The sequence below is a fragment of the Panicum virgatum genome, chromosome 2K, assembly GCF_016808335.1.
Source record: "Panicum virgatum strain AP13 chromosome 2K, P.virgatum_v5, whole genome shotgun sequence".
In the NCBI taxonomy this organism is placed as follows: domain Eukaryota; kingdom Viridiplantae; phylum Streptophyta; class Magnoliopsida; order Poales; family Poaceae; genus Panicum; species Panicum virgatum.
The window spans coordinates 50,480,201-50,550,475 of NC_053137.1; the positions used below are offsets into that span (position 1 = coordinate 50,480,201).

Consider the following 70,275-nt stretch of genomic DNA (forward strand, 5'->3'; position numbering starts at 1 on the left):
CGCCCAGACGCAACCCGAACACTCCGACTTCACCAGCCCGGCGCAACAGACGCTCGGGCCAGCACTCGCCACAAGCGCGCGCAGAGCGGCGATGGGCGGCACGCCTCAGCTCCCCCACGTGGGTTGTGGCTGCAATGTCATGGCTCAGCGTCGCGGTCGATGGGGCCACCGCTTCGTCATCACGTGCTTCGGCGCCAGCTGCGCCGGAACCATCATCGACTGCAGCCCTAGTGCCTCCCAGGGGGGCGCGACTGCGGCGTTGCCCTTCCCCATCGGGATGCGCAACGCTGCCTCCTACACTTCTTCGTCCATCACCAGCTTCGCCGAGTATGAGGATCTGCCGGGTCATCACCTCCTGTCGATCCGCAGCCTCATCACATCATCTCCAACTACACCTAGCTCAAACTGAAGATGCCGGGTCCGAAGGGTGTCATCACCGTCGGCTCTTCGTTCGAGCACGCCTATGATTGCGACGTCGAGTGCGTTGAGCACGCAGAGGCTCAAGTGGAGGACGAGGCCCTCGTAGCCACCCTCGACAAAATGGCGAGCGAGGCCTTGGACTCCATGTACCGACACGCGGGAAGCTTCGAACCTGCCGAGGGTATCAAGAAGGTGCCCCTCGACCCGAATCGCTCCGACGACAAGGCGTTGCAGGTCAGCGCCACCCTCGACAGTAAATAGGAAGTGGTGCTCGTCGACTTCCTCCGCGCCAACGTAGACATCTTCGCGTGGAGCCCCTCGGACATGCCTGGCATACCGAGGGAGGTCGCCGAGCACTCCATTGATAACCGACCCAACTCCAAGCCGGTGAAGCAGCGCCTGCGACGCTTCGATGAGCTCAAGTGCCGGGCGATCCACGAGGAGCTGCGGAAACTTCTGGTGGCCGTATTCATCAAGGAAGTATTCCATCCCGAGTGGCTAGCTAATCCTGTATTAGTGAAGAAAAAGAATGGGAGTTGGCGGATGTGCGTAGACTACACTAGTTTAAATAAAGCATGTCCGAAGGTTCCCTTCCCTTTGCCACGCATTGATCAAATCATAGATTCAACTGCGGGATGTGAACTTTTATCCTTTCTTGATGCTTACTCCGGTTACCATCAAATTAAGATGAGCGAGTCCGACCAGCTCGCGACTTCTTTTATCACGCCTTTCGGCATGTACTGCTACGTCACGATGCCCTTTGGCCTCAGAAATGCCGGAGCTACATATCAACGGTGTATGCTCCACGTTTTCGGGGACCATCTCGGGCGGAACGTAGAGGCATATGTCGATGACATCGTTGTAAAATCCAGGAAGGCGAACGACCTGGTTGCCGATCTCAGGATCGCATTCGATTGCCTAAGGGCTAAAGGGGTAAAACTCAACCCCGAGAAGTGCGTGTTCGGAGTCCCTCGAGGCATGCTCTTGGGCTTCATTGTCTCCTAGTGGGGCATTGAACCCAACCCTGACAAAGTCTCGGCCATCACTCGGATGGGACCGATCCGAGACCTAAAGGGGGTAAAGAGGGTCATGGGATGCCTAGCGTCCCTCAGCCGATTCATCTCGTGTCTCGGCGAGAAAGGCTTACCCCTATATCGACTCCTGAGGAAAACCGAGCGCTTCACGTGGACCCCCAAAGCCCAAGAAGCCCTCGACAGGCTGAAGGCATCGCTCACTCACGCCCCCATTCTCACGCCACCCGCGGACGGCGAGCCCCTCTATCTGTACGTAGCCGCGACGACCCAAGTGGTCTGCGCGATGGTCGTTGTCGAAAGACAAGAGGAGGGCCATGCTCTGCCTATCCAACGGCCGGTGTACTACATCAGCGAGGTGTTGTTTGAAACCAAGACACGCTATCTGCAGATTCAGAAGCTGCTATACGCAGTAGTTTTGGCCCGGCGCAAGCTGCGCCACTACTTCGAGGCCCATCCCGTCACCGTGGTCTCGTCTTTCCCTCTGGGAGAGATAGTCCGCAACTAGGAAGCCGAGGGTAGAATTGCCAAATGGTCCGTGGAGCTGATGGGAGAAACTCTCGCCTATGCCCCCCGCAAAGCGATCAATTCCCAAGTCTTGGCAGACTTCGTGGCTGAGTGGACGGACACTCAGCTACCCCCACCACAAATCCAGGCTGAATGCTGGACCATGTACTTCGACGGGTCGGTGATGAAAACCGGCGCCAGTGCCGGTCTCCTCTTCATCTCACCCCTCGGAGATCACATGCGATATGTAATATGCTTGCACTTCCCTGCGTCTAACAATATGGCGGAGTACGAGGCCCTCCTCAGTGGCCTCCGCATCGCCATCGAGCTTGGCGTAAAACGCCTCGACGTGCGCGGTGACTCTCAACTCGTCATCGACCAAGTAATGAAGGAGTCTAGCTGCCATGACCCGAAGATGGAGGCATACTACAAGGCAGTACGCCGCCTCGAGGACAAGTTCGACGGCCTAGAACTCAATCACGTCCCACGCAAGTACAACGAGGATGCCGACGAACTAGCCAAGATTGCATCGGGGCGGACCACCTTCCCCCCGAACATCTTCGCTCGTGACGTCACCAAGCCCTCCGTCGAATAAAAGGATCCGTCAGAGCCAGGCCCCTCGACCGCCGGTCTCTCCGGCGGGAACCCCCCGGCGGACGAGGCCGAGCCCATGGACGTTGACTTCGGGACCTCTTCCACGGACGTGGCCGAAGCAATGGAAGTTGACGAGGCCCCCTCTTCGCAAGATTGGCGCGCCCAGTACCTTGACTGGATGATTCGAGGGGTCCTACCCTCGAACCGCGCTCAGGCGCGGCGCCTCGCTAGGCGGGCCAAGTCCTTCGTCCTAATCGACCATGAGCTGTACAAGCGCAGTCCCTCTAGGGTCTTGCAGCGATGCATCCCCATCCCCGAGGGCAAGGAGCTGATCCGTGACATCCACGCTGGCACCTGCGGTCATCACGCAGTGCCACGAACCCTTGTGGGTAACGCGTTTCGATAAGGTTTTTACTGGCCCACCGCGGTCGCCAACGCCACCGACGTCGTGCGGACCTGCGAGGGCTGCAAGTTCTACGCTCGAAAGACACACCTCCCGGCCCATGCTCTACAGACCATCCCCATCACATGGTCGTTTGCCGTGTGGGGACTGGACCTCGTCGGCCCACTGCAGAAGGCGCCCGGGGGCTTCACCCACTTGCTGGTGGCAGTTGACAAATTCTCCAAGTGGATCGAGGCTCGACCCCATCGGCAAGATTAAATCCGAGCAAGCCGTTCTATTATTTACCGACATCGTCTTCAGGTTCGGGGTCCCGAATTCGATCATCACCGACAACGGCACCCAGTTCATAGGCAAGAAGTTCTTGGCGTTCTGCGACAACTTCAACATATGTGTGGACTGGTCGGCTGTGGCGCACCCACAGATGAACGGGCAAGTGGAGCGTGCCAATGGCATGATCCTCCAAGGACTGAAGCCAAGGATCTTCAACAAGTTGAACAAGTTTGGCCGGAGGTGGCTCACAGAGCTACCCTCGGTTATCTGGAGCCTGAGGACGACCCCAAGCAGAGCCACGGGCTTTACCCCGTTCTTCCTCGTCTATGGCGCCGAGGCCATACTCCCCACGGACCTGGAGTACGGGTCACCAAGGCTCAAGGCCTATCAGGAGCAGTTGAACCAGCGAGCCCGCGAGGACTCGCTGGATCAAGTGGACGAGGCTCGAGACGTGGCGCTTCTGCACTCTGCGCGCTACCAGCAGTCTCTGCGAAGATATCAAGCGCAGAGAGTCCGGCGCCGTGACCTCAACAAAGGGGACTTGGTGCTGAGGCTTCAACAGGACAACAGGGGCCACCACAAGCTCTCACCACCGTGGGAAGGCCCATACATCATCGCCGAGGTGCTCAAGCCCGGCACGTACAAACTGGCGAACGAAAACGGCTAAGTCATCACCAATGCTTGGAACATACAGCAGCTACGTCGCTTCTATACTTAGAGTTCCGAGCTATTTGTACATCGTTTGTACTCGCATTTTTTATTTCCCGAAATAATAAAGAAGTATGCTTTACTTATTTATTTTTTGGGAACCTTCCGGACCCTCGGGGGCTCGGATGCGCACGAACACTGAGGCACGGTTGGCTTTACCCTCGGCAAAGCCAAGCCTCCCTCGGGGGCTACTATGGGGGGATCCCCGAACGTCTCCAAAAATCGCCAACGTTTTTTTGAAAAATTTCCGTCTCTAAGCTTCTCGTACACTTGGAAAAAACGGACGCGAGGCATAACCACTACGGTACGGGGCCGGCCGAGTCGTGGGGCCGCCTACGCCTCCGGGATACGGCACCCCCCTCACCACCCCACGCCTAAGTTGCTTATGAACGCAACATTCCTTGCAGAAGTTTACCTAAGTCGCACACGAGAACACGGAAGTGGAGTAAAGAAAACGAAGGCTCGAATGCACAAGGCCTCGATGGGCCACACTGTCGATTTAACGATAACGAATTTTTTAAATTCATAATTACAATTACAACGAGTACTAATCCATTACATGGGCTCCGAGGCCCAGTTTTCCTACAGGTTATCATCCCCCCTTTGTGGATCTGCAACAGCATTGAACTCGGCTATTGGGGGGATGTCGGCTTCGAGCTTCTCGGCTAAGGCTGTGGCGAACTCCTCGGCGGCTGCGTCGGCGTCTTCCATGATCCATGATATAATGCGTCGAGGCTACGGCGAGGGCTCGTAGGACACCGAGGCGGAAGGTGCTCTTGGCGTGCTCGGCGATCCGGCCACCTAGCGCTCACAGGCGGCTGATCACTGAGCTACCAGAGACGGCGCCCTCCCCGTCGAGCTCCTGGCACATGCTCACGGCGGTCCGCTCCAGGTCAGCGTACTCCGCCTACGCCGCCATGAGCGCTGTGTTGACCGCCTCCTTCGCCGCAGTCTCGTCTGCCACTTGCTGCCTCAGCTCTGATCAAAGGAACCAAGATAAGCTACGAAAAACTAGAATTCAACAACATCAAAATTTCGAGCACCCACCTGCGAGGTTCTTCTGCGCCTCTTCTCACTGGACTCGGGCGGCCTCCTCTAGTGAAGACAAGGAGTCCTCCTTCTCCTTAAGGGCGGCCTCCGTATTCCGGAGGACCACCTCCTTTTCCTCGAGGGCTTTGCCCTTCTCCTCGAGGGATCCGGTGAGCGTGGCGACGGTTGCCTTCTTGCGCTGGAGCTCGGCCTCCTTGTGCTGGAGTTCGGCTTCCTTCAGCTCGAGCGCTGTCCTAGTGCGCTGCAGCTCGGTGGTTTGTGCCTCGGCTTCCCGAGCCTTCTGCTCCGCTGCGGCCCTCTGGACGTCACGCTCACCGGCGGCCCGCGCCAGCTCCTCCTCTAGTTCCTGCTGACGTGCCCCCTGATCCGCCATCTTGGTGTTGGCGTCGATGTTCTGGAGCACCAAGCCAGCATTGTGCTGACCAAGCCAGTGCACCTGAGAATACAGCCGGGTCATCTCGGCACTCTTCTTGCGCGAGATGTCCCTCAGCCGCTGCAAGAGGAAAGGCGTGGGTAAAACAAATGAAATCAAGGCCAAAATACGAACGATTCCTGGGAGGGAGCCGCCTACCTGGCTGATCTGGTAATCTGTCGTCCGATGGAGCTCCAGGGCGTGATCGAGGTGGTTCAAGATCTAAGAACCTGCCTCAATCTGCTTCTGCCAGACGGACTCCTCCTCCCGTACGTTGTGGAGAAACTCCTGGGGGACCACGGACTGGATGATTGCCCCGTGATGGGGCCCCTCGGATGTCCCCTTGTCGAGCACCTCCGCGCAGGCCGACGTAAACTCGGCGATCTTGTTGGCGGCACTTGCCGCAGCAGCGGGGTCGATGTCTCTCGAATCCCCGAACTCCTCGCTGCTGTCCGGCAACTGCACCACGGGCACCACACTTTCTGTCGGAGCCAGTGCCGTCCCCACCGCAACAACACCCTCGTCCCGGGCCTCTGCGGGCACTGAGACGCGGGCTTCCTCTGTCACTGGCGCCCTCGGCGCCGACTCCTCTTCCGCGACTCCCTCGACCCCAGCCCTCGGGGGCTCGGGGACGAGGGTGTCCACCTCTGTTCGGCTGGCGGGGCGTTCCTGCGCATCCCCACCAGCTTCTTCCTCTGCGACCGGCTGGGCGGCGCTATCCGCGTCGCTCCGACCGGCCCCGACTTCGATGTCCGACCGGGCGGCGTCATCCGCGCCTCCCCGACCGGCCTCCCCCACGGCTTCGGCTTGAGCGGCTGCTTCAACGCCACTCTGGATGGCACCGCCCCCATTCCCCGGTGCTTGGGCCCCTCGTGCCATGGCCTCCTGCAGCTTCACGGCCTCCTCCACGATATCCACGACGGGCGGGGGCTGCGGCGCCAAGTGTGGAGTGGCGCGCGCCCCGGTCTTGAGGGCTTTAGCCGGTGCGAGTGGGGCTGCGTCCTTGGCAACGACTCTGGAGCTGGAAATCGGGGAAGAAAGGCAGAGGTTAGCAGGATTGGGGGATCGATTAAATGAATGCAGCAAATAGAACTAAAACACTTACCCGGACCGGGCACTCATGCTGCGTTTGCCCGTGCCACTCCTCCGGGCCCGCGGTACGCTGACGCCCCTCGACGACTGATCCGAGGGTGTCGTCCTCAGAGCAGCCTGAGGCCTCGAGGTCGCCTGCGCGGGCGTCCCTGCGCTCGCCATGGACCCATTGCCGCCCGTCGACATCGCGGGCGCGGGGACCCCCTCGCCCGTCGAAGGCAGGGGCGGCCTCCTCTCTGTCGCGGGCGTAGATGATCTCCCGCCCGCCACCGGCATGGGCGACCTTCATCCCGCCGATGGCGTGGGCGACCTCCGCTCCGTCCCCGCAAGGGGCGGGTCCACCAACAGCCCCAGTGCGGGCCTCGCCTCACGCGGCGCCGCTGGCGCATCCTCGTTGCCGGCCTCTTGAAAGACCGGCGGGGAATCCGCACCTGTTGCCGCCTCGCCATCACCCGAAAGGTTGACCTCGGTATCCGAGGCATCCTCCTCCTCCTCGCTCGTGGACTCGGGCGTAGCGGGCCGCGGCTTCCCCTCCACGCGTGCGATTTTGCACGCCTTGTCGTGCTTCTTTTTCCTCCTCCTTTTCCTGTCGGCAGCAGCCTCCGCCACTTCCTTCCGTTTCTTCACCGCCTCTGCGTGCAGGCGGTTGACCTCGCGTTCCTCCGGGATCGGAGGCCTCGAGGGGTGGCACTTGCGGCTCACCCCCTACAAAACGCAATCAAATCAGGGTTAGGGAGTGGGGAAGAAGATAGCACAAATCGACAACGGATTGAAATCGAGACTCACCACTGAAAGGAACCCCGGCTCGGGGCGCATCTTGATCTCCCAGAGATCGTTGGCGTCGTCGGGGAACTCCGCCACCACATTCCTTGCCCTCCGAGCAGCGATGTCTCGAGGGAGCAGCACCGTCGACGTCCTCGACCCCGAGGCCAGGACCCCGGGGGTGAGGCCAAAAATCGGCAGGCTCGTCTCCGTCAGAGGAATCACCCTATGCTGGTGGAAGTTCACGATGACGGCAGCTGCCGTCAACCCCTTCCTTGCCAGGTGCACCAGCGCCTCGGTGAGGACCTCGAGCCTGGCTTGGTGCACCGGGGGTGACACCCCCAGTCCCACTTCGCGGGCCTCTCCCGAAGCACCTTGTTGGTGAACGCCGGGAGCTTGTTGCCGAAGTTGCACAGGTAGAACCACCCTCGAGTCCACCCAGCATTGTTCATGGTCATTTAGTTGGGGATGTAGAGGTTCTTCCGGCTCGGGCACAAATGGAGCATCAGGCCCCCGGCGCGCGCGAACCTCTTCGGCTGGCCCCGCATGTTCTCGACGAAGAGCTCGCCACGGAACAGGTGGACCCATAGGTCCCAGTGAGCTTTGATCCCCAGGTACCCATCGCAGACAGCGAGGAAGACCGCCGCCTGTGAGATGGAATTGGGGCCGAAGTTGTGCAGCTCTGCTCCATAGTGCTCGCACAAAGCCCGCATGAACCTGTTGACGGGGATGCCGAATCCCCGCTCGTGGAGACGCATGAGGCTCACGGCGTAGCCTTCAGGGGGATTCGGCTCGATCTCCTCCGGCCGCGGGGGAATCCATGCCGACCGCTCCGAGCTGATGTTCATTGGTAGCAACCGGTCGGCGACTAGCTGCTCCAGAACCGCCTCTGTGGCGGTGGATTTCCCCCACGGCAATGGCTCCCGGACATCCGACATCGCTTCGAATCACGGGGGGATGTGGGAAGGCAAGCTCTGTGGCGCCTAAGGTACGCTCTCGCTCTCTCCTTCTTCTTCCTCTCGCTCTCGGCTGTGGGCTCAGGATGCAGGGGAGATGAAGGCAAATGGCCAGGTGAGCCCAAATAGTCCCTCCTCGCGCTTTTATTTCACCACGACGCGCGGATACGCCACCTTGGCCCGAATCTGCCGCATTCAATGTGGTAGATTTTGTCGTCGCTGACGGATGGGTCCCACGACCGCGGAGTCTCCCACGCGTGCACTCTGCAATAACTACGGTGCGGTAACCGACGGGCGCGGCGCGACTGTTACGCTGTTCCATCTGTCAGCCGCCGCCCACGCCGTTTCATCTACCCGAGGTAGCCGCTTGAAAAGGCGCGCCCGCACTACACCGCACGAACCGGGCCACGTCGCCCATGACCGGCGGAAGACCCGCGCGCACGACTGGCGACTCCGCGCCGCTTGCGAACCGTGACGGAATATTCCTTTCGGGGGCTCTTCACCCTTGAGGGAACCTTATTCCGAGGCCTTACTGATCAGGGGTTCGAAGCCTCGCCCGTCGAGGGTTCGAAAGGCGCCCCAGATCGCCAGAGTCAAGGACTGCTTGTACGTGCCATACAAGCTACCCTCGAACGCGGAGTTCGAGATGTCCTATGCAGTGTTCAAGGCCAGTCGGGGGTGCCTAGCAGGGGGATCCCATCGAGGGAGAGCATCGAGCCCTCAGACCCTATCGAATGGGTCCGAGCCCCGCCTAGCGAACCTTTGTGAGCGCTTTATGTGACGTGTCCATGGACCACGAGCCGACCCTTATCGAACGGGGCACGGACGTCCACTTGAACTACCCGATAATAGCTCACCGAAGCAGCCATAGCTCGTGGCCCGGGCATGGGTAACATGGTGCGCTTCACCCTTCCTCCCTGCGGAAGGGCGACGAGGGCCGTAACAAAAAACGAGGGTTCCCCGAACGCCTTCACGTGGGCCGGGGCTCGGGGGATCCTCGCACGCCGCGGCTCAGGCCGCACCCTCGAATGGGTCGACAACCGTCGATTGTGAAGTTCCGTGTGTCTAACCAAAACTCCCACTCTTGACGCATGCCTGCCAGATGGTCAAGCTGGACACTGAGTCGCTGCGCCAGCATCAAAACGCCGAGGCCGGCTGAAAGGAGTGCCGATGCCGGCTGAAAAAGACACTGGACGGCCACCCCAGTAAAGCAACCAAGCAGGGCGACGTATATAGCCCTTGGACGAGTGCAAACACTCCTCCAAGGCCTCAGGGGCTACACCCGCGGGTGCGCTGACGCGCCCCCACGGAGGAAACTTCACACATTCGAGGACCAAAATCTCTTGCAGGGGTGGCACCCACCCAAACACTTACAGTCGTCCTCTCCGCAAAGGAGAAGGAGACTTCATTGCTCTTTACAAACAAAGATTACAAAGGGCTACCAGCTTAAAGCTGTCGAAAAGTACAAACGCATTGCCACTTGCGCGGCAATTTTTCCTGTCTTGGGGAGGAGGGAGCGACGATGAAGAGCACCGAGTCCCTGACTGGCACGACAGCCAGGCTGCTAGGGATTGCGAGGAACAGCCCCCAGACTGCACGGGTACAGCGGGATGCTCTCCTCGCAAGCTTTCTTCTAGCATCTCCTCCATCGAAGACCCTGCGGGGGGTCAAGCTGCCGGACAGCGCCCTTCACACCATCTCCCCGAGAGCGACGTTGCCGCCAAGGGGGGACGATGCGAAGAACAGCCACCAAACCTGGCACCAACGCCATGGTCAGGCGTCTCCATCCCCCTTCAGGCTAGGGGACATCGCAGAAGCAGGACCCCACGGGCCCAATGCTTTTCTGCTAGTCCCACTGAAGCTAAGGGATGGTGCGCAAGCCCTTTCCGGCTTTCTCCTGCCACTCACAAGCATTCTTCTAACATCAGAGCATAAAAAAGCCAGGCCACCCCATTTGGGGGCCGGCCGTGAAAGTTAAAGGAAAACATTACGAGACTTAGGCGATGCTAGAAGTAAGAGCAGGGAAGTTGGAGAGGAAAGGGAGTCCCACGACCCCTATTTATAGCTGCGTCGGGCGCCAAGCTTCAAGCCTGTCGAAGGGCGAAGGCTTGGACCGCCCGTTACGGCGCGGCCCTCCACGAACGAGAGATACCCTCGGTTACCGTGCTGAGACATGACGCAACAAAGCAAAGCTGAGCCCTTGGACGCTGAGTGGCGCAGCATCGGCACTAGCCGACTGCCCTCGAACGGTGCGCCGCGAGGCGCCCAGGGGAAGCAGGGCCGAGACCCTGAGCACGGGACAGTGTGGCAAACGCACCGGCTGCAGAGCAGCAGGCGCCATCGTGGCCCTGGCCCGCTCAGCACGCTGACGCGTCTTGTCCCAGGAATGAAACAAGAAGGGGCGCGTGCCTCGGAGAACTCTTTCCGCAGGCGCACTATCCCGACCGACGAGTTGTCACACCCGCTGGGCCGGCACCCAGGTGCGCCTGACGGGAGTGCAGCTTCGACCGATCACTTCAAGGGGTAAAATCACCGAAATACCCTTTGGCCGAATCCCTTGACTCGACCAAAGTCTCGGGGGCTACTGTCGGGTATCACGATTAGGGATACCCAAATTGGGGTACTAAGGTCACCCTAAAAACACAAACACATATTAGGCAACTGAGCCCACGAAGGCCTACGGCCTCCTTCCAGTTTGGAAGAAAGGAAATGAATCAAAGAAGCCCAGCATGCGGCCCATCCGCGCCCCCCTCGGACTCGCGGGGTGATCTCCGTCTCGCTCGAGGGCTCCCATCGGGACCCTCGATCGCGCCCCGTGTCTCCACCTCGCTCGAGGGTAGCGAACCTACCCTCGAGCAGGCAAATCATCTCCGCCTCGCTCGAGGGCAGCGAACCTACCCTCGAGCAGGGCGAATCATCTCCGCCTCATTCGAGGCCACCCCTCGACATAAAGGACAAACGGCCCTGCCGCTCACCCGTCCGTCGTACGGAGGCATTAAATGCCAACCACTCCTCCACAGCACCCAGGACAGACGGCGTCAGGCCGCCATTCCCCACAGTGGCTGTGACCGGAGTCCCGTTCACCAACTCCGATCACTGCTCCGCCATCCCGGACGCTGTGGCGGCACTGTGGGAACCTGCAACGCAGGACAAGACGTACTCGGCACTGATCCCGTTACTATTCTGCCAACTCCTGCTGTCCGGACTCCACCTCACCACACATATGGCCCCGGGCCGGTCCCCAGCTCAGAAAGGGGGCTGGCGTCGCCACGTGCCCCCCGAGGAGGGACGTCCAGCACTAGCAGCCGGAGGCCCGGACCTCCCCCCTCGAGGGGGTCCGGGACCTCCACGTGTCTCCCGAACCCCTTAGTGCACGCTCTAGCACTCCGCCCAGGGGGGTCCGGGACCGCCGCGTGCCCCGCTACCACTGGCACACGTATATATGCAAGACCCTGGCCTGCAGGGCCCACAGAACGCCACCACGCCACGTTTGGAAGACTGTACACCCTACAGTGACGACCACGCCGCCTGCTGGGGCTGGCAGAACGCCGGCGCGATCTCCGCAAGATCAAGGACGATACCCAGGACGACTGCCACGCCCGACGCCATGCTCCACAGTGTACTTCCTACGGTGTTCGACCACTGCACCCCCGCGATTCGAGGGAAACCGACGACTTCTATGATCCCCTGTGCATGTACACCATCCCTCCTAGTGACTATAAAAGGAGGAGGCGGACTTCCTTTAAGGGGGATCATCACCTACGTTGGCAACATCGCGCGATCAGACCACTCAGTAGAACACAACATTCAGCGCCACTGAGCACCCGATATTGGCACTCGCCTCAATCAACTTCTCCTCTAGCAGAGACCTGGGAGCTTCCCTCCCTCTCTCGCCTCGCCTGTATCCCCTACTACAGGCACCTCCGGTGCAAGATAATACAGTGCCCTCGCACACCCCCTTGCTGGACGTACGGCCTCGCGGCCGGAACCAGGATAAACCCGTGCGTTACTATGTTGCCTCTTGCATCAGCATCTGGGACGAGGAAACACGCAACATTACTAGTTGGGGTCCGGACCGCCGGGTCAAGACACCGACAGGGAGCGTACTGACGCCGACGCACCGCCCTGGAGCCGGTGGTAGGGTTCCACGGCATTGCCAGGCAGAGGTCGTTGCCCAGTCCTTGCAGAACTGGGGGAGGCCTGAGCCAGATGGAGGAGACGGTCAACGTCATCCCGCCACTGCCTCAGGGCGTCTGGCGAGGCTGCAGCAGCCGGAGGGTTGCGAAGCAACTCCCTGGCTGCCGCCAGCGCTCCGCCGCTCGCAGCTTGCAAGGGGGCCCTTGACGGGCGCCCTGACTCTTGCCGACGAGTAGCGCGCGCCGCCGCCGACGGTGGCTGCTCTGCGGGCATGGTTGCCCCTGGAGCAGGAAGGCGAGAGGCATGTGGCGCGGATGACACCACACCCTCCGTCATCTCCACGTTGTCGTCGTGGTGGGAGTGCTCAGCCACCCGAACCATGGAGATGAGCAAGAGATGAACTAAAACCAGCTAAATGCCCCTACCTGGCGCGCCAAATGTCGTGGAGTGGAAACCACAGCCGAGTGGCGGAATGCACCCACCTAAGCCCAGAGGGTGAGTACTCGGGGGTTAGCTAGGACTAGTTCGATCTTGCTGGAAGAACACGATGAACACAGCTGGTTTAGAGTCGTTCGGGCCGCCGGAGCGTAATACCCTACGTAAACTGTGTGTTGTATTGCTTGTGTTCCCTTAGTCTCGAGGGAGTCTGGAGAGTGTGAGAGAATCTAGTCCTGAGACCAGCGTGAGTCTGGTGTGTGCAGCGAGCGCCTCCCCTTTATATCTCAAGGGAGGCGCGTACATGGCCGTTGGGTCCCTGACAGGTGGGCCCAATCGATGTAGTATAAAATAACATACTGTACAGACATTATGGCATCGCAGGCGACGGAGATCTCATTCCTGAATTCCCTTGCACTATCCATGAAGATCCTCCGTCTTGCATATCCATGCCCTGTCTTGTCGAACGACGCCAGGGTGTAGCTTGCGGCGTTGCCTGCAGCATAGCTGAACGGGCCGTGTAGCTTGCGGCGTAGGCGGTATGATGGAAAGGTGCCGTGCCGTCGTATCCAATTAATGCGGCAACGAGCTCTGCGTGGAGGCGGCGCAGGCGGCTGCACTGTGTACCTCGGTAATACGCGGTCTACAGTGAGACCTGACAAAGGCTGCCCCGCGTGCCGCACCGGTAGAGCACGCCTCAACCACCCGCATTGAATGCGGTGGGTGGGCGAGTCTTCCAGCGGAAGACCCGCGCCCGCGCCCGCGCCTGTGGGACACGTGGCGGCTCCGGACCCCCCCCGGGCGGTATGTTGGTTCTACGCGCGTGGGAGGTCCGGATGGACGCGGGAGGTCCCGGACCCCTTTGGGGTGTCCGCGACCTCGGCTGCTGGCTCGGAGCTTCCCCTCCTCAAGGACACGTGGCGTCTCCGGACCCGTCCCAGAGCGGGGAGCGGGTCCGGGGCCGTTGGCCCGGTGACGTAAGAGCCTGACCCGTGGGGCCCGGCTGCTCCGCCCCTTATCGCATAGTTATGGATGACTACGTGAGTCCTGCCTTGCTGCAGTAGGAGTGGGTATCCCTGCTACAGGGTACCGACATTTTGTTATCTTATTTGAAATTCTTTATCAGTACATGTTTGACAAGGTTGGTTTGACGCACAGCTATAGTTAAGCTAGAAGGTTGTGGACGCTATATATTCAATAAAAAACAATAGCAAAAATGCAAGATCTTAATCTTGTTATTTAACGCTTTGTTTAGAGCCATTTAGTAGCAGGGAGACTCTGAATACTTGTTTCAAAACTTCTGCTGTGTAAATGCATCCTGCCTTTTTCCAAGTTTCTATTTTTAGCTCTCAGAATGTTTGTGCATATTGCTACATGCACGTTTGTTTTGCTTAATCATTCAAAAGAAAAACCCTGAAACAAGCTTGTTTTGACAATAATTGCATTATTGTTGTCTTCTTGTACAATCTCATATGTGCATTCATGTAGTAGTACATGTTAATCTTTAAATAAAGTTGTACACATGTACTGAGTTTCTTCTATATTTATCTTTACTCTTGAGTTTCAAAAATATTTCTCATTTATAGTAGGTACACTGGGGCAGCCGTCAATCGGGGGTAGCGTTGTGCGGTATGCGCGCGCCGCGGTGGTTATCGGTACTACATCCGCGTCCTCCTCCACGAGCAGCAGTCGATAGGTACTTCTACGAGCAACCTTCACTTCTCTGTTCTTGCCACGGGGGTAGTGTTTTATTTTGTAGACTATATTACTAGCTAAATCAATACTTGGTATAAGCTGATATCAAAACTGCACCTTCTGTGATATGCTGATCCATTTTTTCTTGCCAATTGATTTTATTGAGTGGACTAGTGGAGAGATTCTAATTTTTGTTCTGATGTGTGTGCAGCTGGGCAAAACCTCAATTTGACTCGTCTGCTCCGTCTCCTACCGTCCTCACTCTTTGATCTATGACAGTTCCTTAGATTCTTGACGTACCTGAACCATTGCAAACGGCAGCAAGCTCCCTTGCTCGTGGAGCAGGTATACGATGTATAATTCCATATCGAAGTTCAAATCCCATGAACACTTACTTTAAGCAGTGTTTTGATTAGGGCCTTGCTTCTCTAAGATATACACTGGCCGTGACCATGTACATTTTTGTTTGGATGGGGCTTTGGTTCTCAAATAAATTTGCACATGATCTTTTATATTATTTCGAAGCTAGTTATCAAAACACAATATGTATAGGTACATGTACCGCACTTTGATATTCTTTGACCTTCTTTCAGAAATTCCTGGCAATTTCGTTTCTTTGTCATCCATAAAAATCGTTGTGCTTAGGCTCGGGTACTTGGTGGTACTAGATAAATTGAATAATGTGCTGCATATACATCAAGGTACATAAAAAGCCTATATACATGCCCTAGAGGATCAGCTTAACGGATAGTAAATTTATTGATATTTTTTATATATATCATTACAAATAAGTTCTTGTACACATGATATACCAGCTAGCACATGAAGTGAGAAAAAAAATAAATATATATGACAGTACTACTATATTTAGACAGAATATTTCAAAAAAATACTAAACATTTTCTTCCAGTGTTACTTGTAGTTAAAATTCAAAATATTTATTGACAAGGTACCAGTACCGGTACATGCTTATTCCACTACCAACAAAATATTATTATTAGCTGGAGGTGCAGTACATGATTGAGCAGCTAATAAAATTAGTCTTTTTTAGATGTGTGAAGAAATGGTTAAAAAATGAGTGGTGGAGAGGTAACGGTAAAAAAATGAGCACGGAGGACGGAGCTGCAACTGCAAAAAGTAAAACAGTACACAGAGGAGCATGCTTTCTCTAGGCTTCCGTGCACTTTATGTCTATTCACCTGTACCTCTCGCAGTGTAGAATGGAAATCCGAGGAAAAAAATTAAAATACAAGAGAATACAGCCAAATAAGACAAGGAAGCACAGATCTCGGTACAGCGGTTGCCGGGCCTGACAGTATCGCATTTCTCCGAGTCATTGAGGCCACGGACATTCCACGAGATGGTGGAAAGGGTAGTGTTGGAGTGCCTAGCCATAAGAGAACACGATGTTCGCGTGGCAGGAAAACAAACAAAACCAGGCACGACAATAACCGGCAAATGCGACCAGCATTAACCCAGAATGCAGGGAAAGGGATTTCCTGCAGAAGGTTACAGGCTGCCAACCAGGCACACAGTTCATCGACCCCAGAGACAAGAGCAGCACCAGGTGTATCACCTGGTCAAAATAATGCAAACACAAATGCCAGTCGTGAGGAGAGGTGCCGCAGTAGAGGTAGCAAGCCGCAGGAGCCGGCGTCCACATTAGTCCACTAGTTCCACCGATGGTCCCGCAGGCTCATCCAAGGCCTACAAAGCATCCTGGGGGACAGCGCAGCTTGCATCGAGCATCTTGAGGTCGCGGACACACCAGGCCGGCACAACGGCAGCAGTGGTAGTGGTGTCCTTGCCTAGAAGCGCCGAATCGGAAGCAGAGATCACCGATGTCGAGCTCGAGGTCGAGGAGGTAGCAGCAGGTCCTGGAGCAGTAGGGGCGGCGATGCCCAGCTTGCGTTTCTTGAGACGGACAGCCTTGCTTTCCTGGGAGATGTGCTCCGCTTGTTCTTTCTCCTTTGACCCTGGTGCTACGTCGTTCGGCGACAGCGGCCGGGAGCGCGCCAACCACAGCAGCAGGAGGAGCAGGCGCCCGATCGCCGTCCACATCCGGCGGTGGAGTAGGAATCATGGGGAAGCCGGCATGCACCACAGAAGGGTCGTCGAGCGGCAAGTTGTTGACGAGGGGGGAGCCAGCGTTGTCACAGAGGGCCGCCTCATCCACCCAGTGTGGCAGGGTCAAGGGCGGGGAGGAGACGCACGTCGAATCCGCGGAAGCGTCCGAGTCACAGTTCAGCAGAGTGAGCAGGGACACGTCGAGGGGAACAAAGCAGTCAGAGTTGGCGGAGTCTGCCCGTGGCCGTGTTTGGCTAATCGTCACATCAAGTTTACACAAAAAAAACAAACTTCCGCATGGAGTACTAAATGAAATCTATTTGCAAAACCTTTTCAGGGACGGATGTAACTTTCTGAGATGAATCTAGTGACGGTAATTAATTGATGATTTGCTACAGTGATGCTACAGTAACCATCCACTAATCACGCGGTCAAAGGCCTCATTAGATTCGTCTCGCGATTTACACGGGGCTTGTGGAGGTGGTTTTGTAAATAGACTTCATTTGATACTCTAAATTAGTGGTCAAAGAGAAAAAAAGATTTCGCGAAAAATTTTACACGGGAACCAAACACGGCCCGTGTAGGCGAAGCTCGCGCCAAGTGACCAGTAGCAGGAGGGGCAATGCAGAGGAGGACGGTGTGCTGACGGCCGATGAAGGGGGCAGCCAAGACGGCCTGCACGCGCGCCTGGGCGTTCTCGAAGATGGCGAGGATGGAGCCCCGCGAGGTAGGAGCCAGGTGGATGCGCAGGTTGTTCCCCTGAAGAAGCAGAGCGCGGCGGATGAGCATCCCCGCATTGAGGGGTGCCAGCCCGGGAGCGGGAGAATTCCCTCCACCAACCCGGACAGCACGCATGGACCGGACCCCAGATTGGCAGCACGTGGTATCGGAGGGGGATCAGCAGCGTCGAGAGCTCGGTCCACGGTGGGGGCGGGATCGCCCACGGGAGCGCCCTTGCCCGGACAGGAGTCCATTAAGTGGACGTGACCCTGCGCCGCGGATTGTGCCAGCGCAAACTCTGGCAGGGTAGAACCGTCTCGGTTCCTGTGGCCAGGGGAAGGGTGGAAGGCTCCAGAAGCCGAGCCTGGGCTGGAAGCAGATGCTGGGCCAGTCGAATGGCCCAACGAAGGCGCAGGTCACCTGGGAGTTTTTTTTATTTTTATATTATTTTTTTTTTCGATTTATCAAAATTATATGTCGTGATTTTTTTTTTTCAAAAATGTCACCCAGCCGCTGGTTCATCCGGCGGAAGGTTGTTACCGCCGGATGAACCGACGGTAGGCTCGTACCGCCGTGGGCCATAGTGGGCCGGATCTTACCGCCGGTTGAAACGGCGGTAGGTACTTACCGCCGCCGTTTCAACCGGCGGTAAGGTTCGGCGTATTAAACGCTCGCCCGCTCCCCCAGCGCCGCGCTCGCCCGCTCCCCCCAGCGCCGCCGCCCGCCCACCCCGCTCGCTGCCCCGTGCCGCCGTCCGCCCGCTACGCCGGCCGCGCGCCTCGTCTGGGCCGCCCCCCGCACGCTCGCCCGGCCCCCGCGCGCTGGACTTTGGCCGGCGGCGCGGCTCGCCGGCGCACCCCCGGCCGCCGCACGGTAATTTTTAAATTTTAATTTTAGTAATAATAGTTGGTAGATTAGGATTAGAAATTTTAGTGATTTGAATATAGTTTTATGTGTAGAAATAGTTTTACTAAATATTAGTGATTTGAAAATAAGTTATTTTGATACAAAATCGTAGAACATGTAATTGAAAATATTAGTTTACATACGAATATAATTGAAAATATTAATGAGTTCAAACAGACATATTAGTCTCATAAAAATATTATTAATTGATATTATATTACATAAAAACAGAAATTGTTGTCAGTAATAGAAATTTTAGAGAAACAATTAAGATAGATGTAAAAATAGCATAAATAATTTTTAGCGTTGATTAAATTCTAATGACGAGTAATTATTGTCGTAAATATTGGCAGGCATGTCAGATGATTTGTATTTTCAAGTGTTTTATGGGTCAGGAGAAGTTAGATATGGTACTGAAGGGGTAGATTTGTCAGAGTTTAGCTCGATCACAAAAAAATACCCCGAGCTAGTGATAGGACTTGGATTTCAATATCCAATTGGCTTTTGGCCAGAGGTATTAGTGTTGCAAGAATATCGAGGAAGTCCAAAAAAGAGGTGCAACATCACAGGTATAGATTAATTTGTAAATATGCTTATGTTATTTTTATTAATTTTGATTCGTTTCTTGTTTGCAAAAGTACGCTGGTGATGACACACATACTCATTGGTGTCATTTCTATGAGTGGATTGACACGTGGATCACTCATCGTGATCAGCAATATAAGGAGTGGTTGAAGAAGGTGAATGAAGATTTACGCAAATGCGAGCGTGCAAAAGCAGACATCGCGGGACGTGATAAGGGTACTGCCCGTGAATGATTGATGTTATACTGCTCCATCTGAATAAATAATATAACGTTCGTTCGAATTACCTAAGGCATGTTAGGTTTAGTCTTGGACCTCGTTACTGTAGCTTGCAATAGGTCCTGACATGCCATGTCATGTGTTCTGTGCGTTGAATTGTGTGGACCACTATTTAATTTGTGTTCAATGTATGAACGGTGATTGTTTTGATTATTTTTATTGTGTGTACTGGCCGATATATTCTCATGGAGTTGTCATCGCGTCGGTCCGAAAAGTTTATTTATAGAGCAATGCTTCTGAAAAATCTAGTTGTAGCTAGTACAAAGTACACAATGCAGATTAATTTGACATTGAAATTACAAAAATAATTGCACTGGCATGTACATGGAACACGCTAATGTCGTGTTCCATCTAGACCTAACATGCCTTAGGGAATATGAAATTCGAACATTACATGATAGTCATCTACTGAGTGCACCGAGGATACTTCCCCTTCCTAATAGCCTCGGGCCCCGCCTCCTTCGCACGGCGGGCCCTCTCTCGCTTCCTCTCCCTATCAGCTTCACGCTCCTCCGCCTGCCGACGTTCGACATCTGCGAACCTCTTCTGGATCTCTTCTTTATCTTTCTTGCGCTTCTCCTCCATTTCCGCAGCCCACCTTGCTTCGCGCTCAACGTGTTCCTTAGCTTCGGTCGATTGCTCCATGTCCAGCCACTGTATGAAATCACAAAGAGGTGGTGGACTCTATTTCCAAGCCGAGTTAGAATTAACTTACTGAGCTCCGAAGGCGCAAACTACATAGTGCGAGGTGATACCTTCGCTTTGTCCTTGCCGTAGCGCTTTGGCGGGTCGTACTCGTAGTTCTCGCACATGAAGAACCTCCTGCCGAAGTCATCGCCTAAAACTTTGGACTCCATCAGCTTGCACAACAAACCGCAGAAGCACATTGGAACCTGCACTCCTTGAGGCACATGTTCTCTAATCTTGTTCCACGGAATGTAGGTAGAACCAGAGAAAAACATGGTGGTAGTGCGGGGATGGCTAGTGACTTCGTATGATATGGCTAGTGACTTCATATGAGATGGGGCGATGTTCTATTTATAGATAGAGCTATTTGGTCTATAGGCATGGTTCACGCATGTCTATCGCCGTTTCAAACGGCGGTAGGTCCTCCCACATTTTTAATTATAGTGGGGGTGCAGAAGAATCTGATGCAAGGTGACAGGACATCGAAATCGTAATTGAAACTCATGAATATCTCATAAAAATATATTTTCACATTCTATTAGAGTTAAATCTAATTTGTATTAATTTTTTTAAAAAATATTTCCCTAACCTCCGCTATCTCTATTATTTTCTGAAATATCTCTAAACGTAAAGAAAATAATTACAATTCAGACATCCTATAAAATAATTAAACAATTAATTACAGCAGTGAGAGCATATAAAATAATTAAAAAAATGTGGAAATCCCTACCGCAGTTTCAAACGGCTGTAGCCCGGCGGTAGCACTTACCGCCGGTTCGTTTGGCGGTAAGGAGCTACCGCCGGATGAAACGACGGTAAGGTTCATGGGCCGTGGGCCAAGGATCTTACCGCCGGTTCATCCGGCGGTAGCTCCATACCGCCAAACGAACCGGCAGCAGGGTGACATATTTGCAAAAAAAAATATAACGACATATATTTTTGATAAATCGAAAAAAATAAAAAAAAATAAAAAAAATTCGGTCAGCTGGAGGTCACCGACGGCAAGGAATTTGAAACCTTGAACGAGCCCCGGGCGGCGGCGTTGTCGGCGAAGAAGGAGAGGCGCAGTCGCCCCTGGTGGAGATCTCCGAGGGTGAGGATGAAGGCAGCGACGACCGGCCGGGCGACGAGTACCCGAAAGACGAAGCTGCACTCCTCCACCACCTGCGCAGAACCCGGAGGAACTCCAAGCCAGTAGTTGAGCATGGCGCGCACCCAATTGGCGTTGCAGGACGGGAGCCTGGGGTAGGGGACAACCCACAATGGGGTTGGCTGCAGCAGAGTAGAGCACGAAGCCTTGCCGGCCAGCGCCGGCAAGTGGAAATTGGCAAGGTAGTAGTTGAGGAAAGCTTGACCAGGACGAACCGGCGGCGACGGAGCAACGGAGGATTCAGCCCCCAGGTTGGTGCACGCGGGCAGCGGAAGCCCACGCAGCCCACCTTAGGAAGACCCACCACCTTGAACACGAACCGGGGAAGCGGCCACCGTGGGGCACCAGAACGCACAGGCCACCCACGGCCCGCGGCAGCGCGAGGGGACTGAGGCGAGCTGCGTGGAAGCACAGGGGTGGAGCGAGGGGGGCGGTGGGGGAGGGGTGGAAAGGCCGGCGGGGGGGGGGAGCGGGGTGGAGCATCGCCGGGCGACGGGGAGTCGCCAGGGGGTTCGCCCGAGGTGGACGACATCCCAGCCCGCGACGGAAGAATCGGCGGTGCCATCAGCCCTGATCATAGGCTAGCATCACAGTGAGAGCTGAGAAATGCAACTCGATGAGATTCTATTTTAAAAGAGCAGTACAAAATTTTAAACTATAAAAAATTAGAGGTGCACCTAAGAGTTATCTATTTGCACCCCTATCCAGCGGTGTAATGGTAGAGGGAGCAAAGAGTTTCCGTTTCCTGAAGTCAACCCCTCCAGTGATCCATGACAGAAATTGCCTCGCCCTCTCTGAATTATAGATGAGCGTACAGGCGGCCCGGCCCGACACGGCCCAGGCCCGGCATCGGCCCGGCACGAAAGGGCCCGGCACGACTGGGCACGACGGGCCGTCGTGCCGGGCCTAAGCAGGCTTCGTGCTCGGGGATCGGCCCAAGGCACGTCCCGTGGGCCGATTTTCGTGCCGGGCTAGCCCGTCAAGCACGGGACCAGACGCCGTGCCGGGCGGCCCAAAAGCCCGACACCAAAAAACATCTCAACAGATTTCAAATCTAGACATGAATCATTCACATTTCACATGTATTCAAAGCACAAAGGCAAACACCCCCAAATCCAAAAGGCCAAACCCCCAAAACCACCAAGACAAACAGAGATAAGTTCAAATTTTTAATGGAAGAGCTGTTTGTGCAATGCTGCCTCATTAAAAACCATTCTAGGTAAAACTCACCCTTGTGAGAAACCCTAGAAAGGAAAAAAGAGTGCAGCCAGCTCAAGTTCAAGTTCAAAAGCCACCAGGCCAAATAGTTTTAGTGTCTTACAACAGCCACCAGGCTAAATGTCACTCACATCTCACTCTAACTCTCATCCCCAGCAGCAACACCAGCATTGTCCTCATCAAGCCATAGGTTCTTGAACTTCTCCTCCAGCTCCAAGTCCTCCACAGAATGTTGTGCTCTCCTCGCAGCCAGCTCCCAGTCCTTGATGATGATCACCTGCTCCACAGTCTCCGGGTTCAACCTTCTGCGCCGATCCTCTAGAATCCTGCCAGACTGACTGAAACAAGACTCTGAACAAGTAGTTGAGACTGGAACCGACATAATATCCTTAGCCATGATAGAGAGAACTGGATAGGTTAGTTTATGATCATGCCACCAATTAAGGATATCAAATGAATCATCAGATGCCACAACATTGTCACTGTCAAGATAGGCAGTGAGCTCACATGTACCAGCAATAGGAATGTTACTAGAAGGACCAGAGGTACCAGATCCTCCTGGCCCTCCAAAGATCTTACCCAAGCCTGCTTCCTTTTACCTGTCAAACCTGATGGATGGGATGTCCTTGCTGGCCTTGCTGCAGCAAACTTGTTTTCATACTTGTTATACAGCTTGAACAACTCATGCTTAACTTCATTAGCATACAGATTGTAATTGTAGGAAGTAGACTTAGCAAGCAAATCAAGAGCCATATGCAAAACCTCTCAATTTACCTCTAGGGTCAAGAATAAATGCAAATGAATATAACATGGGAATTTTTTTCCAGTACTTCTCAAACTTCATTCTCATAGGGCCTATAACAGTTTCAAGTTTTGAATCACCACGACATTCATGGCTCTTGATTCATAAAGCAACATACCAGTGCTCACCATTCAAAGTAGCATAGCCAATATTACCATTGATGAACACAGAAAATACATTCTTATATGGAATCAGGTGCTTAAGCATGAGATAGGTTGAATTCCATCTAACATCCATATCCAAACCAAATTTACGAGGTCTAACACCCTTAAGCAAACAGTAGTCTTTAAACTCAGCAATTCTTTTATTAGATGCATTCAAATAACTAATTGCAGTTCTAAAGATCTCTATATAAGGTTTCAGCCTTTTCAAACCAGACTTCACAATGAGATTAATAACATGGCAAGCACACCTCTGATGCACAACATAGTAGGTTTTCTTAGATGGATTATCAGGATCAGTATCAACACCCAAGTAACCAGAAAAGATTGGAGCCAAAATTTGCATAGCATTATTATTAGAAGAAGCATTATCTAAGGAAACATCAAAGATCTTATCAGTCATTCTGAATGCCTCAACCACATCAGAGATACGTTCAGCAATGTTTGTACCAGTATGAGCCTCTTCAATCAATCTAAAACCAATCACTTGTTTCTTAAGTTGCCAATAAGAATTGATAAAATGAGCTACAACAGTGATGTAATCCTCCTTTGCATTACCAGACCAGATATCAGAGGTCAAACAAATAGAATTGACACCAGGAAAGACAATATGTTTTAAGTTATTAATAGTGTCAATGAAAAGCTTCTCCAGATCTCTACTAGTTGAAAACCTAGACACTCTAACATGTCTAGGGTTATGAGCACGTTGAATGTAATCATCCCAAGCATCTTTATCAGCAACAGATAAAGGCAGATCAAGCCTAGCAATCAATTTGCATAATTCAACCCTAGCAACATCAGGTTTGTATTCCCAGTTCCTATATGATCCATCAGGGTTCATAGCAAGCCTAGTTTGAACCATTTTAGCATGATCAACTTTCTTTTTACATGCATTTTGATGCCTAAGCAGATGACCAGTGCCAGCAGCAGATTTAGCAGACAATCTATGGCGACAAAACTTGCAAACAGCAGCAATACGCACGCGCTTATCATCCAAGATATCATCAAAATTATCCCAGACAGGAGATCGACGCTTAGATACACAGGACTGAGACTCACATACCGGCGGCACAGGGGCCGCGATAGCCTCAGTGACGTTGCCAAGCCCGAGGAAGGCAGCAGCATCAGTGCCACCTGCGTCGTCGACGTTGTCGGGCACGTGACCATAGTCAACCAGATCTTCGTTGATGGTTGCAGGGTACACGGCCTTGTCGATGTCGTCCATGGCCACCGGCCCCCGCGGCTCGTCAGATCCCCGCTCTCGGCCCCGTTCCTCACGGCGAATGCGGCATCAGCTCATCGCCGACTTACTGGGAAGAAGAGGTAGCTAGGGTTAGGGTTAGGGTTAAACAGCTAGGGTTAGAGAGAGGGGTTGAGGTCTTGAGGAGGATGTACTTGTCTGCAAAGCCGGAGCACGGCGCCGGAGAGATGGAAGAAGACAAGCTCGACGGAGGACAGCGGCGAGGTTGACGATGACGCGGTGGACAGAGATGAGCAAACGGGCGAGGACGAGGTGAGGGAGAAGGATAGAGGGGGGGAGGATGAGGTGGCGACACGGCGGTGAAGGAAGAGGCGGCGAGGCGAAGTCCAATGCGGCGATGCCCGACGGGCGACCGCTGAGTCGCTGCGGCGGCGAAGGGGATGGCAGGCGGGGGCGAGGGCGGGTGGGGATGGGGATTACGGTTAGGGTTGCAAGGGGAAGGGGCGCTGCGCGGGGTTATATAATAACCTGGGGGAGCCGTTTGGGCCGGCGTGGGGAGGCTGGGCCGCGGCCGCTCCCGACCGTTGGCGGGGGCAACACCGCAGCAGGCCGACCGTTGGGAGTGGCCGGGCCGGCACCGGGCCGAGGTCTTTTGGCTGGGCCGTGCCGTGCCGCCCGGCAGGCCAAACTAGCGGCCCAAGCATGGCCTGGTGCACGGGCTATGCCTGTCCCGGGCCCGTTTACTTCGGGCCCGTGCCGTGCTTGGGACGTGCCGGGTCGTCCGTGCTCGGGCCGTACGCTCATCTATACTCTGAATCGGGGGGAAGGCGCCAAAACCGCCGCCAACATTTTACATACGGCGCGCGGTCCGCCCACGTGCATCTGGCCGCGTCATTCCGCACTGTAGGCGGTTTGTGATTCGGCGACGAAGGAAAGTGAAAACGGAGATCCCGTGCGGTGGGCGCGCGCAGAGGGAGGGCGCGCTGCCCTGCCGGACTTGCCGCCGACCCGTGCTCGCCGCCGGCGCGTTCAGTCATCCTGCCTCGGCAAACAAACCAAACCAGAGGTGTTTTTATTTCCAGCGACACGGTACAGGGAGACACTGATGCACGCTCCGGCCTCGCCGCGTTCCGATGCCCATGCTCCCCCCAGGTCGCGGCCTTACGACAGCGTCCACATGAAGAAGGCAGACCAGAAGGTAATGGCCACGGACGCGAGCGCGTACAACCACACGAAGATGACAGAGCACTCGCTCTCCCCCACGCCGAACAGCTGCATTATAGTCCCTGGGGGGCACAAAAAAAAGAGAACACCGACTTCAATCATCGCCGGTCCTTCTTGTTTTTCTTTTATTCTTACCTTCAAAGCACTGGCACGGCGTACTGCAGGTGGAGGATGAACTGGTAGAGAGAGTCCGGCCGGACGAGGCCCAACCGGACTGTGGCAGCACCGCCCAAATTAATCTGGCTCAAGTGCGCTAACCATCACCCTAAAGGTAATCCCGGCTAACACGCACTTCAAACAGAGTAATCCGGCAGGGTTGTCGGGTAAAGTCCCGAAGAATCCACCTGAGCGTCGATCGAATCCAAAGCTTACATACAACCCACACGAAGGTGAGTCCAGAGAGTACAACATTTCACAAATATATTACATTACCGAGTCTTAACTTAATTATTACAAACCAAGTTCGAAATATCAGAAAGGTACTTGAAGTTCAAATTGAAAGTAGTTTAGAGTTCAACTGCAGCGGAAATAAAGCGAGTTCTAAACGACGATACAAGATGTCATGATGAAGCCCGTACATGACATCACTCGGCGTTGTCATCGTTGGCCGGAGTCGAATCCCACTCCACCGACCAACCAGGGGGTAAGGTACACGGCCAAGTCAAGCTAGCTATCTGATCTTCAAACATATCACCTGAAACAAAGTTGAGCCACAAGCAAGGCTGAGTATACTAATACTCAGCAAGGCTTACCCGACTAGAATATACTTAGCCCTCCAACTAGACATGCAAGGCTTTTGGCTTGGGGGTTTGTTTTTGCCGAAAAGCAATAAAGAGTAAGTCCTTATTTTCAAATTTTAGCTTTCAAGTTCTAGTTCGATTAACCATTCTACATTAGCATCTATCCAATAGCATACATGGTGAAAAACAATTGTTTTTCATCATTCAACCATATTCCTCATAATCAATGTTCCACTTCTTACTCTATGTGGCAAAAGGGTTAAGCAGTCCCAATATCTGTGAGAGGCAGACCTAAGCACACGCATGGGAACCCAGTCCCCACGCAACATTTCCCCTTTCTTTCCGACTCGTGGATCAGGGTCACCACCTTCGACTACAAGAGCCCCACGCCACGGTCGACGCCGGGTCGTGACCACGCTTTTACCCGCATGTGGCCGCATGAGAAACAACGTTCAAAGAGGGTGAGGGAAAAGTCCACTCCCCGGGCCGATCAGGTACTTAAGCTTACCGATTACCATATTTCTCGACATGTGGTTAGTATGTTCAAACACTTAACCACCACTACCACACACTGCGGCCTTATCCATTTTCACTAAACGGACGGGGTATCACAAGTACCACAACCCCGCCCGTAAACCTTATGATTGCAGCATGTAGTAAACATCCAACTCCTATAATTCTCGCGAGTGACAGGAAATCACTCGACTTCTACCGAACCATTAGCATAGCCAACTAGCGACCTATACATGCTAGTATTCAAATATAGGTACTTAAGGTTATGCAACTAGGGTTCCAAGTAATTCCTATAAACTTAAATGCACAAGTAGATAGGAATAACAATAAGTTGCATAAATTTAAAAATAGACGGGACATGCTCCGGGGCTTGCCTTCCTGAGCGCAGCTAGCCTTGGGCTCTTCTGAACTTTGGTTCAGGTCTTCAGTAATTTTAGTTAGATTAACTTGAGCTTCACGCTGCTCACTCTCGGACTCCGGCACCAGCTCGTACGTACCGTCAGCGAGAGTAGTCAAATCTACATGAATGCATATGCGTGAGTTGTGGTGATGGTAACAAACTTAATTTAATTCACTATAGAGTTGTAAAATATTTTCTTTACATCTCCTTGGGCAATCATTTATAGAGTATTATCTAGATTAACTATTTCTTATTAAGTAAGTGAGGGTTTTGTTATTTTTAGAAAGGTTATTTTCAAGTGCAAGCATGGAATATTCCAAACAGCTGATGGGTATAGCTTCTGAAGATGAAATCTTTATGGAGAGTCAATTACTTAAGTACAAACCTGCCATAAAATTTTCAGCTATTTTCATTGAGCATATTAATTATTAAAAATACATTAAACAGCTACTGCTAGGATTAAGATTCATTTATACAGAACAAACCCTACAAGTAAAGATGCTACAATTTTTACTGAGTGCTCCTCAACTTATGGCAAGTATACTTTAAAAATTTCAGATTTAACTACGCATTACACAAGGCATGAAAAATAGCACAATGTATAGCTGCATGGATCAAACCTAAATTCCACAGACTGTTATACCAAGATTATTAGCCTTAAAATTTATAATAATGGTTCCCAACTTAAATAAAGACTGTAGTAAAAATATTAGATTTTTCCCGGCACAGGAACTATTTTTCATGATTTAGTACATTTCTTCCCACCATAAATTATTTGGACCAGTTTTACTTAACTAAAAATTGTCAAAATTTTTATGAAGAATACATGAATCTATATAGAGCAACTGTAAAAGTTTTAGCTCATTAATCCTATCAGAACAACTTGGATAAATAAAACTATTTAACCTAGGTATAAAGCAAGATCTAAGTAAACCTGTAGCTAGGCATGATAACTGACTATGAAACTTTTACACAAGGCTATGAATCTAATATGTAACAGACTGACCAAAAATGGCCAACAGATCATGCATGTAACTTGAGATCTAATAAAAGATATATTTTCCTTGTGTTTTAAATAAAGAAAAAACTATTAAGCAAATGAAAAAAATGAATGTAACAAAAGTTGTAGATCTATTTGCAAGGATTCCATAACAGTTGAGTTTGCATTTTTATGATTTTTATATGATTTTTAAATGAATTTACAAGTTCGCTGTTTTTGAAAACAAAAAGAAAAGGAAACGAGATCTTGCATCTAGGCCCCTGGAAAGATTTGGGGGCTCGCACATACGCCCCTGGCCGGAGCCAGGAACAGAGGCGGCGGCGGCGGGCTGGTTCCCGGCGAGGGAGCTCACCGGCGGTGGGGCTAGGTGGGGGAAAGGCAAGAGGGAGGCGAGTTCTACCCCTGGGCGGCTCGGGTTGGTCTCGGGGTGGCTGGAGGCGGCTCGCCGGCGTAGCAGTAGGGGCGGCGGCGGGTGTCAACGGCGGCGGCGGCGCTCCGGTGCGGGAGGGAGGGTGAGAACCGGCCGGGGAGGTCCACTGGACCACGAGGAAACTCTTTTGGGGGTCGATTTGGGTCGAGGAGGGGCGGAGGAGGGGGCTCCGCGGCGGCCTATGGAGGAACGGCGGCCATGGCGCCAGCGGGGGTGTTCTGGACGGCGGGAAGGAGCTCGGGTGGCCTTCTGGTGCGCGAGAGGGAAGAGTGGAGGGGTGATGGGGCTGCTAGGAGCAAAAGAAGGGGGGAGAGCTCGGGCAGGGGAGGAACGCGGGTGGCGGCCGGTCAGCGGACGGCGGCGAGCTCTAGCGCGCACAGGGGGGGTTCTGGGTCGTTTAAAGCGAGCCAAGGGAGGAGAGGGAGGAGGGTTGGGTGTCGGTGGCGCGCGGCATTGATGGCCGGCCGCGGCCAGCGGCTCATGCAGGTGCATGGCCAGCTCGTTGGGCGCCACGGCGGCGTCGTCGGGTGTGGCGTGCTCGTCGACGGAGCAGGAGGTCAGCAACGCGGCAGGCTCGACGGGACGGGGGAGGGGGAAAGTCAGCGGGCGGGCGTGCAGGCGAGGCACTCATGGCCGGGCAGCGAGCACGACGGTGCAGCGGCGCAGCGAGCTCGGGTGCCCTGCCGCGCACATGGAGGAGGAAATGGGGAGAGAGAAAGAGAGTAGAGAGAGAAAGAGAGAGGTCAACGTTTTGACTCGGAATTTTCTTAAAATTTTCCATGGAAACTCGAAAAAGTTTGAACACGAAAGTTGTTCAAAATTCAAATTCCTACAACTTTCCTTTCAGTCCAAACTTCGTTTGAGTAATGATTTGAAAGTTAAAAATTCGAATTCAAGTTTAAACGAAACCCCCCTAAACCTACTGTTTTTCGAGGTTTGCTCCAAATTTCATGTTGTAACTTGAAAAACTTTGAATACGAAAGTTGCTTGTCTTACAAAACTCTACAACTTTTGTTTTGGGCAAAAGTTCATTTGAGCGAAGGTGTGAGAGTTGACTTTTCGGTCTATTTGAACGGATCCCTGGCTTTTAAGTAATTGCAAATTTGGGGGTTTAACGTGTCATTTTATGTTAATTGCATGTTTAAACAGTGCTAAACACCGGCGGACGGCGCCCTTCACCAGCGCGGTGCCCAGCAGAGGGAGCAGGAGGTATCTGACAACCACGACGCCGGCTATAACGGACGGCTGGACGCTTGCTCCACCTCGTACTCCTGGAAAGTGGAAACAGGTCCACACATCATGCTTGCGCTCACCAGATTCATGTAGTCATCTGATCTTATTTTGTCCTAATACGGCACGGCAGTGGATGATAGCACAGCATTGCATTGCATTGCATTGGAGTGGTCTGAAACTGCGGTCTGTAAATTCAGAGCAGATTACCGTTGAGAAGGTTTGCTCCCATAATCAACGTGACCGATGGAATTGCCGCTCCGCTGTGTCAGAAAACACTAGGACAAAGGTCAGATATGCAGACAAACTATAGAGATAAAATGAGCAAGAGTTTCTCTTCTGTTTTGACACACACAAAAAAATAATAATAATAATCAAGGGGGTCAATGTTTGCACCAGAAGTATGACTGATGACAAAATCAAGAAAGTGAAGGCATTACCCTATCAATTCAGCAGATTCCTGCAGGACACGAAGAGGGGCAGTGTCTCCGATTATAGCATTTCTGATGAAAGGTGTTCCTCCAATGATGAACCCAACAATCTGCAAGAGCCGATAAATTGCCTCAAATAGAAAAGCGGATATTCTGACATTTTCAAGTGAAATAAACGAGGGGTACTAAAATGGAGTTAATAGTTCATCAAACCAGTGTATACCACTGCAATGGTTGAAGGAGCAAAGAGCTTCTTCAAGTCAACTGTTTCAAAAGCCGACGATAAAAACTTCCGCGATCTCTCCAACAACAGAACCTACACAAATTCAAATCTTATAAGCAAAACTGTAGAGCATATACATTAGTATAACTTTTGGTAGAAAGTTCTTTCAGCAATGAGAAACCTTATATTTGGTTGGAGGTATGTTTGTGGATATCAATGGCAGTATACATTCATCAGTGTGATCATTTGAGGCTGAGCAGTTCTCTTCTGCAATATTTTCTGTAGCACTTCCTGAAATTAACACTTTTGTTTGAGCACCGCCATCTCCTTCGGTCACATTTGACGTGGCACGGACAATATTATACACAATCGACCATAGAAACACAGCTCCAATCTGCAGCAAGTCCTTCTTGTTAGTGGCTGAGTATTGTAAATGCTTACAGCTTACCAACATATGCAGACTTACGCGATCTGGAAATTATACTAAATACTCAAGCAGAATGGACTTGCAGCCATTGACAGTGAAGAATATAATAGTCCATAAGTCTGACAAACATCAGGTTTTCCAAACGGGCTTCCCTTCTCTTTGCAAAGAGCTGGAATGATGGTGAGAAAGATATTGTCGAAATTGCCTGCATCCGTCCAGCAAGTTAACTATAATTTCGAAAAGATAGGAAAATGACAAAATATGGGTTACTAGATTCACTGTCAAATGACCAATTGACTTCTAAGCCTAATCAGGGATTAAATAACTTAACCCAATATAACATTCCAGGAGCAGCTGAAATATTCTGAGAAGAGCCTTGGCAATGCAGATCCGGTCAGTTACTAACTAGTTTTGATTTCTAATTCAAGTGATAATCTGATGTCTTCACATGTACATGTGAAACTAAATTTGCACCAGCTTTGAACCATCAGGGCTTCCAATAAATGGTAGGTTACTGCCTCACTATATATATATATATATATATATATATATATATATATATATATATATATATATATATATAAACTATAATTAAGGATGGTGACTTTTCCTATGATAACGACATTTTTTTAGTGGTTGTTGCTTTTGATTTGGTTACTACCAGTGATATTTGGAAGCTTGTATCCAACAGTGAAAAGTAAGATTTTTGACAATGAAACTTGATTCTTCAGCTATCCTTTCTCACTTTAGTCTTGATTCCTCACTAGTCCATTTTGTTTGCTTCTACCGCCTTTACATAATTTGTTTTATTCGTATTGTTGTGACTTCCTTATTCAAATTGACTTGGAACGCAAGTGCAGCTTGGAACTTGCCAGTCCTCAATTACATTGGCGTACTACACTAAAAACTCTGCAAAGGTGGAGAAGCTAATGGCTGAGTAGCAGACGGTTCGGCGCTATGTTATCTACAAAATTGAAGTAGATTTACTGATAACTTCAAAGAAAAGGTAGATAAGTACACTTGGTTACCAGCAGAACAACAACCCAAAATAAGGCCTCTTAGCTTCGCAGGCGCTCCTGTAACTTTTACCACGATCCATCCCAAGAATAAACCGAAGATAAAAGCAAGAAGAATATTCACTGGCATAAACCACCTGAATAAGGGAGCACAAGTAATCCTTTCGTAATTTTTTTCCCGAGAATCTTCTCGTAAATAATTACAATAATACACTAAAGTATTGGATATGTCAGACAGTCAGAGTAGCATTTAATTGCTATCATTGGATACTCACAGTTTAGCCAAGCTTTCCATGGTGATTGTTTTTCCCAAATAGATTGCAACAAGGGATGGATTGAATACATAAAATACTATCTGCATAATAATAAATTGTAATTAGCATGAAATTATTTGTTTTAGATCAATTATCAAAGATTTTTTCTGCTTTCGTGAAGCTTTTTAAATCACTTACATTGTTCAAGTGTCTTCTTGCTTCTTTGCTTAGTAAGCCAGCAAAATCAGTTGCTAAGAACGACCCAACACCAGTCACCAGAAGCATGTTAAATACTGGCACACATGCTGTGGTGAAGAGCTCTAAGAGACCCATGATCCACAATTATGCAATGCTTCTTATCCTGAAAATAAAGAACAGGTATGTGTGAAGTGCTTGATGCATTATTAGCAATAGGCAGTTGGTGCATGATCAATAAACAGCCCATACAACAAAAGAACAAACAAGAAGCAGACGAGAAAACTTGTGAAAAGCTATGCAAAAATTGCAATAGATCCAAAGGTAATTTCCTTTACCAATAAAAAAGCAGAGACAACTGCTCTCTCCCCTCCCCGCTGTCACAGACTCACTACCACTCCCACAGCAATCAAGAAAAAGAAGGAACGCCATCAAAATGGAGACATACAAATCAAGACAGGATCCCAGATGTTCCAAACAACCGCATGCTGCGCGCAATCTTACTGCAATCCCCTGGGAAGGGTTCCACGCCCGAAAGCAAATTAAAAAACGAGCACGGTGACGAAGAAGGGGGAGGAGGATCGTATTCCGAGTCAACCACGCTAGCTGGGTAGCTCCGCGCTAGAAGTGGAAATATTTAAATCGCAAGTAGGAAAGTACTAGCATCCATCCAAAATTCAAATCGAGCCGTGGGGTTTCTGTTACGCGGATACTCCTAGGAGGTGGCGTATCCGTATCCAATACGTATCGGATACGAATACGCCCCGGATACGTCTCAGATACGTTTCTAGCCGTATCCTGAAAAAACGGATACGTATTTGCTTGGATACGCGTATCCAATACTTTTGGGCCAGATGGGATACAGCCCAAAGCAGTAATCAGCCCACCCAAATGCTGTTTTGGTAGTAAGAGATGATATAAAATGATGAACTTGCTGCAATAGAATTGTAGAACTAGATGAGCAGCAACTGAAGAACCCCTTGTGGAATCAATTGTGCTTTTAGAGAATGCTAGTTATAGAGGTAATGTTATATGGACATGCAAGTATTGCACATCTGAGTATAGGGGGAAGTTACTCAAGAGTAAAATCTCACTTGCTGAATATCTATGTGATATTTATATATAATTATTAATTATCCTAGCCGTATCTCCGTATCAGTGTTTTTTGGGAAAGTACGTATCCGCGTATCCAATACGTATCGTATCCGATACCCGTATCAGTATCCGTGTAACATAGGGTTTCAGACTTTCAGTTCCAGTGCCCCCGGCTAGCGGCTACGCAAACAGACTGCATTTAAGAACACTACGGCCCAGAGAGACGTGCGTGCCGCAGACGCAGTGGCAGATCCCGATGATCGAACGAAACTGAACAGCACCAAGAATTCAAGGACGCGCTTTGCGCTAACATTCCAATGAGCACAGCGGCTCCTGCCCTCCCTCTCGGCACCCGTTGGATGTGAGGCTTTAAGATTCGTGCCGCCCTCCGCCGCCGCCGGCCGCCGCCGCCGTCGGCCGTCCAGGGGTGGTGGAGGGAGGCGGCGGCACTTAGGGATTTCGGGTTTTGGGGGTTCTAAGCTCACCAGATTTAGAGGAGAACGCGGCGGCGGCGGTTCGTCCGGCGGCGTGGGCGAGGGGGCGCGATAGTGCCCCCGGCCGGGCGGGGCGGGACAGCCGGTGGGCGGCGGCAGGCCCAGCGGCGGGTGAGGGTGGGCACGTGCCGCCGGGCTTACCAAATCCGCGCCTTTGGGCCAGCCGACGGAGGTGGGGAAGACGGGAGCGATCAGGATCACGCGATGCGGGACGTACCTCGACGGCGGCGAGACCACGGCCAATGCGGCGGAGAAGGGCGAAGCGGAGCTCTCTCCCCTCTCGGTCTCCCTCTGCCGCTCTCGGAATGTTGTTGCGACTGCGTGAGGCTGCGATGCAGATATGAAGCTGGCGGCGGCGGAGTGCGATTGGCGAGTTCCGTGGCCGCCTTTGCTTCGCTGTCTGTCGGATCCTGTCTGTCGCCCGTCGGGCTCCCCGCGGGCTCTCAACTCTCTGAATTCTCTCCCGACGCGAGGGGTGGGCCATCGTGCGTGACAGCGCCTGTTCACGTGCTTGCTGAGTGTGTTTAGATCCTATAAAAATTCAGACGAAATTGACTGTCTATTAGAAGGGCTACACATGATATAATTATAAAACTAATTATCTGAATGAACGGGAAATCACAAGACCAACCTATTAAGCCTTATTAATCCATCAATTGAGATTGTTTATTGTATCATGATATTGTCTAATCATTATTTAATTAGGCTTAAAAGAGTCGTCTCGCAATTACACTCGGATTGTGGAATTGGTTTTGTCAGTTATCCACATTTAATACTTCTAATTAGTGGTCAAACATTCAAAGTTACTGTAGCACTAAAATTTTTTTGGGATCTAAGCACACCACTATTTTTTCCAATCACAATACAAACACTCATAACGTGTCTCTATGAACACATGTACACAAAATCTAAACTATAAATATTTTTAAGGACTAAATCGGCAAAGTCTCAAGATTGACAAAATTACCACATGCGCCTCGCTATTAACGATAACGTTGCCTACCACTGAAAACATAACGCCATTAAATTCTGAAATATTCTCTCCCGCGGGGAGTCGAATCCAGGACCTCAGATACTACCGAGGTTCCCTGTTTTGATGCCAGTGTTTAAAGTTTTAGTTTCATTGCATCAGATATTTGAATACCAATTAGAAGTATTAAATATAAGTTAACTATAAAACTAATTGCATAAATGAAGGTTAATTGGCGAAATGAATATATTAAACTTAATTAATTTATATTTGTCCATGTTGTGCTACAGATGTATATGATAAAACATGTGTCAGAGCTGAGTGAAGCTCCACCAAAAGGAGAGCCTTAGTTTCTCTGCGACAAAATTAAAGTAGCACTGCTAACTTCATAGGAGTTTCCAATGATCTTTTTATACCTTTCGTTTTTATGATAAAATTACACAGTATAGTTCATCACAAAACGGCATGCTGATGTTCCTTATCTTAGCACGCACCCTGCAAGGCTGCACCACCATGCCCTACGCCTCCCCTGCAAGCCGCCATTTCAGGAATTTTGCTCTTCAAAATAATTGCCCGCTCCATGTCAACATGGCTTGCCTTGGTTGTTACCGATAAATTTCAATTAAAAATTCAAAATGAAACTTGACTGCGTTTGTAGAAGTTGTCTTACCCTCGAATCATCGATCTTCTACGATCTTTCTGGTACAGTAAGGTTGGCCATTTAGTTCATGCAGATATTCATTCTTATGAAACTGCGAAGGTACATTGACAAAACAAATGAAACAATTACATATTACAAAACAAATCTCGTAACTACGTTTAGATATGCTACTGGTCAACATTAGAAAGCGGTATATACGGTTCTAGTGCCGAGTAACATAGAGAATGAAGTACCCAAGCCAATCAATCATCCATTCATTCTAATGTACAGTAGCTAATATAAGTTCGAGAGATTTAGTTAAAGTGGTGGTATCTTTTTTTAGAGTAAAATGGTGTATCTTTGCGAAAGGGCCTGTAGCCTAATGGTTACAAGAGTAACCAAGAGTCTCAGTAGCATCTGAGGTCCTGGGTTTGACTCCCCATGAGAGCGAATATTTTGGGATTTAACGGCGTTGTGCATTCAGTGGTAGGCGACGTTCCCGTCGACGGTGAGACGCCTGTGGTGACTTCGTCAATCTCGAGAATTTGCCGGCTCAGTCTTCGAAGATGCTCATAGAGGTAGAATTTGTATACGTGTATTTATAGAGGTGTGAGTATGCGTGCGTTATGAATGTCTTAGTTATACTGTGTAATCTCAAAAAAAATGGCGTATCTTTTTTTTATAAGAAAGTGGTGTATCTTTGATGTCACGGGCTCCACCCTTTTCCCTGTCCGAGAAAGAAACACTCATAGTGGGCTTTCGATGGGCTTGTAATCCTGAAAACATGGAGCAGATCCGTTGTCTATCTCCTTCGCGGGCTGGGCTGTATACATGAGCTCCCCGCGCCTCGGTGGAAGCTTCTAGTAACCACCAGTCAGGCCAACCCCAATCGTCCGATTGGCAACGTGCGGCCGGATGTACCCTGACCTCCTTTATATGCGCTTCTAGACGCGAGTGGAAGCATCCAGTCACAACCAAATCCTGCGCGTCCGTACTCCTGCTTCCCCTCCGACCACGGCGGCGCTGCTCTCCGGTGAGCCTCCTCCCCCGCATCTACCCTGTGCCGTATTGCTTTGCTTCTCGAGATGCCTGGATGTCCGCCGTCCGCGCGTGTCATTGGGTTAGAATCGGATGGCGCCTGCCGCCTGCGGGCTGCTGCTACACATGCCCTGCCCGTTTCTTCCCCACGATTTGATGCGTTCTCTGTCGATTCTTAGCAGGTCGGAAGATGTTGGATCTTCCGCTACAAATCCAGGCATTGACGATAAAGTTTAGTTTCTCTTTCTGTTAAGTTTCAATATTTCATTCACAGTTTGGCGAGTTGTTATTGCCCCCCCAAATTTAAGCAGCTGCTGTTTTGAAGGTTTCTTCTCCGGGAAAAATTCAAATCCCGGAACCGACTGGGGTTGCAGTACCCGCAGATGCTGCTAACTATCAAGTTCCCGGACCTATAAATTACTCGACTTGTGATTTCGTTTGTTAAATCCTAGCTATTGCGTTCGACGTGCCTGTGATTTCTGACCCGTGATGAATTGGAACCGCAGAAATCTCTAGGAGACGAATCGAATCGAGCAGGTTACCAGGTAGCGGAGGAACCAGGCGGCCATGGCTGAGCACCTGGCGTCCATCTTCGGCACGGAGAAGGACCGCGTGAACTGCCCCTTCTACTTCAAGATCGGCGCGTGCCGGCACGGCGACCGGTGCTCCCGCCTGCACAACAAGCCGTCCATCTCGCCGACGCTGCTGCTCTGCAACATGTACCAGCGCCCGGACATGATCACCCCGGGCGTGGACGCGCAGGGCAACCCCATCGACCCGGAGCGGATCCAGGAGGACTTCGAGGACTTCTACGAGGACATCTTCGAGGAGCTCAGCAAGCACGGCGAGATCGAGAGCCTCCACGTCTGCGACAACCTCGCCGACCACATGATCGGGAACGTCTACGTGGAGTTCCGCGAGGAGGAGCAGGCCGCCCGCGCGCTGCAGGCGCTGCAGGGCCGCTACTACTCGGGCCGCCCCATCATCGCCGAGTTCTCGCCTGTCACCGACTTCCGGGAGGCCACCTGCCGCCAGTTCGAGGAGCACAGCTGCAACCGCGGCGGGTACTGCAACTTCATGCACGTCAAGCAGGTCGGCCGGGACCTGCGGCGGAAGCTGTTCGGCCACCTGCTCCGGTCCCGCCGGAGCCACAGCCGGAGCAGCCGCAGCCCGAGCCCGTACCGCCGCCGCCGGAGCTCGTCGCGGTCGAGGGACCGCGACGACGACTACGACTACTACTACCACTACCGTAGTGGCAGTGTCAGCCGGAGGAGCAGCGGGAGGCACCGCAGCCACGACAGCGACGGGAGCCGCCGCCGGCGCGGGCGGTCGAGGAGCCGGAGCCCGGTGAGGGAAGGCAGCGAGGAGCGGAGGGCGCGGATCGAGCAGTGGAATCACGAGAGGGAGGCCGCGCAGGTGTGAGCAGAGCAGCTGCTGTGGCCATGCCCGGCTGCAGTTTACCGCAGTGATGGTGTTCGCTTGGCTATAGTTTGCAAGGGCGCTGAAAATTTCAACTTGTACTAGTAGTTATTCAGGATCATGTCGTAAATTGAACTCAAAATTCGTGGGTGTTAATTGTGACCAAATTGAACTTGTGGTTGGCGCTGAACTTTCTCTGGATGTATCGATGGAACCTAATTGCCTGTTTCAGTATGAGTTTGTGCTGATGATCAAGTGGTGCTCTGTATATTGTTCATGGTCTGCGTTTAGTTCATTTGTTTGCTGAAAGCTCCCGCCAGTGAAGCTTGCTGGGGAAAAGATGAGCTTGTGTCTGAAGAAAGATTATTTGGCATCTATACTGATGATCACCAAAGATGCATGCAGGAGGGATTTTCAGAGAGGTTGTAGCCTTGTACTTCTAACAAATTTGTTAGCACAGCACATGGGAATCAGACCTGCAATCTGTTTAGTTCCCAATGTAATGTCCTGATGTTTATCTATTTTTGCCCGTCCGTGAGACTGCCAGACTGGTCATTGCTGATATAGGATAAATACTTTTCTTACGATAAACATTAGACGGCTACCATTTGACAATTGGTATAAGATAGATATTTATCTTACGAGATTAATAATGCTCATCGAGACAGATCAGAGCTACCCGCGCAACTCCAACAGATGAACTTCTTCTTTCCTCTTTCTACCATATAGGAATGTTGGGATCTTACCTTCTTAGATGCCCAAACAGGGAGTATGGACAGTATGAAAATGACAATGAAAGTAGGCACCTAATTCTCCAGTAATAACCAGAAAATTCAACCTTTTACACTGTGGAGAGAGGGGGCTATTTATACCCCTAGACCTCGGCCAGGTTTTCCTAAATTGCCCCCTTCCAACTCATTTACAGCTCACTTACAACCGGTTTCGGGGTAAAATTACAAGGTGAGAGATATACAAACCCGACCTTCTCCCGTATTCACGTTTTACACGCACGCCTTGTCGGGTACCGTGATTAGGGGCACCCTAATCAGGGGACTAAAATCGCCTTAAAAACGCAAACACATGCTGGGCAACCGGGCCCACGAAACCCTACAGCCTCCTTCCAAGCTGGAAGAAAGGAAAGGACTCAAAGAAGCCCAGCACGCGGCCCACGTACGCAGTGCAGCCCGTCCTCACCCCCCTCGAACCCGCGGGGTGATCTCCGCCTCAAATTACTCGCCGTCTAATGTTTGCGAGTGGTTGAGGCGTGCTCTTCTACAGCTGGGCAAGGCCACCCCTCGACAGAAAGGACAAACAGTCCTTCCGCCCACCGCCCGCCGTACGGAGGCATTAAATGCCAACCACTCTTCCACGGCGCCCGGGTCAAACGACGTCAGTCCGCCGACTCCGGTCACTGCTCCCCGGTGCTGTGGCGACGCTGTGGGAACCTGCGACGCAGTTGTTATCGCCATAAATTAACAGAGTTAATTTATGGGCCGAAAGCAAGATGAGCTTAAAGCAGAAGATTGAGGAAGGCTTGTAAATCGGCTCCTGCGTGAGCATATGGGCCACATTGGCCATGTATCCTTAGATTTAGTTAAGTTTAGAGATAGAGTCCAATCGGGACAAGATTAGTTTAGATTGTTTCCCAAGTCTCCGGACTATAAATATGTATCCTTTGCTATTCGTAAAGAGAGCGTCATCACGACTCGCAAACAACAACTCTCGGCGCATCGCCACCCCTAACCCTAGGGTTTTCATCCAAGTAAGTGCCATGCTGCCCTGATCGCTTCTTGCGATCAGGGCAGTATAGTTCTTGCTTTTACCTTGGTATTACTCGTACTGAAGCGTTTTTGATGGCGAGTAATGCTAGTTATCCTGATGTTCGTAGCATGGCTTTTAGTAGATCTATTGTGCTTCATTGTTTATCATCTACGAATATCACGTTATTTCTGTGCTGTCACGTTTCAATCTTATGCTAGTTCTTGTCGCATAGAATTAGTCGCACAGAGGCAACACCCTGCTTCTTTTATGTTTAGTAGATCTGATCTGTTATGGTTTGCTCTTATCTTAGGAGTTGGCGTAATATCTGCTAGGTTAGGCCTTGCAAACGGATTGGACGATCCGGTGGCGTAGTAGATGCTTTTATCTTGACCTTGATAGGGATTGTTCCGAGAATCGGTTCTTGCTAGTTCTTAGGCCTCTGTTTTGGGTTGTGGTCTAGCTGTCTGTTACGTTCATTAGGCCTAGTCACGTGTAGGATGTTCCGATCTAGCAGTGAAGCTTTTACCATCGTGGATTAGATTAGCTAGATTTAATTGAAGCAGCTTTACAATTATTCGCTTTATTCATCGACATCTGGATGGTTACAGATCCAATCTGACACCGGGACTCGATCGGCTCTTTAAAGCCGATGCAAGAGTCGTCCCGGGGAGCCGACCACGGCTCGGACTTATGTTTGTACGTGTCTTTGTATGCAGGAAACTGTTCGGAGCACGTCTACACCCTCCTGATCGAGTATAGGTCAGGTGGCACGCCCGGTTTTTCCACAAAACCTCCGGGCGCGTGACAGAAATTGCGGGCCGTCGACGAGGGAGCAGTGCCTCTAGCGCCCTAGCAACCTCCCGGCTCTCCGTGTTGCCGGTCGCTGCTCGCCGGTGGGTTTCGGCTGACAACACATTCTGGCATGCCCGGTGGGACGATCCTTCTCGGCAACAACGTCCACTGCGACAATGACCGGAACTCAAGATCAAGAACCTGCCCCCAAGCCCGTCACGTATGAAGAGCTCTCTCCTGAACACAAGAAGAAGTATGATGAGATCAAAGCTCTGCTTGAAGCCGATCTCATCGGCTCTTTTGAGAGGACCCGCAACCATGGCATCAGGTGGAAGGGGTTCTCACCAGAAGGCGTTCTTGACAATGTAGATCTGTCTGTACCATCAGAAGAGCGCACCAGAGCCCTGCGTCAGGAGATGAACTACATGGTCGCCCATTCGCTTCATCGGCATTCTCAGAGCCTGATGAACGAGCTTGAGCGCATGGCGCACCGCGTCATCCAGGAGATAATCAAGAACCAGTACTCTCCATCGGGGCCAACCCTAGGGAGTCACACAGAGGAAGCTACGCTGCATTCTAGACCGGTGCTGCCGTTCTCATTTGCGGCTCCCAGACCACAGAGCTCGCCGATCTACGTCGTCCACAAGATCGGCGGTGATCCTGGAGAAGGCCAATTCCTCACCGAGCCACCCAAGGAGATCCCGCACGGCTACACATGCGCCTACATCCCAGACAGCGTCAGTCCAGCACGCTCGGTGCAGATGGTGAACCCAGGAGCTTCTGGAGCAGACGCAGAGAAACAAGTGTGGCTGGCAAAGTACGCTATTGGGCCGAGTGCGGAGCCATCGGCCCTAGTAGTTCTTAGTGTGGAGCAGGTCAGTGCAATACTGAGAGACCAGTTCGGCATCCTGCCCAAGAGGAAAGCGATCGGCTATTCCAAGCCGTATCCAGGCGACTATGACTTGATCCCACTGCCACCCAAGTATCGGCTTCCTGAGTTCACCAAGTTCAACGGGTCAGAAGGAGCCAGCTCCATCGAGCATGTGAGCCGATACTTAACGCAGCTTGGGATGATCTCAGTGTCGGATCCATTGAGGGTCCGGTTCTTCGGCCAATCCCTTACAGGCCCAGCTTTTGGATGGTATGCGTCACTAGCTCCGGATTCAATTCGGACTTGGAGGCAGCTTGAAGATCAATTCCATACCCAGTACCACTCGGAAGTTGCAGAAGCTGGAATTGCCGACCTCGCCCAAGTCAGGCAGAAGCTAGGAGAGACTGTGTCAGAGTACATACAGCGCTTCAGGGAACTCAAGAACCGATGCTACTCGTCACGCATCACAGAGAAAGAGGCAGTCGATCTGGCTGTCCTGGGACTTGCTAAGCCGATCAAGGATGCGGCTTTTCAATTAGAGTTCACGTCCCTGGCGCACCTGGTACAGAAGCAGCATACGAGCATTATCATCCTGAGTTGTACCAAGACAAGTTCAAACGCCATGTGAACATGGCCCACGCGGACGAATCTGATGACTCGGGTGAAGAGCAAGAAGTGGCCGTGGCAGAGTGGACTCGGGGGGCAAATCATGTCCCATGCAAGTGGATCAAGAAGCAGGGACTTGTGAAGGGCTTCGACTTCGACGTGATGAAAGCAGAGCAGATATTTGATTTGCTCCTCAAGGAAAAATAGCTGAAGCTCCCAGAGAACCACAAGCTACCGACGCCACAAGAGCTGCAGGGGAGGCTATACTGCAAATGGCACCACTCGTTTACTCATGCCACGGGTGAATGCAAGCAGCTGCGTCACCAGATCCAATCGGCTATCGAGCAAGGCCGATTAATCCTGGCTCAACACACTATGAAGGTGGACACGAAGCCCTTCCCACAAGCTAATGTGGTGGAACTGTCAGACTTCAGGTCCGAGGGCCAGGATCTGGCATTCCAGATCAACATGGTGGGACCCATGCGCCGCCATGATAAGCAGAGGAGAGAGGCCGCTTCTGGCAAGCGGCCGCAGAATGAACACAAGTTGGAACAGCAACATGTGACTGAAGAGCAAGTACGTCACATCCGCAACCAGCTTCCAGCTTCTAATCGGCTTCTGGAAAAATACCAGTACCAATACCAGCTATGCCGCCGATACGAATCGGAAGAAGACGAGTACGAGCACCGCTCAGGAAGGACATTGGGAAAGCGCCAGGCTATACACGACCACTGGCATTGCCCGTTCTTCAGGTACTATTGGAATTCCGGCATGAGCCGATTACCTACTATAGATGATTGCTTGGAGTGCAGGCCTCGAGGACACCAGCAGCGCAAGACATCAGTGTTCCGGCGCTTAGGGCCTGGAGCACATCATGATGACCGTATGAAGAGGCCAACCAAGGATGATTCCGAGCAAGAAGAAGAAGACAGGTACCATCGTCCACGGTGGTGTCCTGATGGGCTCAATCGCTCGCAGAAGCGCAGAGTACAGCGTTTGTGCAACCTGGAAGAGGCAGAAGCCAAGTACCTCGATGTGCTGAGGAAAGCGCGTCCGGATCTCGCGGAGCAAGTCAGGCGACCGCAGAGGGAAGAGAGGCGCCCCCTGAGGAAGGAGTGGTGCCCCAAGCAGACAAAAGCCGATGAGAAGCCATCGGCTGATGTGAACATGGTGTTCGTGCTCCCGTCGGAGTTTCGAGCACCCCAACCGGAAGAAGTGGCTATCGCGCAACTGGATCTCGGCCCGCGGCCAATCATCTTTGAAAAGCCCAAGGAGAAAAGCTACAAGCACCTGAAGGGGTTGTATCTCAAGGGCCTCATCAACAGAAAGCCTGTGAACATGATGTTGGTCGACACTGGCGCTGCAGTCAACTTGATGCCGTACTCTGTACTGCGCCGATTGGGTCGTTCTTCTGCTGATCTGATCAAGACCAACGTGATGCTCAATGACTTCAATGGACAGCCATCAGAGGCGATGGGGGTTCTTAATGTGGAACTGACAGTGGGCCGCAAGACTGTACCAACATCGTTCTTCATCGTTAACAGCAAGAGTACATACACGGTGCTGCTTGGAAGGGACTGGATTCATGCTAACTGTTGTATTCCCTCTACAATGCATCAGTACCTCATCCAATGGGATGGCGATGAAGTAGAAGTGGTCCCTGCAGACGATTCCAGCGAGGTCTCCGTCGCAGATATGAACGCCTGGGATGCAGAAGGACAAGAGCCGATCTCAGGAATCGCTCTGGAAGACTGTGATCGGATCGAGACGACAAAACACGAACTGAGGCTGGTCTTATCCACTGGCCTCACAGAGTAGACACATCCTGGCAAGCTAGTAGAGTGGCCGGTCCCAACGATCGGCCCCAAAAAATAGAAAAATTCTGTTTATGGTCGGAATTGTTACATCATGTACACATGAAGGCCTGCTCTGGCAGTTGGCCACTCGTTGACTATTTGGCTCTGAGAAATAATAGAAGTATAGAGGTGGCCAGCCCGTGCGGTTGGCCAAATAATTTTTCTTGTCATCTCCCTGTGTTTGCCGCTGATCTTATAGACAACGAAGACTCGCCTGCGTTCGCAGCTGGTTTTTCAGACGACGGTAAATTAGGATACGGGTTCACGTCGGCTGACGATTTGGAAGAAATTGATATCGGTCCTGGGGATAATCCACGGCCGACATTTATCAGCAAGAAGTTGGATCCGGTCTTGCGTGAGGAGATGATTGCATTACTGAAAGAGTACCGGGACTGTTTTGCATGGGACTACACCGAGATGCCCGGTCTGGATAGAAGCATCGTCGAGCATCGGCTCCCGCTCAAGAAGGGGTTTCGGCCGTTTCAGCAACCAGCACGTCAGATGAAGGCCGAAGTCCTAGAGGAAGTCAAGAAAGAAATAGAGAAGATGTTGGATGCTGGGTTCATTAGGCCGTGCTGGTATGCAGAATGGATCTCCAGTGTGGTGCCGGTGCAAAAGAAGGATGGCCGATGGCGTGTCTGCGTCGATTTTAGAGATCTCAACAGAGCAACTCCGAAGGATGAATACCCGATGCATGTTGCAGAGACATTGATCAACACCGCTGCTGGCCACAAAATGATGAGTTTCATGGACGGCAATGCCGGTTACAACCAGATCTTCATGGCCCCAGAAGACGTGATCAAGACTGTGTTCAGAGTACCAGGCGCAGTCGGCTTGTTCGAGTACTTGGTTATGACCTTTGGACTGAAAAATGCCGGTGCAACGTACCAACGTGCCATGAATTATATTTTTCATGATCTCATCGGCAAATTGGTGGAGATCTATATTGATGATGTTGTGGTCAAGTCCAAGTCGGCCGGGGGGCATCTGGAAGATTTGCGTCAAGTTTTAGAACGAACTCGAAGGTTTGGGCTCAAAATGAATCCAAAGAAGTGTGCCTTCGGTGTATCGGCCGGTCAATTTCTGGGATTCCTGGTGCATGAACGGGGAATCGAGATCGGCCCGAAGAGTCAAGAAGCTGTGAGGACGATGAAACCACCTACTACAAAGAAGGAGTTACAGAAACTCATCGGTAAAATTAACTTTGTCAGGCGATTTATTTCTAATCTGTCTAGACGCATTGAGCCGTTCATGGGTTTAGTGAAGATCAAATTCGATGAAGAGTTTCGCTGGGGGGCAGAACAGCAACATGCTTTTGATGAAATCAAGGAATATTTGTCAAAGCCTCCAGTGTTGGTTCCTCCTCAGCATGATAGGCCGTTTTATGTGTACCTGTCCGTGGGTGACACTTCTATTGCTTCGGTGTTGGTTCAGAAGCATGATGGCCAGGAGAGGGCGGTTTTCTACCTCAGCAGACGCATGTTAGACGCCGAGACCAGGTACCCTGAAATCGAGAAGCTTTGCCTTTGCTTATACTTTACATGTACAAAGCTTCGTCATATTTTGCTCTCGGCGGAAACAATTGTTATATGCAAATCGGATGTCATAAAGCACATGTTGTCGGCTCCTGTCCTGAAAGGCCGACTTGGAAAATGGATATTTGCATTGTCAGAATTCGATATCCGATATCAGCCTGCAAAAGCAGTCAAGGGACAAGCACTGGCGGATCTTGTTGCGGACAGGATCAGTACTGATATTGCTGCGGTATTTATTCGTGCTTGGGCTATGTTCTTTGATGGATCGGCTTGTGATGATGGGTGCGGTGTGGGAATTCTGTTGGTCTCACCTCGTGGGGCGACTTATTCTTTTTCCATTAGAATGACTGCCCCATGCACCAATAATCTGGTAGAATATGAAGCCGTTCGCAAAGGGATGGAACTACTCCTTGAAGCTAGAGCAGAAGCGGTGGAAATTTTCGGGGTTTCAAAGTTGGTGATTTCTCAGCTCACGGAGGAATATAGGTGTGAGAGCGAGGCTCTTTTCCCGATTTGGATGCAGTGCCGTGAGTTGATGTCACGATTCAGGTACATCAATTTCCACTGGATACGCAGGACTCTGAACAATGAAGCCAATGATTTGGCACAAATGGCTTCTGGCTACAAGGAAGCGGCCGATGGAGTCGATGTGGAGGTTCAGTTTCTAGAACCCGGAGACTGGAGAGCCGATATCTTCAATTACTTGAAGGATTCGGCTCGGGGGGCACCCAAAAGGATAAGACTCAAGGCCATGAAGTATGTTCTGATAGGGGATGGCATGTTTTACAGGACCTTGGAAGGACTACTACTTAAATGTCTGGGACCTTCAGAGTCAAATCGGCTCTGGCACGAAGTTCATGAAGGAGCCTGCGGTACACACCAATCGGCTCATAAGATGAAATGGCTGATTAGGCGATCGGGTTATTACTGGCCCACTATGCTTGAAGATTGTTTCAAATATTACAAGGGATGTCAGGCATGCCAGAAGTTTGGCAAAATTCAGATAGTGCCAGCATCAGTGATGAATCCTATCATCAAACCCTGGCCATTCAGAGGTTGGGGCGTGGACATGATTGGACAGATCAACCCATCATCTAGCAAGGGTCACCAATGGGTCTTAGCTGCCACAGATTATTTTACAAAGTGGGTAGAGGCAGTGCCCATGAGGTCAGTGGCGTCAAGAGATTGATCAGCTTTGTTAAAGAGCACATCATTCATAGATTTGGGATCCCTCAGACCATTACGACCGATGGAGGATCGGTCTTTATATCGGAGGAGTTCAGAAAGTTTGCCGATGACATGGGGATTAAGCTGATCAGATCATCTCCGTATTATGCCCAAGCTAATGGACAGGCTGAAGCATCCAACCAGAGCCTTATCAAGCTCATAAAGAGAAAGATCGATGAATATCCTAGGCGCTGGCATGAGGTGTTATCAGAAGCTTTGTGCGCATATCGTATTTCGTGTCATGGGTCCACCAAGACGTCGCCGTACCATCTAGTCTACGGCCAGAATGCTGTGCTACCATGGGAAATCGCGGCTGGATCAAGGCGTATTGAGTTTCAGAATGATCTATCTGCTGAACAGTATGCAGCCTTGATGAACGATAATGTGGAGGACCTGATAGAGCTAAGGCTTTGGTCGCTGGAAAAAATCAAAGAGAACAAAGCTAAAGTTGCCCGTGCATACAACAAGAAGGTCAAGCCTAAGGATTTCCGAGTTGGAGATTTGGTTTGGGAGGCGGTATTGCCATTGGGAACTAAAGACAAAAAGTTTGGTAAATGGTCTCCAACTTGGCATGGGCCGTACAAGGTTGATCAGGTTTTGCCTGGGAACGCATACATGCTCGAGGAATTGGACGGCGTCAAGTTTCCTGTTGCTGTCAATGGTCAGTATCTCAAGAAGTATTTCCCGAGCATGTGGGAAGGCGAGTAATGGAAAGCCGATGAGATCCATCTGGCTGCAGTGTAATAGGCCAACATGTTGAGTTGGCCAGTAAAAACAAAAAAAAAAGAAAAGAGTCATGAAAGGCCAACACGTTGAATTGGCCAGTAAAAAAAAAGAGTCATGAAAGGCCAACACGTTGAGTTGGCCAGTAAAAAAAAGAGTCATGAAAGGCCAACACGTTGAGTTGGCTAGTAAAAAAAAAGAGAGAAAAAAGAAAATCATGACAGGCCAACACTTTGAGTTGGCTAGTAAAATATATGAAAAGCGAACAGCCGATGTGTGACCATCGACTTAAGGTGTTTTTAAAGGGCAGTTACAAATTTCAAGTTAACAGGAAGTACTAATTCTCTCTTGAGCCTATCTACTGGTTCAGGAATTCCTCTATGGCATGGATGGCTTCAGTACGGACGGCGTCTGCTCGTGCTACAATCGCTTCATCATCCTTGTCATCGCCTGTAACTATCTGCCGACTCAAGGTGCTGATCTCTGCAAACTCTGTTTGTATCTGCTTGGATATTTCCTGGGTTTCTTGCTTGGAGTTTGCGATGGAGGTTTCCTCGGCCTGGATGAGTTCTTTGGTGGTGCGGACCTTTTCTTCAAGTTCCGCCAGTTCTTTCTTCAGGAGGTCGAGTCAGTTCATGTTGGCAGACACGTCAGCTTTAATATCTAGAATTGCCTTCTTCTGGTTGAGGGCCTTGCACTTTTGGGTAATGTTAGCTTTCAGAGAAGCTTGAGAGCGACTTGCTTCCATCCTTTGTTGTGCTTTACTGACTTCTATCCGGAAGAATGGGAGGTTGCTGGCTGACCAGAGCTTGATTTGCAATAGCTCTGGGAGTTGGGGTTCTATTTGCTCGAAGATGTTCTTTATTTTGCTGGAATCATCAACCAGAGCGGTGATTGGGGCAGATAGAAGATCCCTGATGAGTCGAAGCTGATGTGACAAGTTAGCCGATTGCTGTAAAGATGATGTTTCTGCTCCAGGGACAATCAGACCCATTGATGCCGGGTCAAAGGAAGGTAAACCTGAAATGTCAAAGCTCTATGGACATCTCTGGAGTTAGAGTAATATGCATTTATGGGGCTATCGGCTGATTCAGGATTGGTTTTGCAATGCTACCTGTTCTGGGGAAGTGTTGGGCGATTCGGGAGCAATCGTCCTGTTAGAGCTGGTGTTGACGTCAAGAGCATCTGCTGCACCGGTTTGTTCCTCGCTTGCATCCATCAGTGCATCAGGAGTTGCGGCCATCTCATGTTGTTCCGGGCTTTCTGCGTTGGAGGTGTTTTTGGCTGTGTCCTAAACACAGAACTACAGTCAACCAGAGTACACGTATATGAGATAAAAGAGGAACTTTCAGAGAAGTAAGTTACCTGGTTGGTATTAGACTCTGATGGACTCGGAGAAGTTGGTGCTGGTTTCTTGATCACTCGCCTCGTGATCATCTTCCTTTTCTTGGTCAAGACTCGGGGGGCAACGCTTGCAGAAGTTTGTCTTCGCTTGGAAGCTGACTGAAGTAAGTCTGGCTGAACAGATATTATCACTTTCTTCATTGGTGGTGATCCTTTGCAGAAGAGTACATCAGGAGTAGTTGGAAGGAAGTGAAATGGCTCCTCGGTACTGGTCGTGGGTTCTAGACCATCTTGTTGCTGCTAACAGGATGAGCAGGATTAGCCAAGAAGAAGGGATAGAGGACTTAGGAGGAATAAAATACATAAATTCAGTACCTCTTCCTCGGGGATTACATATTCAGGATCGATTTGCTGCAGTCGAGGACCTGGAGCTTTTCTGAAGACATGAGTTCTCCACATGTTCCACCAAGTATCAAAACCGATTGATGAAGAGGTAAAGGACAGATCGGCTGGTATTGGAATGTGGAGGTCATCAAACATGCTGTAGCATCTTGAACTGGTAAGACCGTCAGGCAGATCGGATCTGCTCTCCACCAAGTGGTGAATATGGAAGTGGGGAGGGACCTGTCCTAAGCCAAATTGCCGAGCTGCTATGACTGGCTGGTAAGATTCATAGCCTGGCTTGATAATTCTATTAGAGGTGCTGATGCCAACAGGAAGGAAGCTAGGTCGAATCATCAAAGAATACAGATGCCGAGTGCTGTCGTCATCGGCAAAGCTATCTAGTCTGAAGGCAGTTGGGTTCTCAAAAGATTCAGATTCAGTAAACGGAAAGTAGAGAGGATTGTCCAGTCCTTTGTAGAAGACTCTAAACCAGTTTGCTGCATCTGTTGAATTCAGTTTACTGCCAGGGAGACTGAACAAAGCTTGGCCATAACTAGTACATCTAATTGGTTTACCATTCTCATCAGGAAAGGAGTTCTTGGTTAGGCGTTGGAAGTTGGGAATATGGTGCTGGAAGTACAGTTGTGCCCACAACTGAATGAACCACCAAGGGCCTCCAGTTCTCAGTTTCTTTTTATTGAGCAAGTTAGATGTCATCAGATGGAGATATCTGTAAGTTTCTCCAAGAAAGAGTTTGCCTAGGCCGGTGTGATTACCATGGGCCAGGTGGTAGGCTAAGGGGAGATAGTTCTTAGTTGGAGCTAAAGAAGGGCCACAGAAGATGAAGTGTTCTAGCCAAAGATTTAAGAAGGCTGTGTGTTCCTTCTCAGTCACTGGACCTTTTGTTTTCATGTGCTGACTCATGTAAGTACCCCAGTTTGTGCAGTTAACTTTGGAAGAAAGCTTGAAGGGGACTTCTGTCATTTTGTGAGCAGCAGGATTAGGAGAGCTAATGTCTAGTCCAGTGATCATGGTGACATCCAGCAGAGTAGGGGTCATGGGTCCATGACCAAAGAGGAAACAATTCAGAGCATCAGACCAGAAATAGCCGGTGGTTTTCAGAAGGTTTTCATCTTTATCAAGGGGTGACAGTGATAGACTAAGTGCATCGGCTATGTTCAAATCCTGCCATAGGGGCATGTGAGCTTTTGCTACTCTGTTGTACCATGTAATCCAGCTCTCAGGTGGATTAGGCCAGGCTCTTAAGCAGTCGGCCCAGAGGTTCAAATCGATGTTTTGACTCACAAAAGGAATCCTATTTGCTTCACAAGAGATCAAATCTATGGGGTTTTCATGGGTTTGTGGGCCAAGACAGAAAGATTTTGGATTAGAGGGATGCGGCAAAAGGATGTCTGACACCTGAAGTTCAGAGATTCAGAAGCATACGTACGATGTCATGTTTCAGAATTCTAGTTTCAGAAGCTTGGTAAGCTGAAGGAAATTAAAAGTTTGGGCCGAATATTACCTTCAGGCCGCAGATTGCCGTATCATCAGTTGCAGAGCTTGTTGTTTGAGTTGCAGAATCTGCCATGGTACGGATCTGTCGACTTAGGGTTTACTTGCTGTGGGCTCTGATTCGAATTCCAGCTGCTTGGAGAGTTCTTGCTCAGATTTGTAAAGCTTGGTTTTCGAATTGCACTCGAATTTGAGGGTTCGTCGAGTTCGGTTCAGACTGGAAGTATTATTCTTTTGCGGGTTGCTTCTAGTTTGAATTTCGTCGGCTCTTGGATGTTTATGGAAGCCTGATGCGTTGCCATCGGCTTTTTGGAAGGTTAACAAAGACACGAAATTGGGGAAACTCGATTTCATTAAAAGGAAAGTTCATTACAAGAAAAGCCGATTGCTACAAAGGAATCAATCATTCGGCTTTGAGGTCCTATTCTTACGATGCTACCTACATCTACCAGCCGTAGGTGTCTGAACACCTACGGCGCTTCGGGCTTCGTGATGGTGTGTCTCCGCCGTCGTCGTCATCATCGTTGTCGTCACTGCTGCCATCGCCGCTTTCATCAGCGCTGCTGCTGCTTCGTCCGCCGCCGCTGCTGCTGCTTCCTTCTTCGCTCCCCTGTAACACCCGGTTTATAAAAGAACATAAACCGAGCAATCATATGCGTGCCAGGATCAAGTCACACGTATATACAACAGAATGAACAGTATATCATAGCACATATCACGTAAAAAGATATAATAAAGCGAATACGAAAGTTATTTATTACAATAATGACATAAATGTCTGATACAGCGGAAGCGAAGTACAAAATACGAATAAAGCTCTCCGAAGCTGAAGCAGGGCGCCACAGGGACGTCGACTGGGAGACGAAGCACCTAGAAGTCCTCGTAGTCCTGGTAGCGCTGGACGAACTCCCTCGTGTCGGCAGGAACTGAGCAGCAGTAGCGTAGCCAAGAGGAAAAAAATAGAGAAGAGGCAAGGGTGAGTACACAACTTGTACTCAACAAGTATAACACAAACTATGAGGCTCTAGGCTGGCTGACTCAACTGCATTAGCTTTTAAGTGTTGGCAGATTTTATTTAAGCTATTTACTACTAGTTGATGAATTACCATTGACCCAGTTACATAGTAATTAATCAGAATTAATTATACTACTACTGAGGACCAAACCAAAACCAAGCCACCAAAGAAAACCCCGAGAAGCACCTCCCTCGTCGGAAGGAGATAACTTCACTAATCAAAAGGAGGATCTGGGCCGCTCATAACCGTGAGCACGGCTAGTATACCAGTTTTACACTCTGCAGAGGTTGCACATCTTTACCCACAAGTCGTGAGCTACGCCAGTTGTTCATCACACTTCCTTAGGTGAGATGACTAGCGACTCACTACGAGGCCTTTAAAAAGAATCTCGTTGGTAAGGCGTAACCGCGAGAGTTAGGTCGGCGACGATGGGGCCCACCTCCGGGGGTACAAGCACAGGAGCGCAATCCAAGCACAGACCAAGCCGGAGGAGCAGGGACCATTGAAGCTTACTACTCTTGCCCCGCAGGTAAGTTACTCCAAACCAAAAAGATCTAGTTATTACGCCAAGTCTATCCCATTCTAGCCTTGTGGTAGCGCTGTTGTCCCAGGTTGTCGCTCTATGAACCGGTCCTTATGGAGAGTGGCCAACCAGGCAGTAAGCACCGTGCTGGCCCCCTAAACCATGTTTCTAAAAAAAACATCTTTTAACGAGAAGTGAGCCACTCAAGCCACACAGAGTGCCACTCTCAGAATTAAGTTCAAGTAAACCATTAATCAACTTAATTAAAAAGGACCAGAGTGTGTTATAGCGTAGCAACCTAGCACAACTAACCAAAATGCAACCCAAAGGTATATATAAAGGATATAAACTGGCTAGGAAATCCTTAAAGGCATACAGTATTAAAATGCAGTATGAAATTGTAATTAAAAGTGATAGGTTGTTCATGTTATACTTGCCTTCCTCGTACTGCTCCTGCTGCTGCTCGAAGTGCTCAGAAGGCTGCTGCTCCGGGTACTGGTACTGGGGCTCCTCAGGTAGCTCAGCGTCTACTCACGAACACATGGCCAAAACAATGCACAACAATAAGCATACAAGCAAATACTAACAAAAACTAAGAAACAGTACATCAATACATAAAAACAGCGCACAGAACTACTCTAGAACTATTCTACGCGTTACAACGATCGCGTGGATATAAAGAACGCTAAAAACGGAGCTAAAACGCGTTTTCTAGGCTAAAAACAAGTTCTAGGGGCTTATTTGTAAGAAAAACAGAGTTCCAGGGGGTTTTCTGCTAAAACCGAGGACTAAAACGTAAATAAACATTAAATCTAAGGGCTAACGTGCAAAACCAACGGCTCTGGACGGCGGGTTTGAAAACCAGGAAGTTCAGGGTGTTAAGTGCTAAAAACCGGACCTGGATCTAATTGTTTTTGAACTACCAGGGACGGCGGGTTTATTTCTGGAAAGTTGGGGGGTTCTTTAGAAAGATTGCCAGGCCGAACCGTTATCTAAGGATATGGGCCGCTGGATCACGATCTGATGGATCAGATCGAAAGGGTACGCGCTTCTAATCCTGGGCGTCCAAAGCGGATCGGGCGGTCAGGGGTGCGGGGTGGCGGCGCTGCTCGCCGGCGGCGTTCTCCGCGGCGGGGGATCGCCGGAATCGGCCAAATTGGCCGCTACGGGGCACGATTAGGCCTGCGGTTTGATCGTGGGGGTGTACGCGATGTGCGTTGTCCACCTGGGGGGTTATTTGGGCCCGGGGAGGCTCAGAGCACTGAGTTCGGCGGTCATGGCGGATCTAGACGGCGGGGAACGCCGGAGCACGGGGTTCGGGCCGCTAGAGGGGCTACAGACTACACTAACAGGCCAAAAAAAAAGAAGCGCGGCCGGAGGTATTCTTACCGGGTCTTGGGACAGCGGGGCGTCGTGGAAGAGGGGGTCGCCGGCGAGGTCGAGCTGAGCCGGCCGGTCGGGGGTGGTGACGCGGTCGAAGACGGGCGGTTTCCTGCGTCCTGGTCCCACAGGATGACTCCGGGGGATGCTGCAAAGGTGCCACGGGTCAGGGGAGGTTCAGGAGTCGCCGGCGGCGAGGAATTCGGGCTGCGGGCCACTCACCCGCGGGGATGACTTCGGGTGAAATTCCGGCGGGGTGGGGCCTGGCTTCGGGGCAGAGAGCTTGGGAAGCTCCCCGGGGCTACGGCGAGTCTACTTCGGGGCTTGCGGAGGTTCGCGGTGCAGCGGAGCGGTGGGCTCACGGCGGAGCAGGGGCGCGGCGAAACAGAGCAGCGCGGAGGCGGCGGCGCTAGGGTTTGTGGGGAGGCGGCTGCGGATGGGGGAGCAGGGGGGTGCGGCGCGGGCTACTTATAGGGCGGCGGAGGCCTTGGCGTGCGCGCACGCGGTTGGGAAGCCGGCGAAAACTGCGGCGAGGATCTCGGCAGCGCGGCGGGGAAGAAGGGGGCTGGCGTGTGGGGCCACGGCGTCAGCGGCAGCGGGCGCGTGCGGGCGTTGCGGGGTTAGGTGCCGACAGGTGGGCCCGGGGGCGCGGTGAGGGAGAGGGTGACGCGCTGGGCCAGCGGAGTGAGGCGGGGGAGAGGCGACGCGCTGGCGGCGTGGGCCGAGCGCGAAGGCAGGCCGTGGGGCGGGCCGTGCGGGGGAGTCTGGGCCGAAGTGGCCCGCGGGAAGGGAGAGGGAGGATGGGCTTGGGCTGGTGGTTTTTTTTTTTGGGCCGGGTTAGAGTGGGGTTTGGGTTTGGTTGAGGGTTTTGTTTTCTATTTCTATTTTCTCTTTCTTTTCTATTTCTAAACCAATCAGAGTTTGAATTCAAATAAAATTTGAATTCACCCACACTCAAACAAAATTATGCACCAGCATGAATGCAACAAAAGATTTAAACCTATGGCAAAATTTTTAATACTTATGAAACAAAAATTAGATTAAATGCCAACTAAACACAATAAACCTTAGAAAATTTACTAAAGCCAATTAATTTATTAATAAATACTGAAATTTAAAATTAGGGTGTTACATACCCTACCCCCTTAAAGAAATCTCGTCCCGAGATTTAGCTGGGCTGGCTAGCAAAGAGATCTGGATACGCCTTCTTCAACTCATCTTCTCGCTCCCATGTAGCCTCAGCTTCACTGTGGTGACTCCACTGAACTCTGCACATCTTGATGCGCTTGTTCCGAGTAACCCTCTCTGATGTCTCTAGAATCTTCACCGGATGCTCGGTATAAGTCAGGTCCTCCTGGACATCTACTCCATCCAGGGGTGCCTGCTCCTCGGGTACTCGCAGACACCTCTTCAGCTGAGATATATGGAAGACATCATGAACTCCCGAGAGACTGAGAGGTAACTCCAGGCGATAAGCAACTTCGCCTTTCCGCTCTAGCACCTTGAATGGCCCCACATAACGAGGTGATAACTTCCCTTTGACATTAAATCTGCGGATTCCTCTCATCGGAGACACCTTCAGGTACACATAATCACCGACACTGAAAGTCAGGTCTCTCCGTTTGCCATCAGCATAGCTCTTCTGCCTGCTCTGTGCAATCCTCAGATTTTCTCGCACAGCCTGAACCATCTGCTCTGCATCATCTATGATCTCAGGGCCAAAGAGCTGCTTCTCACCGATCTGATCCCAATAGAGAGGAGTCCTGCACTTTCTGCCATACAATGCCTCAAAGGGAGACTTCTTCAGACTGGCCTGATAGCTGTTGTTATATGAGAACTCAGCAAATGACAGGCACTTATCCCAACTAGTACCATACTGAATAGCACAAGCTCTCAGCATATCCTCCAACACTTGGTTGGTTCTCTCTGTCTGCCCATCTGTCTGAGGGTGATAAGCCGTACTGAAACGCAGCTTCGTATCCAACGAATCATGGAGCTGCTCCCAGAAACGAGAAGTGAACTGAGACCCTCTGTCGGATATGATCTTCTTGGGCACACCGTGCAAGCAGACAATCCGGGAGATGTACAACTCTGCAAGTCTAGCACCGGAGTAAGTAGTGTTCACTGGAATGAAGTGAGCAACCTTCGTCAATCGATCCACTACTACCCAAATGGAGTTGTACCCTTTCTGAGTACGAGGCAATCCAACAATGAAGTCCATAGTGATTTCCTCCCATTTCCACTCTGGAATCTTCAAAGGCTGTAACAGACCTGCTGGCCTCTGATGCTCAGCCTTGACACGCTGACAGGTGTCACAAATAGCCACGTACTCTGCCACTGAACGCTTCATCCCATACCACCAGAAACGTTCCTTCAGATCATAATACATCTTCGTGCTGCCCGGATGGATAGAGTAAGCTGTATCATGGGCCTCACTCAGAATCAACTTCCGAAGATCATGCACATCAGGCACGCAGATCCGGTTCTTGTACCACAAGGTACCCTGATCATCCTCTCTGAAATGAGGAGCCTTGCCCTTCTTGAGCAACTCACGAATCTCCTGCAGCTTCTCATCATCTTTCTGATGCTGCCTGATCTCTGCCTCTAGAGTCGGTACTGCCTCAAATGCTGCACTCGAAGTATGATGCAAGAAGCCCAGACTCAACTGCTCGAACTCCTCGCATAACTCTGGAGGCATCTGGAAAGCAACGGCCATGTTGACATAACTTCTTCTGCTCAAAGCATCTGCTACAACATTGGCCTTGCCCGGATGATAGTGAATCTCCAGATCATAGTCCTTGACCAACTCTAGCCATCTTCTCTGCCGCATGTTCAGCTCATTCTGCGTGAAAATGTACTTGAGGCTCTTGTGATCAGTGTAGATATCACACCGCTGCCCATACAAGTAATGCCTCCAAATCTTCAGAGCATGCACAACTGCGGCTAACTCAAGATCATGAGTAGGATAATTCAGCTCATGCCGGCGTAGCTGTCGTGAAGCATAAGCTATCACTCTGCCCTCCTGCATCAGAACACACCCAAGACCATCCTTCGAAGCATCACAATACACCGTGAACCTCTTCGTCTGGTCTGGCAGAGTCAAGACTGGCGCCGTAGTCAACCTCTTCTTCAACTCATCAAAGGCCATCTGACGCTCATCAGTCCATACAAAAGCCACATTCTTCTCCAGCAAAGAAGTCAAAGGCTTCGCGATCTTGGAGAAATTCTCAATGAACCTCCGATAATATCCAGCTAAGCCCAAGAAAGATCTGACTTCCTTCACTGTCTGCGGTGTCTCCCACTCGAGCACATCCTTCACCTTACTCGGATCAACAGCAATGCCTCCCTGAGAGATAACATGACCGAGGAATGGAACCTCGTCAATCCAAAACTCGCACTTGCTGAACTTGGCATACAGCTGATGCTCTCTCAATCTCTGCAACACGAGTCTCAAATGCTCCTCATGCTCTTCTTCTGTCTTGGAGAAGATCAGAATATCATCAATGAAAATCACCACGAAGACATCCAGATAATCCATGAAAACCATGTTCATCAGATGCATGAAGAAAGCCGGGGCATTAGTCAAGCCGAAGGACATGACTGTATACTCATATAGCCCGTACTTGCAGGTGAATGCCGTCTTCGGAATATCCCCAGGACGGATCCTCAGCTGAAAATAACCCGAACGAAGATCAATCTTCGAGAATATACGAGCACCTCGAAGCAGATCGAAGAGATCCTCAATACGGGGCAGTGGATGCTTGTTCTTGATAGTAACTGCATTCAGCTCCCGATAATCCACACACATCCTCTTCGAGCCATCCTTCTTATCTACCAGCAACAACGGAAAAGCCCAAGGAGAGAAGCTGCGACGGATATAGCCCTTGGCTAGCAACTCATCAATAGTTTTCTTGACCTCTTCATGCTCTATAGGTGCCATACGGTAGGGCCGCTTTGCAATAGGAGCTGTGCCAGGCAAGAGATCAATACAAAACTCAATGGCGCGTTCAGGCGGCATACCTGGCAGATCATCCGGAAAGACATCCGGGAATTCAGACACCACGCGAATACCGTCCGTGGGTCTAGCCTCCATCTGATGAAGAAATCCAGAAGGCTCTACTGCACTGATAACAACCTCTTGGCCACTGGAAGCTGATAGCAAGACTGTCCTCTGAGCACAATCTATCCGAACTCCCCATTTGGCCAGAGTCTCCATTCCCAGAATGACATCAATGCCCTTGGTGTCTAGCACCATCAGATCAGTACAGAACTCTACTCCCCTCAAAGAAACACTGACTCTCGGGCAGTAAGTGTGAGACCTCAACTGTCCTCCCGGTGAAGATACTAACAGGCACCTCTTTAATGTGCTAGTATGAATACCATGATGCTCGACAAAAGACTGAGTAATGAAGGAATGCGTAGCACCAGTATCAAAAAGCACTGTAGCTGGATATGAATTAACCATGAACGTACCAATAACCACGTTGGGAGCCTCGGCCGCTGACTCGGCCGTCATGTGGTTCACCCTGCCCTGTGCTGGCGCCCTGGGCTGAGCTGGGCGCCCCTGCTGTCCCGCCTGCGCCTTCCGGGGGCAAGCGTTGGCGTAGTGCCCCGGCTGGCCGCAGTGAAAGCAGGTACGTGGAGGTCCCTGAGCCTGCTGTCCGGTAGGAGCTGCCGGACGTGGAGCCTGCGGTGCCGGTGGAGCTGGTAGAGCAGTACGAGCCGGAGGTGCCGGTAACCTCGGGCCCTGACCTGCCTGCTGCTGTCGAGGCGGGTACTGCTGCGGTGGCCTCTGCTGGTACTGCTGAGGAGGCCGGTACTGCTGCTGGTACGGCTGAGGCTGCTGGAGTCGTGGACGAGTGTTGCTGCCGGAAGCAACGGGGACAACCTTCCTCTTCTTGTCCTCCATCTCCAGGTGCTTACGCTCAGTGTTGAGCGCACTGTCAACCAGATGGTTGAAGTCGTCGAAGCGGAGGTTGAGCAGCGCGTACTGGAGGTAGTCCTCAAGACCCTCCATGAAGTGCTCCTGCTTCTTGCGGTCATCCGCAACCTCGGCAGGGGCGTAGCGTGCCAGCTGAAGAAAACGATCACGATACTCCGTGACCGACATAGTCCCCTGAATTCACAAAGACAGATAGATATCGGAAGATTAACTCAAGATTCATAAGGATAGAACAAGGGGCATTAGCTCAAAAGAAACCGTTGAATGATTATACTTAAGATTACCTGCTTCAGTGCAAGGAACTCCTTCTGCTTCATTTTCATAACGCCCGCGGGGACGTTGTGGCTGCGGAAACGCTCCCTGAACTGGAGCCAGGTGAGAGACTCGCGGTCATGGACCGGGTGGGACTCCCACCAGTCCAAAGCTGCCCCTCGCAGCTGTCCTGCTGCGTACAAGACGCGCTCACGGTCATCGCACTGGGCGATGTCCAGCTGACGCTCCACTGCACGGAGCCAGTCGTCAGCCTGAAGAGGGTCGGACGTGTGAGAAAACGTCGGCGGGTGACCCCTCAGGAACTCAGCACGCCTGTCGCGAGGCTGCGGCGGTGGAGGAGGCGGAGGCTGAGTGTGAGCGTGCTGAAGAGCCTGAACGGTGTTGTTCAGGGTAGCCATCATCTGCATCTGGAGCTGGAAGTACTGCTCCGGAGTCAAGGGTGGAGGCATCGGGATCCCAGTACCCTGGTTGTTCTGACCCTGCTGCTGGCCAGAACCTGAACCGGTGCTCCTGGTGTTCACCATCTGATTTGAACAAAAGATTTCACGAGTAAGGATATTGCAGGAATAAACTCAGATGGATATGATAACTCTTTGCGGAAAAAGACTCAGCCATGATAAAGTAGACAGGATAGAGTTGACTGTTTTACCCCCAACGATCTAACTCATTTTATTAATTAGTTAACTTTAACATCTGAGTGATTTTCTTTAAGCAATTTTAAGCTACTAAGCTATGCAATCATTCAAAAATCCAAATCAAACATGTAGCATAATAACAAGCAGACCATTTTCACGACTTAGCCGAGTTTAGCAAAAGACTCGACTAACACAACGCGTCGCAGAACGTGCTATCGTGTTATTATAAAAAGGTCACCTAGCTATGCTCATGGTGGTCAGATGACTGATTCAGGCCAAAATCTACGAAACTATTCTTCAGAGAGAGAAATCAAGGCAAGAAGGGTAAAAAGTCAAAGAAGTCAAGGGGTATAATAGTAAAATAGTTTCAGCAGTCAAGGATTGGTGAGAAGAAGTCCTAAAACTCGACCAGTTCTATCTAGGCTTCGTCCTACAGTCGATACGGCTCTGATACCACTCTGTAACACCCGGTTTATAAAAGAACATAAACCGAGCAATCATATGCGTGCCAGGATCAAGTCACACGTATATACAACAGAATGAACAGTATATCATAGCACATATCACGTAAAAAGATATAATAAAGCGAATACGAAAGTTATTTATTACAATAATGACATAAATGTCTGATACAGCGGAAGCGAAGTACAAAATACGAATAAAGCTCTCCGAAGCTGAAGCAGGGCGCCACAGGGACGTCGACTGGGAGACGAAGCACCTAGAAGTCCTCGTAGTCCTGGTAGCGCTGGACGAACTCCCTCGTGTCGGCAGGAACTGAGCAGCAGTAGCGTAGCCAAGAGGAAAAAAATAGAGAAGAGGCAAGGGTGAGTACACAACTTGTACTCAACAAGTATAACACAAACTATGAGGCTCTAGGCTGGCTGACTCAACTGCATTAGCTTTTAAGTGTTGGCAGATTTTATTTAAGCTATTTACTACTAGTTGATGAATTACCATTGACCCAGTTACATAGTAATTAATCAGAATTAATTATACTACTACTGAGGACCAAACCAAAACCAAGCCACCAAAGAAAACCCCGAGAAGCACCTCCCTCGTCGGAAGGAGATAACTTCACTAATCAAAAGGAGGATCTGGGCCGCTCATAACCGTGAGCACGGCTAGTATACCAGTTTTACACTCTGCAGAGGTTGCACATCTTTACCCACAAGTCGTGAGCTACGCCAGTTGTTCATCACACTTCCTTAGGTGAGATGACTAGCGACTCACTACGAGGCCTTTAAAAAGAATCTCGTTGGTAAGGCGTAACCGCGAGAGTTAGGTCGGCGACGATGGGGCCCACCTCCGGGGGTACAAGCACAGGAGCGCAATCCAAGCACAGACCAAGCCGGAGGAGCAGGGACCATTGAAGCTTACTACTCTTGCCCCGCAGGTAAGTTACTCCAAACCAAAAAGATCTAGTTATTACGCCAAGTCTATCCCATTCTAGCCTTGTGGTAGCGCTGTTGTCCCAGGTTGTCGCTCTATGAACCGGTCCTTATGGAGAGTGGCCAACCAGGCAGTAAGCACCGTGCTGGCCCCCTAAACCATGTTTCTAAAAAAAACATCTTTTAACGAGAAGTGAGCCACTCAAGCCACACAGAGTGCCACTCTCAGAATTAAGTTCAAGTAAACTATTAATCAACTTAATTAAAAAGGACCAGAGTGTGTTATAGCGTAGCAACCTAGCACAACTAACCAAAATGCAACCCAAAGGTATATATAAAGGATATAAACTGGCTAGGAAATCCTTAAAGGCATACAGTATTAAAATGCAGTATGAAATTGTAATTAAAAGTGATAGGTTGTTCATGTTATACTTGCCTTCCTCGTACTGCTCCTGCTGCTGCTCGAAGTGCTCAGAAGGCTGCTGCTCCGGGTACTGGTACTGGGGCTCCTCAGGTAGCTCAGCGTCTACTCACGAACACATGGCCAAAACAATGCACAACAATAAGCATACAAGCAAATACTAACAAAAACTAAGAAACAGTACATCAATACATAAAAACAGCGCACAGAACTACTCTAGAACTATTCTACGCGTTACAACGATCGCGTGGATATAAAGAACGCTAAAAACGGAGCTAAAACGCGTTTTCTAGGCTAAAAACAAGTTCTAGGGGCTTATTTATAAGAAAAACAGAGTTCCAGGGGGTTTTCTGCTAAAACCGAGGACTAAAACGTAAATAAACATTAAATCTAAGGGCTAACGTGCAAAACCAACGGCTCTGGACGGCGGGTTTGAAAACCAGGAAGTTCAGGGTGTTAAGTGCTAAAAACCGGACCTGGATCTAATTGTTTTTGAACTACCAGGGACGGCGGGTTTATTTCTGGAAAGTTGGGGGGTTCTTTAGAAAGATTGCCAGGCCGAACCGTTATCTAAGGATATGGGCCGCTGGATCACGATCTGATGGATCAGATCGAAAGGGTACGCGCTTCTAATCCTGGGCGTCCAAAGCGGATCGGGCGGTCAGGGGTGCGGGGTGGCGGCGCTGCTCGCCGGCGGCGTTCTCCGCGGCGGGGGATCGCCGGAATCGGCCAAATTGGCCGCTACGGGGCACGATTAGGCCTGCGGTTTGATCGTGGGGGTGTACGCGATGTGCGTTGTCCACCTGGGGGGTTATTTGGGCCCGGGGAGGCTCAGAGCACTGAGTTCGGCGGTCATGGCGGATCTAGACGGCGGGGAACGCCGGAGCACGGGGTTCGGGCCGCTAGAGGGGCTACAGACTACACTAACAGGCCAAAAAAAAAGAAGCGCGGCCGGAGGTATTCTTACCGGGTCTTGGGACAGCGGGGCGTCGTGGAAGAGGGGGTCGCCGGCGAGGTCGAGCGGAGCCGGCCGGTCGGGGGTGGTGACGCGGTCGAAGACGGGCGGTTTCCTGCGTCCTGGTCCCACAGGATGACTCCGGGGGATGCTGCAAAGGTGCCACGGGTCAGGGGAGGTTCAGGAGTCGCCGGCGGCGAGGAATTCGGGCTGCGGGCCACTCACCCGCGGGGATGACTTCGGGTGAAATTCCGGCGGGGTGGGGCCTGGCTTCGGGGCAGAGAGCTTGGGAAGCTCCCCGGGGCTACGGCGAGTCTACTTCGGGGCTTGCGGAGGTTCGCGGTGCAGCGGAGCGGTGGGCTCACGGCGGAGCAGGGGCGCGGCGAAACAGAGCAGCGCGGAGGCGGCGGCGCTAGGGTTTGTGGGGAGGCGGCTGCGGATGGGGGAGCAGGGGGGTGCGGCGCGGGCTACTTATAGGGCGGCGGAGGCCTTGGCGTGCGCGCACGCGGTTGGGAAGCCGGCGAAAACTGCGGCGAGGATCTCGGCAGCGCGGCGGGGAAGAAGGGGGCTGGCGTGTGGGGCCACGGCGTCAGCGGCAGCGGGCGCGTGCGGGCGTTGCGGGGTTAGGTGCCGACAGGTGGGCCCGGGGGCGCGGTGAGGGAGAGGGTGACGCGCTGGGCCAGCGGAGTGAGGCGGGGGAGAGGCGACGCGCTGGCGGCGTGGGCCGAGCGCGAAGGCAGGCCGTGGGGCGGGCCGTGCGGGGGAGTCTGGGCCGAAGTGGCCCGCGGGAAGGGAGAGGGAGGATGGGCTTGGGCTGGTGGTTTTTTTTTTTGGGCCGGGTTAGAGTGGGGTTTGGGTTTGGTTGAGGGTTTTGTTTTCTATTTCTATTTTCTCTTTCTTTTCTATTTCTAAACCAATCAGAGTTTGAATTCAAATAAAATTTGAATTCACCCACACTCAAACAAAATTATGCACCAGCATGAATGCAACAAAAGATTTAAACCTATGGCAAAATTTTTAATACTTATGAAACAAAAATTAGATTAAATGCCAACTAAACACAATAAACCTTAGAAAATTTACTAAAGCCAATTAATTTATTAATAAATACTGAAATTTAAAATTAGGGTGTTACATCCCCTCCAAGGGGGCCTTGAGGAATTGGTGGGGGTTTCCTTCCGCCACCGTGTCGTCACTGGAGGAAGAACCGATCTCTTCAGAGGAGTCGGCTCCTTCCCAGGAGAAGGCATCGTCTTCGCCGCTCTCCAGTTCCTACTGGAATAGGAACTGGAGGTCTTCCTCTCTATCAGTTGTGGGCTCGTCCTCCTCAGAGGCGACCCCGAAGTCGAACTCCTCTGCGTCCCAGTGCAGAGGAGCCAGCGCCTCATAGGCCGCTGTTGGGTCCCACTCGAGGGTCGGCTCTCGGCTCTCCGGGATGGAGTCGATGGAGGAGGCCGAGAGGAAGGAAGAAGAAGAAGGGGAAGAGGAAGAAGAAGAAGAGTCCCCAAACGAGTTGGAGCCGGAGGAGGAAGAGATGGCCATGGCTGTTTGAGGATTGGGGTGGTTTCTGTGCTACTGGCTTTGGGAAGAAGATGAAATTTTGCTGTGAAGAAGAGCCGATGCAGAGGGAGGTTAAATAGTAAAAGATAGAAGATGGATCGGCAGTTTCACATTCTACGAGGAGCCAGTTGCAGAGACGTTGCGTCTTCCTTGGTGGTTACAATGTGTGTTTAATGGGCATTAATGGGAAGATGAAGCGACGGATTGGTTTTGGAATTATCATTGCCATAACCAGGGGGGCATGTGTTATCGCCATAAATTAACAGGATGGGCCGAAAGCAAGATGGCTTAAAGCAGAAGATTGAGGAAGGCTTGTAAATTGGCTCCTGCGTGAGCATATGGGCCACATTGGCCATGTATCCTTAGATTTAGTTTAAGTTTAGAGATAGAGTCCAATCGGGACAAGATTAGTTTAGGTTGTTTCCCAAGCCTCCGGACTATAAATATGTATCCTTTGCTATTCGTAAAGAGAGCGTCATCACGACTCGCAAACAACAACTCTCGGCGCATCGCCACCCCTAACCCTAGGGTTTTCATCCAAGTAAGTGCCATGCTGCCCTGATCGCTTCTTGCGATCAGGGCAGTATAGTTCTTGCTTTTACCTTGGTATTACTCGTACTGAAGCGTTTTTTATGGCGAGTAATGCTAGTTATCCTGATGTTCGTAGCATGGCTTTTAGTAGATCTATTGTGCTTCATTGTTTATCATCTACGAATATCACGTTGTTTCTGTGCTGTCACGTTTCAATCTTATGCTAGTTCTTGTCGCATAGAATTAGTCGCACAGAGGCAACACCCTGCTTCTTTTATGTTTAGTAGATCTGATCTGTTATGGTTTGCTCTTATCTTAGGAGTTGGCGTAATATCTGCTAGGTTAGGCCTTGCAAACGGATTGGACGATCCGGTGGCGTAGTAGATGCTTTATCTTGACCTTGATAGGGATTGTTCCGGGAATCGGCTCTTGCTAGTTCTTAGGCCTCTGTTTTGGGTTGTGGTCTAGCTGTCTGTTACGTTCATTAGGCCTAGTCACGTGTAGGATGTTCCGATCTAGCAGTGAAGCTTTTACCATCGTGGATTAGATTAGCTAGATTTAATTGAAGCAGCTTTACAATTATTCGCTTTATTCATCGACATCTGGATGGTTACAGATCCAATCTGACACCGGGACTCGATCGGCTCTTTAAAGCCGATGCAAGAGTCGTCCAGGGGAGTCGACCACGGCTCGGACTTACGTTTGTACGTGTCTTTGTATGCAGAAAACTGTTCGGAGCACGTCTACACCCTCCTGATCGGGTATAGGTCAGGTGGCACGCCCGGTTTTTCCACAAAACCTCCGGGCGCGTGACAGAAATTGCGGGCCGTCGACGAGGGAGCAGTGCCTCTAGTGCCCTAGCAACCTCCCGGCTCTCCGTGTTGCCGGTCGCTGCTCGCCGGTGGGTTTCGGCTGACAACAGCAGTGCAAGACGTGCTCGGCACTGCTCCAGCAACTATACTGCCAACTCCCCATACCTCCTTCGTACTTTCCCTTCCGCGGAGCCCTCTGTGACATCCCGGAAAATTTACTAAATAAATCACTCGCTAAATTATTTTCAAAATTATTTCATCGTTGAGCTCAATTAACCCTAAACCCTAACCCCCTCCCAGAATTCCCGATGTCCTGACATCCGATTTCAATCGTCGTTCCATCTTTTTCCGCCGCCCGTACCCTCCCTCTTTTTCCTCGCCGCCGCCTCATCCCGCGCCGCCCGGCTGCCTGAAGGCCACGCGCGACCGCCCACCGCGATTCTCCTCCCTCTTTCTTTTTCTCTCTCCCTCTCTTTTCTTTTTCCCTCCCCTTTTCTTTTTCTCTTTCCCTCCTCCTCCCTTCTCCTCTCTCCTTCCTCTGCTCCCGAGCGCCGCGCGCTCCCGAGCACCCCGCCCAGCCCGACCACGCTCGCGCACCTGTGCGCGCGCACCGCCCCCGGCCGACCCCACGCGCGGCCCGCACACACGCACGAGCGCGAGCACCGCTACTGCCTCCCACTGCCCACGTCGCGCGAGCCACGGCAGCGTGCGCATGAGCTCACCACGCTCGTCAAGCCACGCCGCGCGCACCGCGACACGCCGCACGCCCTACCTCGCTGAGCACGCCGCACGCCGCCGCTGCTGTCCCCCTATGCTCGCCACCGCTGCCGCTCACGTCCCGTCACCCCTGCGCCGGCCTCGCCGCCCGCACGCCACTCCGCGACACGCGAACGCGGCCGAACGCCATTAAGGCTCGCCGGCCGCCACTACCTACCCCGCACCGCCCCACCGCTTCAATCGCCCTATAAATAGACCCCCCCCCCCCCCCGCGCCGCTCCTTCGCCCACAGCCACCTCCGCCACCACCAGCGCCCTTCCCTGCTCCCCAACGCCACCGCCGCGGGTGCCAGAGCCGCTCGCCGCCCGCTCTCATCGCCCAACCGCCCAGCTCCACCCCAGCTCGAGCTAGGTAGGGGAATCGAATCCCCACCTCCTCCTCTCTCTTTTCCCCTCCTCCCGAAGAGCTGTCGAGCCCCGGGCTGCCGGCCTTAGGCGCCGCCGGCGTCGCGCCGCCCCTCCCCTGTTTCCCAGCGAGGGGAAAGGGAGAAGAAAGGCATTTTTGGCTTTAGGCCCCTGCCTTTCCCGTTATTTCTTAAAAGAACCCCCTCACCTCTCAAGTCCTTTTACAAAAGAAACCCTCCCTTTTATTATATTTCAAAACAGACCCTTCCACTATATAACACATTTATAAATAAACCCCTACACCTTTTCAGTATGTCTCGGATATTTCCAGAAAATACAATCAAGCCCTTCCACTCTTAGAAATAATTACAAACAGGTCCCTGACTCCTAATTTAACCCCTAAACCTTTATATAACCTATCATTTCATGCGCCAAACATTCTCAGATCGACCTGAAACTTTACCACACCTCTCATAGCATAGTTTTGGCCATGCCATTAGGAAATCGCCCAAAAATATTACTTCTATCTCCAGATCTTAATCGTTCCTGATTCGAGCTCAACGATAAAACTTTTATCTCTTTTTCCTGATTGTGTGCTTGCTTGTGTGCGTCGTAGATCACGGTGAGAATGAGGGAGAACCCATCGATGAATAGTACTGCGAGCAAGCGGACGAGGACTAGTTCCGCGACCCCGAACCCGAAGGACAGTACCTCGAGCAGGACTTCCCGGAAGGCTTTGAAGACGGCAAGTTCAATCCCATCCTTTGATGCATGCTTTTGTCCTAGTTTTTATAAACACAACCTATTGGCATGTTTTATAAAATTGCATATGTTTGCCTGCTGAAAACACGGTTGGATAGCCACCCCTTGATTTGTTATAACCATTCCTTGACCACCTAGATTAATGTCTGAATGCGTTTGGACGTTAATCACTGCTAGAACACTTAGGACCTTAAACTCGGTACAATTTGTTTTATAAAAAGAAAACGTGTGAGTGTGTGGGAAGGGAAAATATGGAATTTTCGAAAGATGAGTTTAGACGGGATGGATGGCATTTCTGTGTGATTTGCCGATTGGTGTGCTCGTGCCTGTGTGGCAGAGCAAGGAAGGGAGATATCCATCTTGTCACAATTAAGGACCGAGTTGGTGTGTCATCTCACCTAACTCCACTATCGTGCAAACCACTCGACCGTTGAATGGGCAACGTCTTAGCATAATCCTCACTAGTTAGTCTGATAGCCATCATGAGAGCTGAGAGCAATGGGTGATCAAGGAGAAGGGATTAGCTCTGTGTGACTTATGCCCCGGTTAAAACCTCTGTGATAGGTCAATGACCCCTTGGTGGATCCCGTGATGGCTAGTCAGGTCTAGCTAAGGTCGGTAATGGCTTTGTTGGGATCTACACCGACACTACGGTGTTCGAGCCGTGGTACCCCGCTTGTGGGTAAAGTTGCACACCTCTGCAGCGTTAAAATCTATTCGAATAGTCGTGCCCACGGTATTGGGCGAGTTACGGTGTGGTCACGCAACTAGTGTTTCTTTGGGATGGGTTGGCGTGAGTTGTTTTGGAAAAGTGTCCGGCAGTTGTGCCGTGTGCTACGGCGGATGAGGAGTCCGGTAGCAGCTTAAAACTTGGATCATGTGTGGGTCAACACTACGTGTCACTCGGTACAAGAAAACTAGTTTTGGAAATGCTTTCTTCAAACGAACACCTGCATAAAATATTGCTTTCCGCAAATTAAACCCTAGCCTTATCCTTGATTTACCCTGTGCATTATATTCTGTTTATACCCCCTCCGTGGGTGTGGTTGAACTTGCTGAGTACGTTTGTACTCACCCCATTCTTTATTTTTACAGAGGAAGATCCAGACTTCGTTCCTGACGACGCTGAGTAGGGGTACCGTCCTGCACCCAGCCTTGCCTGTGGATTAGAGTCACCCGCAGGAGGTTCCGCATGGCGCAAGACTCTGATGATCCCCTCTTCGTAGTGAATGTAGTTGTGTGGATTTTAGTTGTAATCCTCGCGATAGTGGCGCTTCACTGCCCATTACCGTGTAGAGTTGTACGGTGATGAACCATCTGATGTAATAAATGTGTTATCAGCCTCCTGGGACTGATGTTGGTATCACATTTAAGTCTTCTCTCATGAGGGGACGCTTCAGGTCTTGATCTTTAAGCTTGTGCTTCTGAGTGACCATTCGTCACCTTCGGCCACCCGAAGGTGGGATCCTTCATTTATCGCAGGTCTTGGTCTTTAACCTTGTGCTTCTGAGTGACCCTTCGTCACCTTTGGCCATCCGAAGGTGGGATCCTTCGTTTATCATAGGTCTTGGTCTTTAAGCTTGTGCTTCTGAGCAAAGATTCGTCACCTTCGGCCACCCGAAGGTGAGCTCCCTGGCCTGGGTGATCTCGGGAGTGACTGTCTCCCTTCGGGTATGCTCGCCTTCTCTCGTTGGAGCCCTGCAAACGAGTTAGGGAACATTTCCAAGGGTGGGAGCCTATCCGAAGGTCCAATCCCTAACAGTAGCCCCTCGAGGGCGAGGTCCGAAGCCGACGGTCCGAACCCGCGTTGAAGAAGAAGATTGTGCGTAACATTAGGGAAGCTCCCGAGGAAAAACGTCTCCCGAACCATCGGCTGTAATGGTCGGTTTTGGTTGTGCACGTGTCAGGCTCCGATTGCGTCGCTTGGGCGCCCGACTCCTCGATTTTACAGTTGGTACTGTTGCTTTCCCCTGCCTATATCAGCAGAGGGATGGGGGGGGGGTAAAACCTATGCCCTCTTGAGCTTTGCTTACCTTCGAGGATTTTTGCTATAAAGCGCTTCTTCCGAAGGTTCCGCTTCGTGCGTGATCAAGCTGCTCGTTTTTTTTGTGTAAGTAGAATAGCGGTTCAGGGCTCGCACTAAGCAAACGGCGAGGTTGATCGAAGGTTCGTTTGATTCCTTTTTTCTAATTTGCATTTCTTCGTTTTTATGTAGATATGACATTTATTAAGAGGGCGGTTCTTCGCGCAGACTCTGATACCGTTAAACAACCCGAAGGATCCGAGGCTTCGCATCCGGCAGTCCAACAAGAACAGGCCAGCGGAAGTCTATCGGGAGTTTCAGCGAGTGTTTCCGACCTGATGGATCCTGAGAAGCGTAAGACCTTGCTCTTCGAGCCATCTGTCGTCTCTCAGAGTATGATCGATTTCTATGTTTCGAAAGGATATTTTCCCGAGGGGATGTGTCACCCTCCTAGCCCGGAGGTTTTACCGGTGCCTCTGACTGGAGAGGTGGTTATTTTTAAGGATTTTTTTACCGCTAGGTTGTGCATTCCGATGGATCCTGTAGTTCCGAAGCTACTGGAGCCATTCAACGTGAAGCTTCACCATTTCACCCCGAACGGGATAGCAGCGTTGTCAAATTTTTTGTGGGTTGTGAGGACGTTCGGTGGTGGGGTGTCCGTTGATGCCTTTTGTAGGCTGTTTTAGTTGCACTGTCAGCCTCTGAAGGTTTTTGTGGATGATGATGATGAAGAGAGTGAGGTGCAGAATGGGTGTTGCACCTTCGTCCCTCGCAAGTCCAACAAGAAGACAGGCTTGACGAAGGTTGTGCTTGCCGCAGCCCAGAAAAACAAATGGGAGGGGAACTGGCTAGGGTACTGGTTTTATGCCAAAATCGGTTTTCCGGATCCCGAGGGTTCGGTCGAGGAGAAGTATCTGTTAGCTTCGGATATCGAGCCGTTCGATCACACTTATCAGCCTTAGTACAACAAGCGTGCACCAGGCTTTAAACCGTGTGTGGAAGCTTTTATGATGGCCTGTCAAGTTTGCGGGGGCAGAGACATGGTGGAAGAGTTTTTGGCTGCGGGGATATGGCCTTTGTCCGCTGGTTGGGCTCCTGGAGGGTTCGAGCGGAAGCGTTTTTCTGGGATGGCGTATCACTTGATCTCTCCAGTTTTCGGTCTTCGGAAATCCAAAGGTTCTAATGACGAGGTGATTGTTGCCGAGCTGGAGCGGGAGGCCTCGGATATTTTGGGGCCTTGGAACAGGAAGGAATATCTTTCCTTGGTCGAGGTTTGCAAGAGAAATCTTCGTTTGAACAGATGCTTGGCGGAGATGGGCGTTGAGTACGGCCT

General features: G+C 51.2%; 3 protein-coding genes across 14 annotated transcripts; 1 reads left to right on the top strand and 2 right to left on the bottom strand.

Moving 5' to 3' along the window:
• Positions 1-5,005: 5,005 nt before the first annotated feature.
• On the bottom strand, positions 5,006-6,649 carry LOC120695408. Its single transcript, XM_039978667.1, has 4 exons — positions 6,501-6,649; positions 5,630-6,416; positions 5,299-5,476; positions 5,006-5,211 (listed from the first exon to the last, which is right to left on the bottom strand). Exons 1-4 carry the CDS (start codon positions 6,647-6,649, stop codon positions 5,006-5,008), a joined length of 1,320 nt encoding a protein of 439 aa, XP_039834601.1.
• A 22,643-nt stretch (positions 6,650-29,292) lies between these two features.
• Positions 29,293-34,340, bottom strand: LOC120683253 (protein PIN-LIKES 1-like). Of its 5 annotated transcripts, none has more exons than XM_039965318.1 (10): positions 34,137-34,340; positions 32,334-32,496; positions 32,157-32,236; positions 31,894-32,018; positions 30,949-31,070; positions 30,620-30,832; positions 30,439-30,531; positions 30,225-30,325; positions 29,995-30,047; positions 29,293-29,825 (listed from the first exon to the last, which is right to left on the bottom strand). In XM_039965318.1, the coding sequence occupies exons 2-10, from the start codon at positions 32,466-32,468 to the stop codon at positions 29,674-29,676; spliced, it is 1,074 nt and encodes a 357-aa protein (XP_039821252.1). In that variant the 5' UTR covers positions 32,469-32,496; positions 34,137-34,340; the 3' UTR covers positions 29,293-29,673. The 5 variants fall into 5 exon arrangements, 2 of the variants coding, with proteins under 2 accessions (XP_039821252.1, XP_039821244.1); XM_039965310.1 differs by having other exon boundaries at positions 30,998-31,070; positions 31,884-32,018; positions 34,137-34,337; XR_005678744.1 differs by having other exon boundaries at positions 29,293-30,047; positions 30,905-31,070; positions 31,884-32,018; positions 34,137-34,324.
• Positions 34,341-36,412: 2,072 nt separating this feature from the next.
• On the top strand, positions 36,413-38,241 carry LOC120683274 (splicing factor U2af small subunit A-like). Of its 8 annotated transcripts, none has more exons than XM_039965373.1 (3): positions 36,416-36,562; positions 36,747-36,798; positions 37,074-38,241. In XM_039965373.1, exon 3 carries the CDS (start codon positions 37,135-37,137, stop codon positions 37,987-37,989), a length of 855 nt encoding a protein of 284 aa, XP_039821307.1. In that variant the 5' UTR covers positions 36,416-36,562; positions 36,747-36,798; positions 37,074-37,134; the 3' UTR covers positions 37,990-38,241. The 8 variants fall into 8 exon arrangements, with proteins under 8 accessions (XP_039821311.1, XP_039821307.1, XP_039821287.1 ...); XM_039965353.1 differs by having other exon boundaries at positions 36,417-36,562; positions 36,879-38,241; XM_039965338.1 differs by having other exon boundaries at positions 36,417-36,562; positions 36,893-38,241.
• The last annotated feature ends 32,034 nt before the right edge of the window (positions 38,242-70,275 follow it).

Bases quoted from the DNA above. Each gene is read 5' to 3' on its own strand.
- LOC120695408 (XM_039978667.1), bottom strand. From the start codon at position 6,649: ATGGCGAGCGCAGGGACGCCCGCGCAGGCGACCTCGAGGCCTCAGGCT. The intron at 6,417-6,500 runs GTAAGTGTTTTA...CCCGATTTCCAG, and splicing joins AGCATGAGTGCCCGGTCCGG to CTCCAGAGTCGTTGCCAAGG. The intron at 5,477-5,629 runs GCAGGTTCTTAG...TTCCTCTTGCAG, and splicing joins TCTGGCAGAAGCAGATTGAG to CGGCTGAGGGACATCTCGCG.
- LOC120683253 (XM_039965318.1), bottom strand. From the start codon at position 32,468: ATGGGTCTCTTAGAGCTCTTCACCACAGCATGTGTGCCAGTATTTAAC. The intron at 31,071-31,893 runs GTAACCAAGTGT...GGACGGATGCAG, and splicing joins TTTGGGTTGTTGTTCTGCTG to GCAATTTCGACAATATCTTT. The intron at 30,326-30,438 runs GTATACACTGGT...CGGCTCTTGCAG, and splicing joins CTCCTTCAACCATTGCAGTG to ATTGTTGGGTTCATCATTGG.
- LOC120683274 (XM_039965377.1), top strand. From the start codon at position 37,135: ATGGCTGAGCACCTGGCGTCCATCTTCGGCACGGAGAAGGACCGCGTG.